The 66,127-nt window shown below is 45.3% G+C and overlaps 1 protein-coding gene across 1 annotated transcript; it reads right to left on the reverse strand.

Moving 5' to 3' along the window:
• Nucleotides 1-829: 829 nt before the first annotated feature.
• Nucleotides 830-26,534, reverse strand: DDX52 (DExD-box helicase 52). Its single transcript, XM_056865039.1, has 15 exons — nucleotides 26,430-26,534; nucleotides 24,695-24,941; nucleotides 23,214-23,350; nucleotides 20,866-21,051; nucleotides 19,529-19,672; nucleotides 17,957-18,068; nucleotides 17,794-17,866; nucleotides 16,385-16,588; nucleotides 14,821-14,911; nucleotides 13,852-13,974; nucleotides 12,832-12,982; nucleotides 9,464-9,539; nucleotides 6,398-6,469; nucleotides 4,718-4,810; nucleotides 830-992 (listed from the first exon to the last, which is right to left on the reverse strand). The coding sequence occupies exons 1-15, from the start codon at nucleotides 26,514-26,516 to the stop codon at nucleotides 914-916; spliced, it is 1,875 nt and encodes a 624-aa protein (XP_056721017.1). The 5' UTR covers nucleotides 26,517-26,534; the 3' UTR covers nucleotides 830-913.
• Nucleotides 26,535-66,127: the final 39,593 nt, after the last annotated feature.

Here is a 66,127-nt window from a genome sequence, read left to right on the forward strand (position 1 = left end):
CATGTCAGATCTAGAGGATCTGGGCTGATGTAAGAGTCTGTAATGGCCTGCAGCAGCAGTGTAAACTGGAAGGAACCAGATATGGCCGGAAAGGTGATGTAATGCTATGGGTGTAGCAGCAGGTGGCCTGGTGCATATCTGATGTATAATGTGTATATAAGTGTGTAGCCTCTAGGGCTCTGTGTTGGTGAGTTAAGGAGGGCTAAGCCGGAGGCTATGTTGGAATGTGTTACTGATTGGAAGTGTATGCTGGAGATTTGATGCACTGTAAATAAACTGAGCACTTTTCTAATAGTCAACGTCTGGTGGAATGTCTTGGGACAACTGACTAAGCACGCTGAAACTCGCGATAAGAACATGTTAATGTACATACAGACTGTATATACAGACTATAACAAAACCATCTGGGGGACAAATTTATTCTGAGAACACAAATATTATGGTCAACAGGAGCCACACTTGTGACTTCCTCCGAGTTACATAAAATCCATCCAGGAAAATGCGGTTGTTCTAGTCAAAGGATCCAGTTCTGAATGTTCTTTTATGTTCCCCTCCAAAGCTATTCCACAGCAGATTTTAAATTCTTCTCTGAATCCACAGCATCAAGCCTTCAATGTGATGATTAGTGTGTTGTTCTTGCGTTCTTGCTTCCATTTTCCGCCCTATGCTGATGCTGCCTCACCCTTGGGAAACAGGGCACGATGACCCGGAGGAGGCATGAAGCTTGGCAGAAATGTTGCGGGCTGGGGAATGTTTGGCTCCCTAGCAAGATGGGCAAGGATGAAGTTTGCCTTTGTTGTCAAAGAGAACCAACAGGAAGGTCCCCCCGCCTCACAAGTCCATCAACAACCCCTTGAGATTCCTGAAACCACCATTCCTACAAATATGGAATCCTTTTATCTTGACTGTGTCATCAATTTTCTGGAACAGTTTGTGACTGAGAATTGTTATTTTTAGCTTTAGCTTTCTTTACATCCTTCTTGGAGATTATCCTAAAGCAGGGAGGGGAGAGAACAAGTGCCAGGTTAGAAGAACGTTAATGCACCCAACTAATGTATCCAACTATAAACATCTCAAAATCAAACCAACCACTGGCTTCAGAGGAGCCTTTAATTCTTCAATCAACACAATGTAAATGGCAGCTCTGTATTAACCATGAGCCCTGCAGAACCAAGTAAGTGCATGTAGCTGCTATATATAAAGTAGAAGCTAGAATGAAAAAGCCAACTGGTTTTGAGGAGGAGGGCAACAAAGATGGCGAGGGGTCTGGAGACCAAGCCCTGTGAGGAAAGGTTGAAGGAGCTGGGTATGCTTAGCCTGAACAGAAGACTGAGAGGGGATATGATAACCATCTTCAAGTATTTGAGGGGCTGTCATATAGAGGATGGTGCTGAGTTGTTTTCTGTTGCCCAAGAAGGCCGGACCAGAACCAACGGGTTGAAATTAAATCAAAAGAGTTTCCGTCTAGACATTAGGAAGAATTTTCTAACAGAGTGGTTCCTCAGTGGAACAGGCTTCCTCAGGAGGTGGTAAGCTCTCCTTCCATGAAGGTTTTTAAAAAGAGGTTAGATGGCCATCTGTCAGCAATGCTGATTCTGTGACATTAGTCTCCAGTTAAAGGGACTAGGCAGGTAGGTGATGTGAAAGACCTCAGCCTGAGACCCTGGAGAGCCGCTGCCAGTCTGAGTAGACAATACTGACTTTGATGGACCGAGGGTCTGATTCAATATAAGGCAGCTTCATGAGTTCATGTGATCATGATGAGAGGGACGGCATCTTGGCCATCTTCTGTTCACTAGGGGTGTGTGGGGGGGAGGTAGTTGTGAATTTCCTGCATTGTGCAGGGGGTTGGACTTGATGACCCTGGTGGTCCCTTCCAACTCTGATTCTATGAAGAGGCCAGATGAAAGGGTGTTCATGCAACTTAGGCAGAATCCATACTGTTTCTATGACCTGTTGTTTAATTGCCATTTACCTGGGTTTGGAACTCTTAGTTTCTGTGAACGTTCAGGTGGTCAGAGTTGGGATGCCTTGTATAAAAAGGATCCCAAATAATTTCCTAATCCTGCCCCAGAGGAGCCAAAGAACGTGGTATTTCTGGCCAGGGATGGGTGTGGGTGTCCCATCCCTTCTCTAACTTCAGCAGAAGTGCAGTCTCCCATTTCTAACCTCATGTTCTAAGAATCCACCTATTTATCACATTTTAATCTCAGAAATTTATGATGGATCTCCTCCCTTCATTTCAATCCCTCTGAGGTAGTTTATGCTGATGGACCAAGTTCACTGAATGATCTTTATGGCTTTGCAGGGATTTGAAACCTGGTCAAAATCAGCACTCTTCCCCCCTGGAACACACCGCCTCTTCGAGTAGAAGCTCAAATATGAAGAAATTCTTCCCTCTTCCCATATGGTTTCCTCTGATTCTACACTCTACTGGCACATGCAAATAAAGCCCATGTTTGAGGCTGCCCCAAGCCACTAGTATTCAGTCTGCCAAGGTCAGCCTAAGGAAGTGAACTTTCCACAGCCACAACCGTCTTCCGACCTGAAGTACTGATGGGGGAGAGGGTGGAGGAATGGCAGAGGAGCCAACACCATTGTCGAGATTGTGGGAGCCAGAAGATACATAACTCAGGACAGACTGCTGTGATCGCAGCACCGGCTGAAGGTTTTAGTTGTGCATATACTGTGATGGACAGAAGGGTGGTAAAAGCTTGGGAAAGGCCTTCTCTCAACCCTGAACATCGCAGGGGGTCAGGCTTCCTAACAGTTCAAATTTATGGCAGAAAGCCGGGGTCTCCATCTCTAAGCCAGCTGAGATGGACTCAGATAAAGGTGCAGTGGAGAAGCACAGAAGCCCCACACCTAGGAGATTTTAGGCACTATTCATTTCTGCATAACAAAGCAGCAGTTTGTTTACATGCTTTTCAGTGGTCAGAACCAATCTGACATAAGATGTCCTTTCGGGAATTTCCTCTCAAGGTCAGCCTCATCCATTCCCATTCGGCTTCCTCCTCAGCGAGTCCTCGGGTGCCTGCCATCCATGCTGTCGTCTGGCAAGCTGACAGCATCAATCCAGTTGTGGGCAGATGTTTGGGAAACAAGCCATTCCATTCAGCCCAGAGACGACCAGTCACATATCATTTCGGACACTGTGCCCTGGATTACAAACTCCCAACATGGGGATGCTCAGAGACATGTCTTGTCACGCGAATTCATCAAGCATCGGGTAGCAGGACAAGATAATTTAAAGCCCCGCTACTTAAACAAACTGGGCCCTGCATATTTTATAGATCATCTCCTCTCTGTCCTGTTATGATCACCAAGACTGACTGACCTCCACAGTGCCACTATGACAAATGAACTGGAATATCAAATACAGAGATGTACTTGGAAGCTAGACAGCTTTAACAGGGGATTAGACAGGATCACGGAAGATAGGTCTATTAGTGACTACTAGCCATGGTGATTAAAGTGAGCACATTCAGAAGCAGTAAACCTCTGAATCCCAGTGCTAGGAGGCAACATCAGATGCTGTGCCCTGTTGCTGGATCGTCAGTACCTGGTTGGCCACTGTGGGACAGGATGCTGGACTAGATGGACCACTGGTCGGATCCAGCAGGGCTCTTCTGATGTTCTTATGAAGCTGCTTTCTGTAGTTCATCAGAGCCCTAGCCACAGCACATTTCAGAAGCAACACAACACTCTTCTCCAGGCAACAGCTGGGCCAGAGCTACTCCAGGGCTCAGCAAGGAGATGCATTTTTAAACTGCCTCTAAGGTCCAGAGCCTCCAATGTATTGTTCCAATGAATAAGATATGCTCAGAGGCTGAGCTCCTATGCAAGGACTCAAGCTGAGGCATGTGCTCAGAAGGAAAAGCACAAAATACATGTGGCTCAGACTAGCACTGGGCTGCCTGGACAAATGGGAGCAGTGTACACATACTCCATCTGTCCCACTGACAGTGCCCTATTGCCGGACTCCAGTCTCTGATAAATCACTGCCTCTTCATGTCCCTGATTTTTACCATTTGGAGATGCCTTGTTTAAGGTATGTGAGCTCAAGCTGCTAAAGCTGTTGTTCATCAACCCCCCCTGCCCACACCCAGACTCTAGCCGTTAAATCTCTGACTGTATGGTAGCTCTACTCCAGTGCATAGAAATGCATGCATTAAGGCTGTGTAGCAAAGCAGGCTATTTCACACACTGTGGAGCATTTTGGATAACAACTGCAGGACTGTTACATTTTTCTAATATATTTTTAATAAAACGAATGCACACCCCATTTGCTTGTGAATTAGCACAGAGCAAGCTAAGGGCAAAGTCAATGCTGGTGAACCAGAGCCCAGAAGCAAAGCCTAGGAGCAGTCACCCAGCTTTCCTACTTACAACAAGACCACTGCACACATCCCTACTTTCATCTACAAATCAGAGGGTTATGAGCTTCTCTTTTCTCTCTTGCTTTCCCTCTGCCTGTTTCTGCACAGAATCACATAACAGAGTTGCTGCTCTTTCCCAAATGCCTTCGCCATAAGCACATAAGCGCAGCTGTGCTGGATCAGGCCAGCGCTTGATGTGGTCCAGCCTCCTGTTTCACACAGTGGCCAACCAGATGTTCCCTTCCCACTGAAAGCTTACAAGTAGAGAGGCTAAAGCCTCCCCCAGCTGGTCCCCCCTCCACACACTAACAAAGAATATAAAAGAATGCATTACTTACCTCTTCCTCTTGGCTTTCCCCTGCAAGAACCGAGGGGACGTGACGATGTGTTCCCTTTCCAACGGCTTCTTAATCAGCTTCTTCTTTTGCTTGCTGAAAAATGGCACCCGGGGTGGGGTGGAGAGAGGCATATTTGAAAGTCACTGAAGACAAGTTTCAATGAGCATGTGTTCATTAAAAACAAAGGAAGATTGTTTAGCTAGGAGGGTATATAATGCAAACCTTATAACAGGCAGCTCAAGGGAAGAGCGGAAGAAGAGTTATGCAAGTCCAGAGAAGGAGCCCAGGAAGAGGGGAAGTGGCGGGCGGTGGGGGTGGGAGAGTGGTCACAAAAGAGCTGCCCCTGCTGCCAATGGCAAGGAAGTCGCCCGCAAGGCCACTCACAAGGAGACCTGCCCAATCCACACTTACAAAGAGTTGAGGGCTGGTTCTCCCCACCGCTGGCATCTCCTTCAAGGCGCCTGGCCTCGTGCCCCTATGGAGTGTCTGGCCCAGCACACCAGCAGTGCCACCATCCCCCCCTGTAAAGTGCAGAGTCTTGCATGCTGTCTGCTGCCAGGGAAGGTGGTCAAGCCCCCGGCCTTGGAAGGCACCTAGTCCTTCACCAAGCACACTGGTAACAAATGATGCCTCACCCCCATCCTTATTTAATTCATTCATACCGCCTTTCTCCCCAATGGGGACCTAAAGCAGCTGATGTCATTCTCCTGTCCTCCGTTTTATTCTCACAACAACCCTGTGAGGTAGGTTAGGCTGAGTGTGTGCGACTGGCCCAAGGTCACCCAGTGAGCTTCCATAGCATGAGTGGGGATCTGAAGTCCACAGACACGGCCCTCAAAATAGCCTGAACTGACCCTAGAAGCTAAAATGACTGAGGCTGTCGTACTTTGGTCACATTATGAGAAAAGTCACAGGAAAAGACAGTCATGCCAGGAAAAGTTGAGGGCAGCAGGAAAAGAGGATGACCCAACAAGAGATGGATTGACTCAATAAAGGAAGCCACAGCCCTCAATTTGCAAGATCTGAGCAAGGCTGTCAAAGATAGGACGTTTTGGAGGACGTTGATTCATAGGGTCGCCATGAGTCGGAAGCGACTTGACGGCACTTAACACACACACATTCTACCATGAAGCTCAGGATGACACAGACAGTTCTCCCTCTGCCTTATCATCGCACAACCCTGCAAGGGAGGTTAGGCTGAGAGAGACTGGCCCAAGGGGAGCTTCAATGGCTGAATGGGGGATGCAAACTCTGATTTCTCCAGTTCCACTGTCACTACTGCACAATCATTGCTCTGAACACAATCCTGTTCCCCTCCTTGCTAGGTTACTGTTTTATTTTTTTGGTAGAGAGACTCCAGCTCCGCATTCCTTGAAACAGGCAGAATTAAACCTCATCCAGAGCCTCATACAACAGAACAATTCTGTAAAATAGTTATCAGGCTGCTGCTGTGGCCACATTAGTACAGTCAGACAGCACCTGCTTGTGCTTGAGACCCAAACACCCAGGGCTGCAGCGTGATGTCTCCAGAGCTGCCGTCTGAAGTTGCAATTTGGTGCATCAGCAACTGGCTCTAGCACAGTGAGCATGGCTGTCAATGAGGGTCCATAGAGTGTTTTTCGCCCACCCCCACCCCCCATTCTAGTGTCACCATTTCACTCCATCTAAAACATACCTTACCTTTGCAGTTTGTGAAAATGTTTTATGTAGTCTGGTACAGGACAGCCGGCTCGCTGAATAACACTGGCTATGCTAGAAGACCAAAAGAAAAGGTGTGTGTGTGTTAGAACAGTCAGATGCAACAATCCTCAGTAACTTTAGAAATTTTGTTTTGGTCTAGGAAACAGAAGGATGGAGTTAGAAGTACTGAATTAATCACTGCAGCTAAAGAGCCTGAAAAACAGTCAAGTCACACATCCAAGTCCAGGCTCAACTTTTATTTATTTACCTGCTTACCTTGCCTTTCTCTCCAACAGGGTCCTAAAATGGCTTACATCCTCCTCCTCTCCCCCATTGTATCCTCACAACAACCCTGTGAAGTAGGTTAGGCTGGGCCCAAGGTCACCCAGCAAGCTGCAATGGTAGAGTGGGGATTCGAACTTGCGTCTTCCAGATGCTAGTCCAACACTCCTAACCACTACACCCTGGTGGTCCCTTCCAACTCTATGATTCTATTCTATGATTCTTTGAAGTGTCAAACTGGCTCTCTTCTCAACTTCTCATGCAAATGAGAACCAATGCTGTTTCAGCAATTTTTTATCACAAACCTGCCACACATTTGCTCACTGCTCTGACCAAAGTGAACATCCCCTTAGCAGACCCCTCCAGCACTCAGTGCAACACAAGGACAGCCAGCCCCTGGCTCTCCTCCACCCAAGTTTGGAGGTCTGAGGAAGGACACTCACCTGGGCTCACACTGGTCTTCAGAGACAATCCAATGTTTTTGAAACTCTATGGCCATTTATGCAGGGTCAATTTTGATGCTCGCTCAAAGCTCTTTTTTTAAATACGACCTTTAAAATGCCTGTTCACAGTCCAGACGCAAAAGGAGAAATTCCTCCCTCCCACTGCCTGCTCCTTCATTCCTTCCATTAACAACCGCCATTTGCATAGCTAACACATAGCTGTGATTTTGCATGCTTCCTTGGGGGGATTCTTCGAGGCGGGAGCGGAGCAAACACAAAAGGTCACGTTAAAGGGGCTCTTAAGAAATGCGAAGCAGGTATGCGCCAGCTTCGCAGTCTTCCTGAATGACGGTTCAGCATGAAAAACTAAAAAAAAAAAAAAATAAGCAGGGCACTTCAGTCTGGAACACGCTGCTAATAACCAAGCATAAATGGCCTATATGATGTTAGATATAAGCCAGGGCCAGGTCTAAGGGCAATTACAAATTTGGGCTGGCTACCAAGCCTAGCTAAAATTTGTGGACACCCCCCCCCCCGCCCATGTCCCTGTCCTCGACAAACCCCATGCTCCAGCCCTTAGCAAGCTTTTGGACAATCCCCCAAGCCCTTTTCCCCAGAAATATTCACTCTGGCAGCATCTGCTTTTGCTTGACAGCTCACGGGGGAAAGCAGAAGCCGCTAGAGCAACTGAGGTATTGTTACAGAAAGAGGTTAGAGATTCCCACCAGAGGCGCATGGGTAAACTGGCTCATGTGTAGCAGATTACTTCTGGGGAGGCAGGAAGAAGGAGGGTTGAAATTGGAGGAGATTGGGGAAGGATCTTCAGATGGAGGGAGGGTAGGTGGGATAAACTCAGTTAATGACTAATCAGTGGGAATAGACAAATAAGGAAAAGGACGAAGAAAAAAACAAAGAAGGTGCCGGAGCAAAACGACGAAGCTGCTTCCCTAACAAGGCAGGACAGAAACTGGATCTAGTGGGTTTCCCGCCCAGGGAGACAGGAAGTTGAATTTTAGTCCTGCCTCCCTGGGCACGTGATGGTAATACCCGCAGTCTGCAAGATGCCCTTCCCCCAGAACGAGAACACAATGTCCTTCAATACCTCCACCTTCCCAACCACATTATCTCTGTCTTTTTAGGGTTTAATTTCAATCTGTACACTTTTATCCAGGTAATCACAGCAGTCAGGCAGCAATTCACAGCCTCTACCGTAACACCAGAAGCTTGGGATAAAGATGTATAGAGCTGAGCATTGTCAGCATATTGATGACATCCAATTCCAAAACTATGAATAATTTGCTCTAAGGGCTTTACATAGAGATTGAAAAGCATGGGGGATAGAATGTGGGACAAGACAGGTCCCACACTGATGACAACTGGTTTCCAATAGCAAGACTGCCTAACAAGGGGATGTTAGTTGGGAGGCACTACGTCATTTTCTTCCAACCATGTTTCTGTTATGCAGGCCAGGTCAATGTCTTCTTCCTGCAACATCTCATAGAGGTATTCAGTTTTGTGCTTCACTGATCTGGTACTGCACAATATTAGTGTAGACATGGGGAAATCAGGGCCCTTGTTTCATCAGCTCTCTTGATGCTACGGAGGTTAGACAGGCAGCGAGCAACCCTGGCCAGTGACCGGCCATCTATGATACCTACCAGCTCCCAGCCGCACTGCTGCTATTTACTGTTACAATTTAATACCCCACTCTCCCCAGCCAAGACCGGGCTCAGAGCAGCTTACAGGAGAGTAATAACCCATTTAATCAATAAAACCATTAAAACAGCATTTAAAATAGCCCTAAAGTTATAAAAAACCAATTATCCTAAAACCACTTAGGTGCCTCTAGGTGTAAAAAGTTTTAACTAGGTGAGCAGATGGATTAAGATACCACAACGGTGAGGGTTGGGAAACCAGCAATCATATATAGGAAACCATAGCCGGCCTAAACCATAGGTCTGGTGGAATAGCTCTGTTTTACAGGCCCTGCGGAACTCTTTAAGGCCCTGTAGGGCCCTGGTCTCACTCAAGAGGCTATTCCACCAGGCGGGAGCCAGGGCCGAAAAAGCCCTGGCCCTGGTCGAGGCCAGCCGAATACTCCTCGGGCCAGACACTACCAAAAGAGTCCTCCAGGGAACAAACCAGGAGAGGCGGTCCCGCAGATACGAAGGCCCCAGACCCTGGTGTTGTATGGGTACTTGCACTGCTCTGTTGTTTTGTGCTGGCCAATGGCCGTAACAATAAATGTATGTAAGGCCCCACACCTTATAAGGCTTTAAAGGTAATAACCTAAGCCACAATGCAACTTAAGTCAGCAGACACACCAAAGCTAGGGAAGTACCTTCTTAGCAACGGCTTGTCATCTTCAGTGAAGAAAGTGATTGCTTTTCCTGCACGTCCAGCTCTCCCCGTGCGGCCTGCCAGACAGGAGGACACTAAATAAGCGCTCTTTCAACATATAGAAGAAAACACTAGTGCTGTAACACAAAGTATAGGAAAAAACAGCACACGGGCTCACTATATACGAAACACTATGTTGAAATAATTTTCAAAAAAACAATTTATTTAGTGTTATTTTACATATATTAATCCACACACTATGTACAAACAAAATGCATTATTTATGCGAAAGGCTCTCATATAACTCAAAGCGAAAGAGACCAGAGTCTATAAAGCTCCGGAAGGATGACGAAATTGACGCTGTGATGAAACACTAGCCGGTTGTCACTGTGTGATCTGTCAGTGTTTTTTATCACAGCAATAACCCGAAGATCAGTGGAATGTCTTCACCCCGTGTGTCAGGGTGAGGGCCGGGAGACACCCGGCATCACGGGAAAGCAGGGAGGGAAAGCTCTATCTGGAAACGTTTTCACCAAAAAGCTTCATCAGCCAATTTCTCATAGAATGTGATCTCAAAAGACCTAATTCTGTTTTTCCAGCAGGATTCACAAAGAATTCTCTTTCAACATATGGCAATTCCTCTGGTACACAGAAAAGGGAATCACATACACAGAACAGCAGGCGACAAATACTGTCCATTAGAATAGGACTTCCCTGGTTCAAGCTTCAACGTGAACAGATTATTCCCTGCTGTCAGAGTAGCCATCAGCAAGTTCTCTGCCCAACAGTGGATTCTACAACTTTGTTAGAATTGGGGGGGGGGAGTAATTTAAAAAATGAACTTTTCATTCAATTGTGTTTGTGAATCAGACGGAACAATCTAAGCCAAAGAGAACAGAAAGGTCTCAAATATAACCCATGGAAGCGTAAAGCCAAGGTCCACCTACAGCTACGTTTTGCACGTACTAGAACATGAAGTGCCTCTTCCCGTATGAGCCATCCTGTGGGCAAGACCTGCTCAGAGTGCCTTCCTTGCCAGAAACAATGACCATGCCTTTCGGCTACAAGGCCTTTATGATTGTGGCTCCTTTCACATATCCTGCAGGGTGGGTGAGTCTATCATTATCTTTCAGAAAGCAAGGCAAAGTTGTTGTTCTGCTGTCTGTGAGTGCATGCGATGTACCTCTGCTTCTATCTCCAATGGTGCCGCTTAGTATATTTTAATGGTTATATCTTATTGAAGTGACTAGTGGAGTTCCTCAGGGATCTGTGGTGGGCCCTGTGTTGTTCAACATCTTTATAAACGATTTGGATGAAGGAATAGAGGGGATGCTTATTAAATTTGCAGATGATACTAAATTGGGAGGGGTAGCAAATATGGTAGAAGACAGAGCCAAGATGCAGCATGATCTTGACAGGCTGGAGAAGTGGGCTAGAACTAATAAAATGCACTTCAACAAAGACAAATGTAAAGTTCTGCATTTAGGTAGGAAAAATCAAATGCATAATTATAGGATGGGAGAGACTTGTCTGAGCAGTAGTGTGTGTGAAAAGGATCTTGGGGTCTTAGTAGACCAAACACTGAACATGAGTCAGCAGTGTGATGCGGTAGCTAAAAAGGCAAATGCAGTCTTGGGCTGTATCAACAGAAGTATAGTGTCCAGATCACACTAAGTGATGGTATCGCTTTACTCTGCTCTGGTTAGACCTCAACTAGAGTATTGTGTTCAGTTTTGGGCACCACAATTTAAGAAGGATGTAGACAAGCTGGAACGTGTTCAGAGGAGGGCAACAAAGATGGTGAGGGGTCTGGAGACCAAGTCCTATAAGGAAAGGTTGAAGGAGCTGGGTATGTTAAGCCTGAAGAGGAGAAGACTGAGAGGGGATATGATAACCATGTTCAAGTACTTGAGGGGTTGTCATATTGAGGATGGTGCCGAGTTGTTTTCTGTTGCTCAAGAAGGTTGGACCAGAACCAACGGGTTGAAATTAAATCAAAAGAGTTTCCGTCTAGACATTAGGAAGAATTTTCTAACAGAATGGTTCCTCAGTGGAACAGGCTTCCTCGGGAAGTGGTAAGCTCTCCTTCCCTGGAGGTTTTTAAGAAGAGGTTAGATGGCCATCTGTCAGCAATGCTGATTCTGTGATGCTGATTCTGTGATGATGAGAGGAATGCTGATTCTGTGATGATGAGAGGAAGGGCATCTTGCCCATCTTCTGGTCACTAGGTGTGGGGGGGAGGTAGTTGTGAATTTCCTGCACAGGGGTTGGACTTGATGACCCTGGTGGTCCCTTCCAATTCTATGATTCTACATGAAGCTGCCTTGTACTGAATCAGACCCTTGGTCCATCAAAGTCAGCATTGTCTACTCAGACTGGCAGCGGCTCTCCAGGGTCTCAGGCTGAGGTCTTTCACATCACCTCCTTGCCTAGTTCCTTTAACTGGAGATGCCGGGGATTGAACCTGGGACCTTCTGCATGCCAAGCAGATGCGCTACCACTGAGCAGCAGCCCCTCCCCATTCTATTCTATCTTTATCAATTCTGTTAGTTTTTAAACAGACGTTTAGTGACAGTACAGTTAACCTTGAGAGTCCTTGTGCTGGAAAAGAGAAACGATAATAATGATGATGATGTGTCATTGTTAAGGGTTCCATCTTCTTTAGGATCTGCTTTCTACTGAGTTTTTAAATAGATGTTTAGTGACAGTACAGTTACCTGGAGAGTCCTTTTGGTGGAAAAGAGAAATGATAATAAGGTGTCAATTTTAAGTGTTCCATCTTTTATAGGATCTGTTTTTTTCTGAGCTAGTCTATCTAGCTCACAACTGTCCCCAGTGCATAGGTGTTGTTTATGCTTAATTTTTTAAAACAACATAAATTCTGCACCTAGGCAACTCAACTTTTTGTGGCAAGAAAAACTGAATTCTGCACTCTGTATAGGAATATGCACATTGAAGCAATAAACTATTTTGCAAATTTTATTCAGATTTTCTTGTCATAGGGAGTTACAAACCCGTTCTCAAACACTAGCGACCTTTCTGACTTCTGAGGTTTCACATTGTTTTAAAGTATATCTCCCCAATCCATGAGGGCCAGAATCGGGATTTTTTAAAAGTGAAAACTGAAGACTGCCTGTGGAATCATGGTGCACACACACAGCTTCACCACTGCCCGTGTCAGCCCAGGCTTCTCAACAGCAAGAGTTTCCCCAGAGTTCTGCTAATCAGAGACTTTTCTTGAAAGCTGGAGATGCTAAGGATTGGCTCTAGGGCCTCAAACAAGCAGCAGAGGTCCTCCACTAACATGCTTCCCCACCAGTCAGCTCAAACAAAGAAGAGTTCCAGGATGAAACCCGCATCTCTACTCACCGATCCGGTGAATATACTCCACAGCACTACTTGGGAAGTCATAATTGAGGACCATATTCACTCCTTTGAAGTCAATTCCTCTCGCTAGCAAAGCGGTGCAAATCAGGACCCAGATCTTCCCTGCCCTGAAACTCTGGACAATGTTCTCTCTCTAGGGAGACAAATATTTTAAAACAACCCCAGTAAAAACAAAGCCCAGACAGCAGCTTCTCACATGCATCAGGCACTGGGATGATGGGCAACGGCTTGTGTTTTGATGCTCTGGGTAGGCTACTCCCTTCCCTGATTCCCGTTTCCTCATGCATGCTTATCTTGAAATTGAGCGGACAAATTAAAAAGAAAAAAAACCTTTGCACCTGCCTCGGTTAAGTGTGGAACTCAGTGCCACAAAACGTGGGCCCTGGACCAATGGCTGCCTTTTAAAAGATCAGACCAGCTCTAATGGCCTCTAACCTCTGTAGCTAAATAGAACAGGCAGAGGCAATATACCGCCAAACAGGCAAAGCCGGGGACAAAACAAAACAAAGGAGAATGGTTGTTTTTTGTGAGACTGAGAGGCTTTGGGCTGACCACAGGGGGACAGGGGACGCAGGACTAGCTGCATGGGAGTCCAAGTCCAACTGCCTCCTCCTCTACTCTCTTCTTGCCTGAACTAGTAGAAGAAGAGTTGGTTTTTGTATGCTGACTTTCTCTACCACTTAAGGGAGACTCAAACCAGCTTACAATCACCTTCCCTTCCCCTCCCCACAACAGACACCCTGTGAGGTAGGTGGGGTTGAGAGAGCTCTAAGAGCTGTAACTTGCCCAAAGTCACCCATCTGGCTTCGTGTGTAGGAGTGGAGAAACAAATCCAGTTCACCAGATTAGCCTCCACTGCTCATATGGATGAGTGGGGAATCAAACTTGGTTCTCCAGATCACAGTCCACCGCTCCAAACAACCACTCTTGACCACTACACCACGCTGGCTCTCCAGCTTGAAGGCACAACCGCCTCTGGACTCGGCAGCCTCAGAGCTCTACCTGCTGCTGCGTTCGGTCTGCATGAATGACTTCCACATTGATGCCCTCGTAGATGAGCTCGTGGAAAAGCTCTTTCGCCCGCTCAATGGACTGGACGAAAACCAAGACAGGAGGCGTGAAGCCCTGCAGCAAAGAGAGGGAGGAAGAAAGCACAACTGAGCGGGTGGCTGACTGAAAACACAGGCAGGGAGTCCAGCCAAGTGCGCCAAGAATGATGTTATCGAGCTGCTGAAATCAAGAGGGCTGGGAGATGGGACCTTTGGCTTAGGCAGGCTCTTAAGCTGCTGGACGTTAAAATAACTAAAGCCCTCCACTGCCAGGACTGCCTCCTTTGGAGAAGCCTGTCTGAGGCCATGGGGAGAGTTCTCTGAAAACTCTTCTGATTTTAAAACCCTAAATTCTATGCCATGTATTTCATGATATTTTTCACCTCACCCTTGTACAGAACAGGCGGAGAAGAGAGGGAACCTCTCAAAGATTGTCCATGTACAGGAATTGCCTTGAATCATAGGCTGGAAGGACACATGTGCAACAGAATGGAGTGGACTATACTGCTTCAGACTCCATATGAGGGAGCTCCAGAATTTTTTTAAGTTTTAAAAGCTCTCCCTGCATGTCAATATCTAGTGTAAGTTAGATGACTAGCCTAGAACTTGCCTCTCCCTGTGCTAGTTCTCTGCTTGCAGGGAAATTTTGTTATGAGAGAAGAAGCTGCCTGAAGTGCTACAGCCTTCTCTACAGCCCCTTTTATTTCTCCACTTAAAAGATCTAGCAGTAGGTTATATGAAAGACCACCTGAGATCCTGGAGAGCTGCTGCCAGACTGAGTAGACAATACTTTGACAGACCAAGGGTCTGATTCAATATAAGGCAGTTCCATGAGTTCACTGGATCCAGCCTCAGTTTTATTAACAAGCATATATAAATCACCAGGTGCAAAGGAGCCATAACAAGCAAACCCCAAAACTACCTTTTTCACAAGGTCTCTCACTGCTAGCAGTTTCCCAGTCTCCGAGCCTACAAACAAGAGCTCCTGATCTACTGTCTCCGCTGCAGAGTTTCTGGAATCAAAAACAAAGAACTCAAACAGAATTATTGAAGAAGGAACTGCCTATGCAATAAAAGACATTCTACCCTCCACCACTCCCAGCTCGATAGCTGTTCATAACTACTAAAGGGCACAAACACTTTAAAAACACAGTACATGGCAGCAGAGTATGGCCTTTCTTCTCTCTCCTCGGAGATGCTAAGATATGAAAACATCAACATTATTAACAATAATACTTTAACATTAAGCTGCCCATATCCAGAAAGCAAGTGGACTGTGTCAAACTTTGATTCTGCCCAAGCACAAGACACAATGGCAACTCATAAGGTTGATAGACTTAAACCACACAGACCAGACACGTTTCAGTCTACAGGCCTTCTTCAGTGGTCAAATAAAAACCCATTTAATGCACACACAAGTAATATACAATTGTATGACCATATATAGATAAATAACTTTATACGAGCCCAGGCATGTGTATATGATGTATAATATATTTCAAATTAGAAATCCCTCTAGGTAAGTTGTTCTACACTGGGCTGTATTGGTCTCTCATACAGAGTGTTCAAGCAAGTATCAACCTGGTAAAGCAGTGCTAACTGATGATCCAGGACAGCTCTAAATATATAGTCTATATATGGTAATACAACTGTATATTACTTGTGTGTGCATTACATGGGTTTCTATTTGACCACTGAAAAAGGCCTGCAGGCCGAAATGCGTATGGTCTGTGTGGTTATGTCTATCAACCTTATGAGTTGCCACTGTGTCTTGTTTTATCATTTTAAATGTTTTTAACTTTGATATAAACACCTTAAAATAAAAATATTTTTCTATTATATAATTTTACAGTACCTTTTCCACCCAACCGTGGGTACCTAGCTTTTGGTTTTTTAAGGTTGGGTTTCTACCCCCTTTTTTTGTTCAGCAAGCACAATACAGGCCAACACACAAACACACAGAGGCACCCCGATTAAGCATGGCCTGTGGTGTGCTTTGAAGCAGTCAATGAAAAACATAATGAAAATAACTCAGCAAATATGAAGAATCTAGAAGCCCTGTCCAAGTTTCCACAACATGCTAAAGCTGTTTTGCAGCAAGATCAAAACCTAAATTGAAAAAGGGGTTGTCTCTTCTACAATGCAAGTAACCACAACAGAAACCTCCAGGAACAGAAAGATGATGAATAGACCAATGTGAGGAACCAAGTTTCAGAGAAGGAAACCATAGGACAGGAGACCTTTCATAAGCAATGGGCATACTGAGGAAGAAATCAGGAATGGTAGTTGGCAACGCAACAAATTCATACAGACCTAACCCACAATTGGCCTCAACTCGATATGCTGAAGACACAGATAACATTTGGGGCTCAGCTTCTAACCACTACACAGAAGCAAGAGAGCCAGACAACCTCGCAGATACTGCAGAGAAGGATCATGAGAACCTACCATGAGAAAAGAAGGTGCCACTCAGTCTTCACACTTACCTTGCTCCAATAGAGACCGAAATGACGTTGTCCAAGTTCAGCTTACACCACTGCTCCACATCATGTGCGAACGTTGCGCTGAACATGGCCCTCTTGACAAGAGGGGAGGTGCAAGCCAGAAAAATGGTGGCCAACTGGTCTCGGAACCCCGTCTTCCCATCTTCAAACAACTTGTCTGACTCGTCGACTACGAGCCACTCGACCCTAAGGCAGGCCAGAAGGATGCCATGAATTACCTTCCTCCATTTGAAAATGGAGGCCCTTGTGGTTTGGGAGGAATGGTCAGTATTGCTGCGTTAAGAACATTCCCAGGTAAGCAAAAGGACCCAACGTTGGAGGCATTTGTGATCCCCACCCCAGGTTGGAAAGCCCTGACTTTATTACATTTTTATCCCTTCTTTCCCTCCAACTATTGCATGGTCCTAAGCATCAGATGACAGGAAATATGACAATTCAAATGGTTCCTTGGGAAGGGACTCACAGCAGAATGCCTGCTGCCCTCACTCTCATGGGGGCCTTCAGCTGGAGCGGTGATGGGGGGCCGGTGCTGACAATATGTCATCACTAAAATGTTTCTAATTCTGCAACAACATCGACCACTGGTCCATCTGGTCCAATACTGGCCGTGGATCTCCAAGTCTTAAGCCCAGAGCTTCTAGGCCTGCTGATGGAGATGCTTTTAATTGGTTCTACCACAGATATAGTACATACGCTTTGCCTTAGAGAAACTGCCATACCCCTCCTGGGCCAAAAAAAGTAAGTCCTTAAGGCTGAAAAAAACAAACCCAGGTTCAAAGTGTATTAGGATGCTGGATAACCTTTGAAGGCAAACAGAGGCTTTCAGCAGGATTTCCAGCACTCAGGGAAAAAATTGTTGACATTCTACTTGGCCGTCCTGGAATGCTAGCAAGAGTGAAAGAAAATCTGCGCAATTACGCTTAATTTGCATAGGCTGCAGAATTTGGATAAGAAGAAGAGCTGGTTTTTATATGCCGATTTTCTCTACCTTTCAAGGAGAATCAAACCGGCTTACAATCTCCTTCCCTTCCTCTCCCCACAACAGACACCTTGTGAGGTAGGTGGGGCTGAGTTCGAGAGAACTTTGACTAGCCCAAGGTCACCCAGCTGGCTTCATGTGTAGGAATGGGGAAACCAACCCAGTTCACGAGATTAGAGACCACCACTCATGTGGAGGAGCGGGAAATCAAACCCAGATCTCCAGATTAGAGTCCACCTCTCCTAACCACAACACCAAGACATAGACTCAAGATGTGCATCTGAAATATGCTGTACGCACTGCTCAATTCTCAGCCAATGTAACCGACACACAATTGGGTCAAGGCATCCCGTCTGCAAGGATCCTGAACAAACTGGCTCAGGCAGCTTTAAAAGGGAGCTCTATAATGTACCTGGACAAGTCTATTGCCGGAGGGTCTTGTTTCAGCAAATAAATAAGCCTGTTGGGAGTGGTCACCAGTATATCTGCAGGAAAACACACACACATTTAGGAACAAAGAGAAAAGGCAAGTTGACAGGATGCAGTCCATAAACCCAGATTTATACCCAAATTACCAAATTTATGGGAGGACTTTGGTCCAAAGTTCTTTGCAGCCTGGGTAGCTTTGTGGATCATATGAATCCGGAAGCCCATCCCTTCAGACAGCGTCACCAGTTCTCTGTGGGTCTACAAAAGAAAATGATCACAGGCTTAACTGCCTGTAGTGGTTCTTGGAGGAAGCAAAAATAAGCAGGTGGAGGCTTCACACCACAGTGGAGCAGCACCTGTGCCGAGGATTCAGGGTCAACCCTCCAGCATCTCCAAAGGGCTTGGAGTAGCAAAGCTTGTCAAGGCACTCTCTTGAATACAAGACACAGAAAGTGGTTCCAGGGAATAAAATTCTAATCTGACAGTCTGAAATTTACTCTAATTATCTCATTTATACCCTGCTCTTCTTTTGAGAAGTAAAGAGTCGCTTAGATGGGGCTCCCATCCAAACCCCACTAGGGAGGGATTCTGGCTCTGCTTGGCATGCAGAAGGTCCCAGGTTCAATCCCCAGCATCTCCATTTAAAAAAAAACAAGTAGTTGGTGATGTGAAAAGACCTCTGCCTGAGAGTCGCTGCCAATCTGAGTAGACAATGCTGACCTTGAAAAAACAACGGTTCTACTGATTCAGTTGAAGGCAGCTTCCTGCGTTCACTGTCCTCCTTAACTTGAAGGCATGAAGCAATCTTGCACTTATGGAAGAAAAAAGAGGGGAATAAAACCCAACCTAATATAATTTATTCGAAGCGCTATGTAAAGGGTTAAAATATTTAAAAAACATTAAATTAGCTCAACGGCATTTCCTAGGGCAGGGGTCGGCAAACTCATTAGTCAAAAGAGCCAAATATCAACAGTACAACGATTGAGATTTCTTTTGAGAGCCAAATTTCTTAAACTTAAACTATATAGGTAGGTACACTGTTTATTAACTTAATAAACTTTAATTAAAGTTTTAAGTCTTAATTAAACTATAGGTACACATATACAAACCAGTATTACAACTAGAACCTATCTGACCAGATGTTTGAGTAATTGGTAATGATTTTACAATCTATACACATGCCTGGTTTGATTTGAACTGTTTGTGTATGTATGTATGTATTTCTGTAAATGTGTGCAGGCTTAACATGGTTTTTATTAACCACTGATGAAGGCCCAATAGGCCGAAACACGTTTGGTATGTGGTTACAGGTATCAGCCCTAGGAAATGCCATTGTGCTATTTTAATGTTTTTAAATATTTTAACCCTTTACATAGCGCTTTGAATAAATTATATTTTCAGTATTGATATACATATATTTTTTCTTTCTTTCTACCCAACCTTGGGTACCCAGCAATCTTGCACTTAGCCAGAGCAGACTGGCCCATGGAACTCAGTCCAGTCTATTGTGATTGGCAGCAGCTCTCCAGCGACTCAGGCAACGAAAAGTCCTCCCCAAGACTTGCTCCCAGGGTCCCTTTAACTGAAAGTGCTGAGGATGGAACTTGGGGCCTTTGGCATGCAAGCGTGGGCTGTACCAATAAGCCGGGGCTATCCCATAAGATCACAGACACAAACTGCCCTCTGACTGACTTGTTCACAATTCTTAATCATCATACCTGATTGGTCAGCTCCCGCGTGGGTGAAATTATGAGAGCTCTGAAACCTCTGTTCATAGGCTGCTTCAGGTGCACTAGAATAGGAACGGAAAAGGCCAGGGTCTTTCCAGAGCCGGTGGGGGCACAAGCCAGAAGTTCACGACCCTAGTGGGGAGGGAGTGGGGAGAAGGGAAAAAAACAAAGACAAAGCTAGATAATTTGCATAGCACAAACAAACATGCAGCAGTAAATCAAATCTGGCATGAAAATGAAACAAGTATAAAACAGCAGCACTAACATGGAAGGTAAAATGCCACAGGGGGGGAACTGAGTAAGTACTATTAGATTTATTTATTCATTAACATCCTTAATAGGGTCCCAAAGCAGCTTACATCATTCTCCTCTCCTCCATTTTAGCCTCACAGCAATCCTGTGAGGTAGGTTAGGATGAGAATGTGTGACTGGCCAAAGGTTACTCAGCAAGCTTCCATGGCAGAGCGAGGAGTCCAACCCGGGTCTCCTAGATCCCAGTCTGACATGCTTACCACTACACCAAAAAAGCAGCAAAACCTGGTGGCCCCAAAGACAAGGGATGGGTTTCTACATCCTCAGGGGACTGCACAGGTATACAGAAAAACATGACTTTATAAATTAACCCCTGAAAATTTCCAAAATTTTTTTTTTCCAAAAAAGGAGATAGAGAAATTAATCTTCATAAGACCTCAGGAGCTTTATAGAAACCTAGAGAGGGAAATCTGGCCATGGGGAAGAAGTTTCCAAAGAATTTGTTCCTTTCTATCCTGCAGTTCCTTACAGGTTGCCAACTTGTTGTTAATCAGGTCCAACAAGCTCCACAGTGCCTTTGGTAAAGATTACATTCACCTGTGCTTCAGTTTGTCAAGCAGATCCCACTGGGAGAAATGAGACAATAACCCCAGCCAAAGGCTGACACCTTCAGCCACCTGACTACAAGTGTTCTCTTTCACCCAAGACTCTCTGGGCCGTGTCAAGCACACAGCACATCTGGCACGTACCCTTCACACGTGGTTTTTTTAAAAAGTGCTTAACAGTGGGTATGTGCAATTATAAATCTACATGTGCAGGCACAACGTTTTCCTTCACAGAAAAATGAGGAAAACCTGCACACAAGGTACTTTAGACCATGCTGTCCTAAAGCTCCCACTCCTGTGTGCGTGTTTTCAAGCAATAGCTTCCCCATCCATTTAAAACAAAATTCATCTTTGCAAACACAACAGCCATCCCTCAACAATGCTCATGCAGACATTTGATGCTCACACCCAAAAAGGCTGTGTAGAACTTCACAGGTGACTCAGGGGAGAAAGAGAACTGGCACCCACATGAAGCATGACCGGAATGGCTTGCATCTGAATTGGCGTGGGAGACTGGAATCCAGCAGCCTCGATATTCTGAATGATCCTTGGGTGGATTTTGTATTCTTCCCTGAGTTGCTCAAATGTAGCAATTGGTTCTGGAAGATCTGTTCCTTGGATGTAAATCTTGTGCTGGTTTCTGAAATGGTTTACCTGGGGGGAAAGAGATTACAACACATGTTGCAGTAAAATGGAATTCCAGAAAAGAAGTCTTATCCTTTCTTAGGTCTCTTCTTTACAAAAGCACAAGATGTTTCTGAAATGGAAGCTTCCTGCTTCAAAATCTTTTCCTTCTAAATATAAAATTGGAAAACATTCATGCGTAATAGGACTCTAAATAGTTAACCGGCTATTTAAGCTGGCTGACTGCAACTTGTTCACACAATCTTGATTCAGAAGTTCATATTTTGGGATGGATACACTGGGTGGATGAAGAAAGAATGCTTGCTCCACGGAACTGTGAAATCTCTCTTCCAGAGACATTAGTGGAACCACTATCAAGATTCCGTGATCCGGGAGCAAGTATTGGCTCTTAATTCCAATTCAAACCCTGAATATGTGACTAAAAGTCCAACACTATATCTATTTTAAGGGACATTTGTCAACAGCCACATCTTCAGAAGAGAAGAGACAGTTCCAGTGGGGATGGAGGAATCCTTGAAGGGGAACTACTAGGCAGCAGCAGAAGCAGAAGGTGACACTGGCAGAGGATCTATAATAGACAACAACAGTGACAGATCAGCTAAACCTGTTTAGTACTGTGCAGAAGAAGGCAATGGTAAACCACTTCTGATCATCTGTTACCTTGAAAACCCAATGACATCACATTACTGGCAGAAAATAGTCAAGACTTGAAACAACTACTAATAAAGGTTAAAGCAAAAAGTGCCAAAGAAGGATTATAGAAGGCAAAACTAATGACTACTGGGGAATTACACAACTTTAAGGTTGACAATAGGGGTGTGCAAACCAAAAAAAATCCCTGTTTTTTCCCCGGCCAAAAACAAAAAGGAGCCATTTAAGCAAAGCCGAAATCCAGAAAAGGCTAACATTTTTGGCTTTTTTTCCAGCTTTTCGGCTTTTCCCACAGCCTCATGGAGCTGTTCCCTTTAACTTTTAAAGGGAATGGCTCAATGTTAGTCAATGGGAAATATTTGTGGGGCTCTGGGTGGGCTGTTTTTTGAGGTAGAGGCACCAAGTTTGCAGCATAGCTGCGGGTGACTCTCCTTACAAGAACACCCAAGTTTGTGTCAGGGTCCAATTTTAAGGGGACCCATTTTTTTGTCATTGGAAACAATGGAGAATGGATGGGGTGCTCTCTTTGGGGGGCCAAAAAATTGGACCCCTGACTCAATCTTTACCACTCGGGGGTTCTTCTAAAGAGAGTCACCTACAGCTACGCTACAAACCTGGTGGTTCTGCCTTAAACAACAGTCTATCCCCCCCAGAGCCTCACAAAGATTTCTCCATAGGGTTTAATAGATTTGAAAATTTTCAGATATTCAAAAAAAGCCTCAAAACACCCCATATCAGTATGGGGATTCAGCTTTTTCATATTTGTTAACCCAGAATCCGAAAAATACCAAAAAAAATTGTAGTCACCTCTAGCTGGCAATGAAGAAATTGAAATTGTTAAAAAAAAATATTCCTTGGCTCTATTTTCAACCAAAACGGAGACTGCAACCAAGAAATCAGAAGGAGATTGAGACTGGGAAGCCATGAAGGAGCTCGAAAAAAATCTTAAAGGTAAGGATGCGTCCTTGGCAACCAAGATAATTCATATTGTAGTATTCCCTATTATTATGTAGGAGGGTGAAAGTTGGACATGAAGACAGCTGATAGGAAGAAAGTTGATTCCTTTGACATATGGTGTTGGAGGAGAGTTTTACAAATATCCTGGACTGCCAAAAAAGCAAATAAACGGGTTCTAGATCTAATCAAGTCTGATCTTTCCCTAGAAGTTAAAATGACTAAACTGAGGCTATTGTACTTTGGTCACATTATGAGAAGTCACTGAGAAAGACAATCGTGCTAGGAAAAGTGGAAGCAGCAGAAAAAGAGGAAGACCCAACAGGGGATGGAGTGACTCAATCAAGGAAGCCGCAGCCCTCTGTTTGCAAGACCTGAGCCAGGCTGGTAATGATAGGACATCTTGGAGGTCATTAATTCACAGAGTCGCCATAAGTTGGAAGTGACTGGACAACACATACACACACACACAATTCCCAGCCACAAGAGCAAACCAACAGAAGTTTTATTCAATGTAATGAGTCAGCCAATTTCCTCACAGCAAACATTTCAAACAGCCTCCTCACCTTTTCTTGTCTGGCTCGTTCCAGTTTCTCGGCAGTGGGCTTCTCCTCCCTTTTTTTGGGCACACCAAGCTTTGCTTCCACAGCAGACATCCACAGCAGCCCATCATTTTCAGTTCCAGCAAGGAGTGGAGCCGTCTCTGAAAGTTTCAAGAACACCCACAGAGTACACTAAGACAAAGCAGCAGGAAATGAATGACAAATGCCTATGAGGGTTTCCACTTAAGAAATCCTACTGGATGGCTCCCTTTGCCTAAGAAAAAAGAGACAGGATTCCCTTTCTTGAGCATGTAGCATTTTACTGTAGCACGTAGACAGCCAGTGTGGTGTAGTGGTTAAGATGCGGGACTAGGACCTGGGAAACCCAGGTTCAAACCCCCACTCGCACCATGGCAACTTGATGGATGATCTTGAGCTAGTCACACTCTCAGCCCTGACCCTGGCTAGTATTTGGATGGGAGTGCTCCAAGGAATACCAGGGGCATGACATGGAGGTGGGCAATGGCAAACCACCTCCGAATGTTTCTTGCCTTGAAACATTCTTGCCTTATGGGGTCGCCATAAGCCAGCTGTGACTTGACAGGGGGAAAATAGCATGTACATTTTACAAGTTAAATATGGGAAATTACAGCAGTACTTTGATATACTTGAGGAACCCCTTCAATGGGGGGCTTTTATGCTCGCCAGGCTTAATGCCCTTCCTTCGGAGGTATTAAATGTAGGTAGATTCGGAGGTAGATTTAAAAATATTCCCTTTGAGAAAAGGTTATGTGTATGTGGCTTGAGTCAACATGATAAACTACAGCATATAATCTTAAATTGTCATCTGCACAACGGCCCTCGTAAGAAAACAATTCTACACTAGATTGATAAAATGAAATCTAGCCAAGAATCCTCAATATGCCGGTTTTTATTGAATGATTCTATTCCTGAAGTCACTTCAAAGGTGGCGGAATTTCTGAAGGAAGTCGCCAAAACTAGGACCAAAGTTTAAACTATATTTAAATTGGAAATGTGTGGACAGAAAATTTTGTACATTGCTTATGCTACATCTCTGATAGTCAGGAGGTAGCTGAAGACGGTTTTATTTAGGACTGCATTTGGTTACATTTAGTAAAAGTCCTGAGCAGTGATTTTAAATTTTGGTTTCATGTTTTTAATGTATTTTATTCTATATGTTCTATCTATGTTTGTAAGCCGCCTTGAGCTCTGTAAGGAAAAAAGGCAGCTAATAAATGTTCTGAATAAATAAATAAAACAGCATACATTGTGACTACTTTTCTCCCAGATAAGCCACATCAGAGCTGATTGTCTGGATACTCTTGGCTGTACAACAAAGCAAGAATAACTCTTCCTCAAAGAAAGAGTTACTCTTCCTCACAACCAGGAGGGGCTGTTGTTGTTTGGCATGTATAGCACCTTGAAGACATCCAAGTTCAACTGCAGAGAGAATGGGATCTTAAAACAAGCTGATTATCCATTACCTTGGGTCATTGTCTTTTTCTTCTTCCTCCTCCTCCTCTTCCCTTCTGTGCTTTGCTCATCTCTTTTTCTCTTGTTTGCAGCCCCACCAGATTCACTCATGTCATCTTCAGAGTGTACTTCAGATGACTGCTTGGCTTCATCTAGAGGCTCACTTGCTCCTGTGCCATTCTCAGAAGGCTTCAGAAGCTTTTTGCTTGCAAAGAAGTCAAGATCCGCCAGAAATTCTTTGTCCTTCTTTTTGATTACCTAGAATGGAACAGATTGACACAATCTCTCTTCAGTGAGAACAAAACACAGGGCTCAGTTTGAAACTGCATACTATTCCCCCAAACAAATAAAACACAAAAATCTCACATCAGTTAGCAGAAAATCTAAAGTATATTTAACTTATCGCTTTTTAGTATTTAAGTAGCAATATTGAGCAACTGGTTGTATTCCTTGGTTCTTGTAGGTTATCCGGGCTGTGTAACCGTGGTCTTGGAATTTTCTTTCCTGACGTTTCGCCAGCAACTGTGGCAGGCATCTTCAGAGTAGTAACACTGAAGGACAGTGTCTCTCAGTGTCAAGGGTGTAGGAAGAGTAATATATAGTCAGAAAGGGGTTGGGTTTGAGCTGAGTATTGTCCTGCAAAAGTATTGTCCTATAAGTATCAAGATAATGTGCTAATGAGGGTATGGTATGTTAATATGGAACCATTGTATCCTGAAGTGATCTGTTAATGTGTGTAATCCAAAACTAATCTGTATGGCTATTGTTGAATGTTGTCTTTGTCTGGAGGTTTTTCAGGACAGGAAGCCAAGCCTTATTCATTCTTAAACTCTCCTCTTTTCTGTTAAAGTTGTGCTGATGTTTATGAATTTCAATGGCTTCTCTGTGCAATCTGACAAAATAGTTGGTAGAATTGTCCAGTCTTTCAGTGTCTTGGAATAAGACCCTGTGTCCTGTTTGGGTCAGTCCATGTTCAGCCACTGCTGATTTCTCAGGTTGGCCAAGTCTGCAGTATCTTTCATGTTCTTTTATCCTTGTTTGTATGCTGCGTTTTGTGGTCCCGATGTAAACTTCTCCACAGCTGTATTCCATTGGTGCTTTGCACATAATACAACGACGAACCCAATTTTGCCAGGGAGAAGCCCACAGGCTCTTCTCCCAACTCACCCTGTTCCACCTCTTCCTTCGTCTCCTGGGCCTACCTGTGACAGCCATGACCCGCTTTTGAGTCCCAGCCCACAGCAGGATGCTGAGGTAGTTGCATGGACTGGTGCATGAATTCTTCTTCTGACTGGTGCAGAATTACATACCACATACCACATCGCTCCCCTGTCAAAAGCAGATTGAAAACCCGGCGTCCAACCAGGGCAACCTCTCTCCTGCTTTGCTGGTTTTCTACCTTGGGAGATGGCTTTTGTGCAAAGGAACAGTCAAAGCTGGAATCCGAATTCCAAAACGGCCTGCAGTCCATTCCTGCCGCCCGGGTGCTCCGTCCTATCCCACAGCACGTGTGAACCAGACTGAACACGCAACTAACCCTCTGGAACTCGCTTACTCCCAGGTTTGTTTTGAGAATTGAAAGGGCAAGAGAAAGGCCGAACCAGGGATGCCACCCTGAATATTTTTGGTGGGGACGCAGAATTTTTAAGATGTTACGCGAACGAGAAGGGACCCCCTGAACACGTGCAGAGTGCAGCCCCCCCCCCCGGGCGCTGGCAAGAAGACGCTGCGTGCGGGCTCGCCCACCTTGAACCGCTCCGCGTCCCCCCTGAAGCGCTTCACGTCGAACTTGGCGCCGGCCCCGAGTCTCCGGAAGAGCTCGTGGGAATCCATGCTTCTCGGGAGGGTTACCCGGCACACCCCGCGCGGCGCGCCACACGGAGCCGGGAAGCGCCGGCGTTGCCCGGCAACCTAGAGGCGGAGGGCCACGCTAAACTACGGCAGCGGAAATAAAGAACACGCACTTCCTTCGGTGCGAGTAAGCTCCGCCCCCTTCGGAACGTTGAGCTGAACGAAGCCCGCGATTCGTAGGGAAGAGCATAGAGTTGGAGGAGAGGGGCAGGCTCCCGTGGCCGATCACTTCCGGTACAAGCCTGGCGCATCTTTCATAGATCCGTTGGGGGTTTTTTTTCCCCCTTAGACATAAAAATATATATTTTCTAGGTCTGTGGGTGCAGAATGGGAGTTGATACCGCCGCCCAGTCTCGATCGTCTTTAAACGGGTGTTCAATAGGGAACCGGAAGTGTCTTTGTACACTGATTGAGCCTGTGACCCTTTGACTGATGGGTGGTCATGATCGGAACTTGCAAGGGTGCTGTCCCGATTGTCACCACTCGGGGGTGCTCGAGGCTTACGCCTGCCGCTGCAAAGCGTCCCTGAATTGCCCGGGGAAGTTCAGCTTGATTGGATCTGGAACTTATTCATTTGTCCTTATGGCAGAGTCTGCGGGGTCAGTAAAAGAGGGAGCAAAACACATGCAGGACAGGACACCTCTCCCTCAAAGAAGCAGGAACAGGTTCAATAATTATGGACAGGTGGAATAATTATGTGTTCGAATAGGTGCAAATATGTGTATTGGGATACTGAAAAACAACAGACGATGGGAGAAACAGAAGAAATGGAACTGAAGACTAAGTGGAACCCATACATTGATTGGGTGAAAAGAGGAGAAGCCAACAAAGAGACTTTAGGAAAACTGAAAAGGCTATGCTCAGGGCTGAAAATATGAAAATATGATATTCCTTTCCTTTCATCCCTTAGAAGCTCCTTGATCCATTGATCTTGAGCAGCATATATCTAGTGTTGGAGGGATATAAGGACTGAAACAAATCTTGCCACTGACAATGTAGCCTTGGGGTCCCTATCACTTAAAAGGAAAAAGGATATTATGGATTGGTCCGTGGGGGGGTGGGAAAGGGGAAAATTTGTATTGGAAGAAGGAAAGTGTAAATTGTAATTATAAAGGTATGGAGATGTAAAATGACCTCAAATGCAATAAAAAATATATTAAAGAAAGAAAGAAAGAAAAGAAGTAAGAACTTACAAGCGAGGAAAATGAGGGTGCGGAAAAGCCCTCCGCAGAATGCCTGCTGTCTGCCCTCCGTCTGGTGGATAAAGCAGCCTCATAGCGCCTCCTAAATTTTTTCAAGGATGGGGGCTCTGCTGCCCTCCTCAGGGAGCCCATTTCACAGAGCGGGAGCAGACTCAGAGAAAGCACAGGCTCTCGGAGATGCCAAGGCAAATTAGGGTTGCCAACCTCCAGGTGGGGCCTCGACTTCTGGAATTACAAATGATCTCATGACTACAGAGATCAGCTCCCCTGGAGAAAAGGGATGCTTTGGAGGCTGGAGGTCTCTCCCCTTCCCAAACATGACCATCCCCAGGCTCTGAGCCCAAATCTCCTGGAATTTCTCAACCTGGAGCTGGCAACCCCAGCCCTCCTTTAATGAGGAAATACCCAGAAGGTGGCGCTCTGAAGACAGTAGTTGGCACACAGGGCTTAAGGGGAGAGGTGGTCCTTTAGATATGTGGGTCCTAAATGAAGGGCTTTAAAAGTCATAACTAGCACATTGAATTGAACTCAGAAATACACTGGCAGGTAATAAAGCTGTTTTAAAATGGGCAAGATGAGCACCCCCGCAATAGCCACCCCCAACAACTATTGGGCTGCTACATTCTGAACCAGCTGCAGTTTCCAAGTTGCCTTCAAGTACAGTCCAGCGTAGAGTCCATTACAGTAATCTAACCACAAGGTGATAAAAGCATGGATCGGTGTGGCTAGTCTAGGCCCTGAGAGCTGGTGAGCCAGGTGGCAACTATGCCAGCCTTCTTTTGAAACAGCGAGGCTGGGTCCAGGAGCACCCACAAGCTCTTTGCCCTCTCTGCAAATGCCAGCTCCACTCCATCCGCCTCTCAAGCATTTCTCTGCTTTGCCAGCCGGCACCACCTCTGTCTTGTCTGGATTCAACTTCACCTTGTTTTGCCTTATCCATTTAACCATGATCTCAAAACTAGATGGCCATCTGTCGGGAGCGCTTTGATTGTGGGATCCTGCATGACAGGGGGTTGGACTGGATGGCCCTTGTGGTCTCTTCCAACCTTGTGTGATTTGTGAAACTGGATTTTGTGAAAGATTCTGCCCTTACTCCAAGGACCGTGAGATGGGATTCACAGTTTTCTTCCACCACTGTTTTATTCTCACAACAGCCCTGTGAGGTAGCTTAGATTGGTGGACAGAGAGTAACTGGCCCACGATCATCCTGTGAGCTTCATGATTGAGCCTGGATCTCCCCGTAACTCTGTAACCAGTAAACAGTAACAAAATATTCAGTCAAAATCTGCTCATAACAAGTTTTGTATTTATTTTGAGTTGCTGAAACATGAGCAATTTGTAAAAATTATGAATGGCTATCACGATATAAAAACCAGCTGACGATGCAAGAACGCTGCCGGCTCTCCTCCATTCTCTGGCTGGCTGAATGGGTTTATCAAGTGAGTGATGGATCCTCCCTGTGTATCGGAGATGATTTATGGATCTTTGTTACACAAATGCACCCCCGCTCCCCACATTCTTCCTTGGTCCTCACTACAGCCATTAGTCACAAACATCAGGCCGGGGAACTCCGGTGAATGACCCTCACAGAACTCATTTGGAGCGCCTCGTCTTTGTTTACTGTATAAAGAAAAAGGGAAAGAAAGCACGGCATGAAAAGGGTGGAAATGCAAAACTTGTTTTGGGGTGCTGTGCCTACCCATACCAGCCATCTTCTGTTCCCACATTGAAGAAGTCAAAAGGTTGGCAGAGAAAAGGGGCCATTCATCAGAAAGATGCAGACCCCGAGGGAGGGGGAAAGCCAATGCCATTTTTCATCCTGTTATTAAAAGCGGCCGACGTCACAGGGACAGATAATGCCCTTCCATCTTTCCATCAAAGAGATCAGCACCTGGTTTAATTGCATTTGCTGATAAGAGGCATAGGGTTGCCACCTCTCCCCACCCCCCAGCCCAGCTCTTGTGCCTTTAATAGCAGCACAACATGCAGAAATGTAGCAAGTGAAACCTTTCCTGGCATGAAGATAAAATGATGGGAGCAGCTGGACTTCAGTGGCTTGGGGTGTTGTTAAAACTTTCCTCCTTATTTTTGGGTTCTTGTCCTTGATCAATCAGTATCCTTCTTTCCTTTGGGAGAGCCATTCGGGGTTGCATTTTGCAATTTAAAAATGGTGCATATGGGCACACTAGCTTCTCTTCTATCCTGCCCTGTTAAAAGCCATTAAACAAATAGAAACCAATGAATCTGTAGTGCTTAAGAACCTAAGAAGAGACCTTCTGAATCAGACCCTTTAGCCTCCCATTCTGTTTCTCAGCATGGCCAGTCAGATGGCCACAGAAAGACCTATAAGTGGGGGGCACAGAGGCCTTCCCTGTGTTTTCCCCCTTAGCAACTGGCATGAGGAGGTTCCTTCTATCCCTCAATGCCAACAAATTGCCATCAGTGGACCTCTCCTCCATGAATTTGTTGAAATACCTCTTGCTGAAGCCTTCGAAAGCTGGCAACCATGGCCACGTCTTGAGGCGGTGAGTTCCTCAGGTTAATTATCATTGAATCATAGAGTTGGAAAAGACCACCAGGGTCATCTAGTCCAACCCCCTGCACAATGCAGGAAATTCACAACTACCTCCCCCCCCACACACACACCCAGTGACCCCTACTCCATGCCCAGAAGATGGCCAAGATGCCCTCCCTCTGGTATTCTGCCTAAGGTCACAGAATCAGCATTGCTGACAGATGGTCATCTAGCCTCTGCTTAAAAACCTCCAGGGAAGGAGACCTTACCTCCCGAGGAAGCCTGTTCCACTGAGGAACTGCTCTAACTGTTAGAAAATTCTTCCTAATGTCTAGATGGAAACTCTTCTGATTTAATTTTAACCTGTTGGTTCTGGTCTGACCTTCTGGAGCAACAGAAAACAACTCGGCACTATCCTCTATATGACAGCCCTTTAAGTACTTGAAGATGGTTACCATGACCCCTCTCAGTCTTCTCCTTTTCAGGCTAAGCAAACCCAGCTCCTTCATCCTTTCCTCATAGGACTTGGTCTCCAGACCCCTCACCATCCTTGTTGCCCTCCTCTGGACACGTTCCAGCTTATCTACATCTTTCTTAAATTGTGGTGCCCCAAACTGAACACAATAGTCTAGGTGAGGTCTAACCAGAGCAGAGTAAAGCGATACCATCACTTCACATGATCTGGACACTATACTTCTGTTAATGCAGCCCAAGATCACATTTGCCTTTTTAGCTACCGCATCACACTGCTGACTCATGTTCAGTGTTTGGTCTACTAAGACCCCAAGATCCTTTTCACACACACTACTGCTCAGACAAGTCTCCCCCATCCTATAATTATGCATTTGATTTTTCCTACCTAAATGCAGAACTTTACATTTGTCTTTGTTGAAGTGCATTTTATTAGTTTTAGCCCAATTCTTCAGCCTGTCTAGATCATCCTGTATCCTGGCTCTATCTTCTACCATATTTGCTACCCCTCCCAATTTAGTATCATCTGCAAATTTAATAAGCATCCCCTCTATTCCTTCATCCAAATAATTTATAAGGATATTGAACAACACAGGGCCCAGGACAAATCCCTGAGGCACTCCACTAGTCACTCCTTTCCAAGTGGATGAGAAACCATTAACAAGCACTCTTTGGGTGCGATCTGTCAACCAATTACAGATCGACCTAACAGTAACAGGATCTAAATCATATTTTCCCAATTTGTCAACTAGAATATTATGGGGAACCTTATCAAAAGCCTTACTGAAATCTAAATAAACTATGTCTACAGCACTCCCCTGATCCAGCAAGGTAGTAACTTTCTCAAAAAAGAAGATAAGATTAGTCTGACATGACTTGTTCTTGAGAAACCCGTGCTGGCTTTTAATAATCAAATCCATCCTTTCTAAATGCTCAAGGACTGACTGTTTGATGATTTGTTCAAAAATGTTTCCCAGTATAGGCGTCAAGCTGATGGGCCCGTAGTTACCCAGATCCTCCTTTCCCCCCTTCTTAAAGATGGGGACAACATTTGCCTGCCTCCAGTCTTCTGGCACATCACCTGTTCTCCAAGAATTCTCAAAAATAATGGACAGAGGCTCAGAAATTACATCTGCAAGTTCTTTGAGTACCCTTGGATGCAATTCATCTGGCCCTGAGGACTTTGTTTCATTTAAAGAAACTAGGGGCGGAAACGCATGGTTGCTTTAGCCTCCTTTATTCCCTGTTTCAGCCAGGATTCAGCCAGGATTGAAAGCATGTGTTTTCGCCGAACATGCGTTTGATCCTGGCTGAATCCTGGCTGAAACGGAATAAAGGAGGCTAAAGCGACCGTGCGTTTCCGCCCCATGTGTTTGTGCACTACCCCAATGCCAATCCTCGGCTGCAACTCCCTTCCCTCATCATGGGTTCTGTTCATGCCATGTTGAGCACTGTTTCCCTCGCAAGAAAAGACTGAGGAAAAGTAGGAATTGAGCAGTTCTGCCCTCTCTTCATCCCGTTACAATTTCACTTTCCGGTCCCCACGGTGGGCTTATCACGTCCTTGTTCTTATTTGTATTCTGTACATAGGAAAAGAACCCTTTTTTGTTGTGTTTAGCATCTCTCGCTAGCCTAAGTTCATACTGAGCATTAGCTTTCCTAACACTCTCCCTACAAGCACTAGTTATTTGTCTGTATTCCTCTTTGGTTATAAGGCCCTCCTTCCACTTCCTAAATGAGTCTTTTTTATTTTGCTCAAATCTTTAAATAGCTGTTTATGGAGCCCCCCTGGCCACTTTAGGCCCCTCCCATTTTTCCTTCTCATAAGGATGGCTTGTCATTGCACCTTCAGCATTTCATTTTTAAGACACTCCCACCCTTCTTGATCTCCCTTCTTCTTAAGTATTTCTGACCATGGGATTCTACCCAGCATAAGTTTAAGCTTGTTAAAATTTGTTTTCCTAAAATCCTGCCTATATGTCTGTGTACGTACAGTTTTTCCTTTCCCCAAGATTGTAAGATTACATGGCCACTACTACCCAGGGTGCCTACTACTTTAACCTCATCAACCAATTCTTTTGTGTTGGTGAGGAAATCTCTGCTCATTTATCAGGCAGCTGATATAAAGATACAGGAGTCTAGTTGTGAAAAAGAGTTGGCCACCCTAGACACATTTGATAGAAAATGCACGCTACTGCAGCCAGAAAAACTCTAGTCATGGGGAAGGGGAAGGGGAAAGGAATCTGGTCTGAGGCTGTTAACTTTCAGAAAAATGAGCCAGTGCTCTTGGTGGGATGAACTCACTATCGGAAACCTACAAAATGCTGATTTCAGACCATAAAGATGCTGAACAGTTTTATGGCCCAGACTTGCAATAGGAACGGCTGAGAGATTGAGGGGCTGGCACAGACAAAGGCACTTTAAGGCCAGGGAGGAACTGGAGGATCCTGGGGGCTAAACCCATCGGACTGGATTCTTGACTCAAAGTCCCTGCTACACAAGGCGTTTACCGTTACTTCAAGAGATCTGCAGTGTGTTTCTCTCTGATATCATTAGGGCTGCCAACCTCCAGGTACCAGCTGGAGATCTCCTGCTATTACAGCTGATCTCCACCCAACAGAGATCACCTGGAGAAAATGACGGCTTTGGCAATTGGACTCTTTGGCATTAAAGCCCTTCCCCTCCCCAAACTCTGCCCTCCTCAGGCTCCACCCCAAAAACCTTCTAGGAGCTCAAAGTGGTGTATACTGTTCATATTATCCTCTCAACAGCCCTGTGAGGTAGGCTGCACTGAAGGAATGCAGCTGACCCAAGTCACTACCAGAAAGCTTCATGGCATAGTGGGGGATCTGAACCCTGATCATAGTCCTGTACCACCTACACCACACGAGAACAATCTCATGTTTGTCTCTAGCTTGGGACATTCCTGGGGATTTGGGTGCAGAGCCTGGGTGGAGTGTGCAAGCGGAGGGAGACAGTGGGGATAGGACGTCACAGAGTCCACCCTCTGAAACTGCTATTTCCTTTCAGGGGAACTTAACTCTGTAGTCTGGAGGTCAGTTTTAATTCTGGGAGAACTGCAGGCCCTGCCTGGGGCTTGGCAACCCTATGGAGGTAGGTTAGGCTGGGAGATAATGACTAACCCCATTTAAGTGTGTATCATGGCACAGTAAGGATTTGAACTCGGGTCTCCCACTGGAAAAAAGAGAAGAAATCTAGATTTTCAAAGGGTGGGTTAGCATTACAGATGGTTTAGACTTTCTCATGCTTGCTGCTTGGATTTAAATTCCCTGTGGTTTCTAACAGTGGAGCATCAGGGAAACATCTTTCCAGCTAGAAGGCATATGGTTAGGGTTACCAATCTCCAGATGGTGGTTGGAGATCTCCTGCTATTACAACTGATCTCCAGATGACAGAGATCAATTCGCCTGGAGAAAATGGCCGCTTTGACAATTGGACTCTATGGCATTGAAGTCCCTCCCCTATTCAAACCCCGCCCTCCTCTGTCTCCGCCCCCCCTGAATCTCCAGGTATTTCCCAACCCGGAGCTGGCAACCCTAGATGGGAGACACCAAGGTAGACCAAGGTTGCTATGCAGAGGCAGGCAATGGCAAAGCACCTCTGAACGTCTCTTGTCTTGAAAACCCTACGGGGTCGCCAGAAGTCGGCTGCAACTTGATGGCAAAACTAAACAACAACAGCAGAAAGTGTCCAGCAACGTTCTTAAACAAGTTCTCTGGATTTAAGCCCCGGAGTGGGGTGGGGTGTGCAGGTAGCCCCTGAGCGGCAGCACTTTCCTTCGGAGGAAAAGCAAATCTGCCCAAGACCTGCTACCAGAGGCTCTTTAACTGGAGAGGGTGACTCCTGAACCCAGGACCTTCTGTGCATAAAGCAGGCACTCTTCCACCAGCTGTGGCTCCTCTGTACAGATGCCTCTGCTTCAGCCTCTCACCCCAAAATGAGCGTGCTTTCAATACGCTTAACTCTGCCTGGACAGCGCCTCTGAGAATTCACTCCCAAGTAAAAATAATTGGGAAACTAAACCCCCACGCCTTGGCCTTCCCCCCCCCCATATCCTACTCAATTGTAACCCGGCAGTCAGTTCATCTGCATCCTTGCCCTGCTGACCTCTGACCCCATGCTGTGTCCCCCAATCTATTAACAGGCCCCCAGTCCTTGGCTCCCAGTGTGTATTGATGTCCCGGCTATTCTCTCCGCGACCTGGAAACATGCTCCTTCATTCATCTGTCCACTTCCACTTGGTGTCCCTTTGTCTGGCCCTTCTGTTCCCCATGTTGCTAACCCTTTCGCACCTTCTTGACCTCTGGCTCCCATCCCTCCCGAGGGGGCTATAAGCAGCCCTCTTCCCAGCCCACCAGAAACCCACCGCTTTTCTTCTGCAGTTTGGTTTTTGTCCGTCTAACCCGTTCCTTCTTTAGATCCCACCTCTTGTCAAAGAACCTTTATCAACATCTCTCTCTCTCTCTCTCTCTATCTGTTCCTTTCTTTAAAGGCAAATGCATTTTCATAAGGAAAGATGAGATATGTTGGAGCTGGTTACTTCTAAAGCAGTGATTCCCAATCTGTGGGTCCTGACAAAAGAAGAAGAAGAGTTGGTTTTTATATGCCGATTTTTATATGCCACTTAAGGGAGACTCAAACCGGCTTACAATCACCTTCCCTTCCCCTCCCCACAACAGACACCCTGGGAGGTGGGTGGGGCTGAGAGAGTTCGGAGAGAACTGTGACTGGCCCAAGGTCACCCAGCTGGCTTCATGTGGAGGAGTGGGGAAACAAATCCAGCTCACCAGATCAGACTCCACCTCTCCAAACCACCGTTCTTAACGCTGGCTGGTTGTGATGCCTGTAAATGTAGGTACCAGTTTTTGCACTTTTGTTGGTTTGTGCCCGCTCTAGGTTTTTTGTTTTAGTTTTTTTCACAATGGGTCACTGTACCAAGTAAATTCAGGCTCATGGGATGAATCAATCAATAACTTTAATACGGTCGAAGACCAGCAGATAAAAAATATATGCATAGAAACAGGATAACGACTATATACACCAATAAATATTTGATAAAAAATAGTCACTCACTCATCGTATACAACAAATGCTACGATCAGCCAAAGACAAAAGAGACCCCCTCACCTCTGCAGGAGTATATCGTATACCTTGCAGCTGTGGAGAAGTTTACATCGGGACCACAAAACGCAGCATACAAACAAGGATAAAAGAACATGAAAGATACGGCAGACTTGGCCAACCTGAGAAATCAGCAGTGGCTGAACATGGACTGACACAAACAGGACACAGGGTCTTATTCCAAGACACTGAAAGACTGGACAATTCTACCAACTATTTTGTCAGATTGCACAGAGAAGCCATTGAAATTCATAAACATCAGCACAACTTTAACAGAAAAGAGGAGAGTTTAAGAATGAATAAGGCTTGGCTTCCTGCCCTGAAAAACCTCCAGACAAAGACAACATTCAACAATAGCCATACAGATTAGCTTTGGATTACACACATTAACAGATCACTTCAGGATACAATGGTTCCATATTAACATACCATACCCTCATTAGCACATTATCTTGATACTTACAGGACAATACTTTTGCAGGACAATACTCAGCTCAAACCCAACCCTTTCTGACTATATATTACTCTTCCTACACCCTTGACACTGAGAGACACTGTCCTTCAGTGTTACTACTCTGAAGATGCCTGCCACAGTTGCGGGCGAAACGTCAGGAAAGAAAATACCAAGACCACGGTTACACAACCCGGATAACCTACAAGAACCAATGAACTCTGACCGTGAAAGCCTTCGACAATATTTAGTGCATCAATTAATTACATTATTATCATTATTACTCCACAGGGTTGCTAGCTCCAGGTTGAGAAATTATTGGAAATTTGGGGTGGAACCTGTAGAGGGCTGGGTTTGGGGAGGGGAGGGACCTCAGAAGGGGTGTGATGCCACAGAATCCACCCTCCAAAGCAGCCATTTTCTCCAGGGAAACTGATCTCTTTCATCTGGAGATTGGCTGTAATGCCAGGAGAACTCCAGGCTGCACGTGGAGGTTGACAAGTCTAATTTCTGGAGATCTGGGATGGAGCCTGGAGAGGGTTGGATTTGGGGAGGGGAGGGACCTCATAGCTTATAATACCATGGAGTCCACCTGCCAAAGCAGCCTTGAGGGAACTCATTCTCTGTCATCTGGAGATTGGTTGTAATTCTGGGAGATCTCCAGACCCCACATGGTTGGCATCCATCTTGCCATCTCTTTCTTTTCCTTCCAATCCCAAGTCTTACAAGTCTCTGGTTTAGTCTTACAAGTCTGGTTTAGTTCCCCTTCCCTGCTCATCCTCATTGTCAAAAAATAGACTGTAAATTCCTTGGGGCAGAGAATGGTCTTTTTCTGCTCGTTTAAAGCTCTTGGACAGCACTCCGTGAAACCAGTCCTTATGGCAAGATGCTCCAATAACCCTCTTGATGCACTGCGAGCCTGACGGACCCGTTGTTTGCAAGAATCAATCCTTAGCAACCCTTCTGAGTCAGGGCCGGTCACGAGGACAATGGAACTGCTTAGTCATGGGAAAGAGTCCTTAAAGGAATCTGCTGAGTCAGCGCTGATGGTGGCAGGAAAGAAATATCAGGCTTTTCACAGAAGGTGTGAATTAAAACAAGAGAGGCCGAATGATCCTTCTTGCCTGTCTCCTGTCTCCAGCGGTGCTCGGCATAGAAGGGGTCAGTACACAAAGCTGCTGAGGACTGACGGACTCACAGTGTCCCATCTTTCCTTGACAATAACTGAACCTTCTCAAGAAATAGATTCAGTGCCACCTTCCGTCTCCCCCATAAGAGTTCCTGACCACTCAGTAAGCAAAGCGAGCAATACAAAGCAGGGCGTTATAATATCTGGATTAATTCCAATTGCATTCCCAAAGGTTTGTTCCTGCCCGCCTGCACTGGAGAGAGCGATCTTCGAGCAGTGACACTGGTGTAAATAGGGTTGCCAACCTCCAGGTATGAGCTGGAGATCTCCTGCTATTACAACTGATCTCCAGCCGATAGAAATCAGTTCACCTGGAGAAAATGGCCGCTTTGGCAACTGGACTCTTTGGCATTAAAGTCCTCCCCCTCCCCAAACCCTGCCCTCCTCGGGCCCCACCCCAAAAACCTCCTGCTGGTGGTAAAGAGGGACCAGCCAACCCTAGGTGTAAAATGGTGTGGGAGTGGCAATTGCTCTTCTTGTAGAGCACCGTAGGCATACCATCAACAACTAGGGTTGCCAACCTCCAGGTAATAGCTGGAGATCTCCTGCTATTACAACTGATCTCCAGCCGATAGAGATCAGATCACCTGGAGAAAATGGCCGCTTTGGCAATTGGACTCTCTGGTGTTGGTCCCTCCCCTCCCCAAACCCTGCCCTCCCCAGGCTCCGCCCCAAAAACCACCCACCGGTAGCGAAGAGGGACCTGGCAACACTAACAATGATGCACAGCTAGGGTTGCCAGGTCCCACTTCGCAACCGGCGGGATATTTTGGGGCGGAGCCTAAAGAGGGCGGGGTTTGGGGAGAGGAGGGACTTCAATGCTATAGAGTTCAATTGCCAAAGTCGCCATTTTCCTCCAGGTGATCTGATCTCTAGGGCTGTCAATTCGGTTCGGTCCGAACTGAAAATCAACCGAATTTCCCCTGATTCGTTGCTTTTCTGTTCGGACGGATCCGAACTCAAAACTGGCGGGCAACCGGGGGGGCCGAATTCAGCGAGTTCGGGAGTTCACGAATAAATTCGGCCAATTCGGCCGTCAGTAAGCAGCATAACCGTCAGTAAGCAGCATTCTCCTCCCCCGGCCAATCGGTGGGCAAGCTGGGTCTTCTTCTGGCCAATCAGTCAGGATTGAGTACTGGAGGAATCAACTGATGTGCGGCCCGGCCAGGGAGAGAGAGAGAGAGAGCGAAATCCTCGTGTGTGTGTGTGGGGTGCTTGTGCACATTCGCTCCTTTCTGTGGCTGCAGGGGGCGCATTTTTTGGGATGCACACACAAAGCTTTCACTGGAACTTCAGATGAAGCTTCTTAAGGTACCCCCCAAGTTTTGTAAACATTGGGTCAGGGGGTCCCGAGATATGGGCTCCCCCCCTTTTTCTTTCCATGGCTGCAGGGGGCGCATTTTTGGGGGAACAAATCCCAAACTTTGAGCAGAGTTTCAGACCAGTGTTCTTAAGATACCCCCCAAGTTTTGTAAACATTGGGTCAGGGGGTCTCGAGATATGGGCTCTCCCCCTTTTCCCTCCCCCCTTTTCCATTTATGTGGCTGCAGGGGGCGCTTTTTTGGGGATATAGCCCCCAAACTTTTAGCATAGCTTCAGTGAATTATTCTTAAGATACTACCCAAGTTTTGTAAAGATGGGTTCAGTGGGGGCAGAAATATCGCCTCCCCCCTTTTCTCTTTCCATGGCTGCAGGGGGCGCATTTTTGGGGGTGCAGACACAAAACTTTCACTGGAACTTTAGATTAAGCTTCTTAAGGAACCCCCCAAGTTTTGTGAACATTGGGTCAGGGGGTCCCGAGATATGGGCTTTCCCCTTTCCCCTTTCCCCTATTGGGATGAATGGGGCAGCCGATCCGATCCTGTGTGCATCTCTCCAGAGCAAAACGTTCCGTGCCTAATTGGAATCATCTTGGATTACAGCCCGTCCTGATGGAACAGAAGACAGCCACAGTAAGACCCCTTTGGGGGCTTTAATCTATAATTTTTCTCCTGTGTATGTGTGTGTGTGTGGGGGAAAGCAGAGTCTGTGTGTGTGTGGGGAGGGAGCAGTTTCTGTGGGTGGGGGGGAAGCCAAAGGGGGCTTTCGTCGGTTCTGCCTGGGGTGTGTGTTCCCCCTCAAGTCTCTCGCTCCCTGGTTTGAGGGGGGAGGTTTCAGTTGTGTGTTGCAAAGGTGTTGTTTAACAAGGTTGTGTTTGCAGTTGTTTTGCTAATTTCTCCGCTGTTGTCGGGCTGGGAGCTTTGTGCGTGGGCGGCAAGCTCTGCTGAGAGATGCACAACATTAAGGGTGGGGGGGGACCCCTTTCAGGGCCCATATCTCAGCCCCCCTGACCCAATCTTTACAAAACTTGGGGAGTCTTTCAATAAACGTCCTTTGAAGCTCTGCCAAAAGTTTGGGACCTCTAAGCCCAAAAATGCCCCCCCAGAGCCGCGGAAAGGCGCGGTTGTGTTTTTAATGGCTTTATTCGGCCGAATTTGTTTCCGAACTTTGAATTCCCGCCGAATTGAACGGATCCGAAGTGGGGGAGTTCGGACTTCGGCACGTACCGAACCCACAAGGGCCAAATTCGGCCGAATCCGAAGTGTACCGAATTTTTTTTTTTTTTTGACAGCCCTACTGATCTCTGTTGGCTGGAGATCAGTTGAATTAGCGGGAGATCTCCTGCTACTACCTGGCAGTTGGCAACCCTGTGCACAGCAGTGCCTTGAACTATCACATTTACATTGTGCGGCCAGCCAGCCCACCACCCATCGGATTGGCAAAATTTTAAACAATATTTGCTGCTTGTCCCTGACCAGTGGGCAGATCAACTGGAGTCTGTGGGTTGATTTCCACTACATGGGGTTGACTGGGGACAAGAGGGTGGGACCCTTCGATCTGTCACAGTCCAACATGATTGGCATGTTCTCCTCTCTTCCCAGGCATAGTTGTTCCTGCGCCGCATCAGATTGTGGCATTAATGCAGAAGAAGTTTCAGTAGGGTTGCCAATTCTAGGATGGAAAATTCCTGGAAATTTGGGGGTGGAGCCTGGGGAGGACAGAGTTTGGGGACAATAGGGACCTCTGTGGGGTATAATGCCATAGTGTCCATCCTCCAAATCACCTGTTTTCTCCAGGGGAACTGATGTCTGTTGTCTGGAGATCAGTTGTAACGCCAGAAGATCTCCAGGCCCCACCTGGAGATTGGCAACCCAAGACTTCATCCTCCCATCCCTGCACTGTTACCGCAAACAGAAGGAGGATCTGGGTAACTACCAACCCATCTGTTTGACTTCTATACCAGGAAACTTTTTTGAACAAATCATCAAACAGTCAGTCCTTGAGCATTTAGAAAGGATGGATCTGATTACTAAGAGCCAACACGTGTTTCTCAATAACAAGTTATGTCAGACTAATCTTATCTCCTTTTTTGAGAAAGTTACTACCTTGCTGGATCAGGGGAATGCTGTACACATAGTTTATCTTGATTTCAGTAAGGCTTTTGATAAGGTTCCACATAGTAGTCTAGTTGACGAATTGGGAAAATGTGGTTTAGATCCTATTTCTGTTAGGTGGATCTGTAACTGGTTGACAGATCGCACTCAAAGAGTGCTTGTTAATGGTTCCTCATCCACTTGGAGAAAAGTGACTACTGGAGTGCCTCAGGGATCTGTCCTGGGCCCTGTATTGTTCAACATCTTTCTAAATGATTTGGATGAAGGAATAGAGGGGATGCTTATTCAATTTGCAGATGATACTAAATTGGGAGGGGTAGCAAATATGGTAGAAGACAGAGCCAGGATACAGGATAATCTTGACAGGCTAGAGAATTGAGCTAAAACTAATAAAATGAACTTCAACAAAGATAAATGTAAAGTTATGCATTTAGGTAGGAAAAATCAAATGCATAATTATAGGATGGGGGAGACTTGTCTGAGCAGTAGTGTGTACGAAAAGGATCTTGGGGTCTTAGTAGACCAAACACTGAACATGAGCCAGCAGTGTGATGCAGTAGCTAAAAAGGCAAATGCGATCTTGGGCTGTATTAACAGAAGTATAGTGTCCAGATCACGTGAAGTGATGGTATCACTTTACTCTGCTCTGGTTAGACCTCACATAGAGTATTGTGTTCAGTTTTGGGCAGTGCCATTTAAGAAAGACAAGCTGGAACGGGTCCAGAGGAGAGCAACAAATATGGTGAGGGGTCTGGAGACCAAGTTCTATGAGGAAAGGTTGAAGGAGCTTTCTGAAGAGAAAGCTTATCCTGAAGAGGAAAAGACTGAGAGGGGATATGATAACCATCTTCTTTTTTATTAATATTATTATTCTTTTATTTTTTCATTATTTAGTGAATGAACAGAAGGAAAAATAGGGAAAAGAAAATAGTATTAGATATCATTTTGTTAACTTGTATACGAAAAAAAGAAAGAAAATATCTACCCCTCTATTAAGTATAATACAATATTCCATATTGTTGCCATTTAAACAGCTAAGTATTGTTATCTAGATAGTAACTTGATTTGGTGGATCATTTATCTGGTAATCGCAATGTAATCATAAAAAGATTTCCATTTCTCTTGATTTTGTTTTTGTGTATTGTCATTCATATATTCCGTTAGCTGTGCCATCGTTATATATTCTAATGATTTCTCTATCCATGTTTGAATTTTTGGAGTATTGTCTGTTTTCCAAAGTGATGCCATGACAACTCTAGCTGCTGTTATTAGATATTTTGTTATTACTTGTTGATCCTTGTCCATAGTATCTGGTGTTTTGTTCAGGAGAAAAAGTTTAGGATCATATTTTATGCTTTTTCCCAAGATGCCTTCCTGATTCGTATGAATTCTTTTCCAGAATTTTTGAACAGTTTCACATGTCCACCAGCAGTGGTAAAAGGTACCTCTAATTTTACGACATTTCCAGCATAGTCCCGAAGATTTGCTTTTCATGTTTTGAATGTTGCTTGGAGTTATATACCATCTATGCAGCATCTTGAGCCAATTTTCCTGGATGCTTTGGCAGAGAGTGAACTTGAGATTCTTCCGGAACAGCTGCTCCCACTCTTCAGTCGTTATTATTTCGTTTATATTTTCCATCCATTTAATTTGACAAACTTTAACTTGTTCTTCCTCTGTATCGACCATTATTAGAAGTTTGTAGATTTTTCCCAGAAGATGTTGTGTTGGTTTACTCATTAGTTGTTCGAATTCCGTTTCCTTTCTAAGTTTACCCTGGACTGTACAGTCTTCCTTAAATCTCGACATAAATTGATGATATGTCATCCAAGACATTTCTGAGTAGTCTTCATGAATGTCCGCTAACGTTTTGAATGTACCATTTTTTTAAATTATATCTCTATACCTCATTGATCCATACCTTTTTTTGTCCTCAGTGGTGCCATAAACGCTGAATGGGGCCATCATTAACGAGGGATTGGGACTTAATCTTGGTTTTAGTTTTTTCCACGTTGTAATCATATTACCCACAGTTGGATGATCTCTCTTATCTTCCAGCTGTTTTTTTGGGTTTTCCCCCCATAAAAGTTTATGTGGACCACCTTGCAAATCTATTAATTCTAATTTAGTATTTCTGTTATTTGGGTAGATTATCCAGTCCTTAATCCAAACCAAGGTAGCAGCTTGATGGTATAATTTTAGATCTGGAAGGGCGAGTCCTCCTCTTCTTTTAGTATCCGTCATTATTTTAAATTTAATTCGTGGACGCCTTTTCTCCCAAATGAATTTATTGGTTTTTTGTTGCCATGTAGATAATATTTTATCATTAATTTTTATTGGAATCGTTTGAAAGAGGAAATTTAGCCTTGGTAACACATTCATTTTTACAATAGCAATTTTGCCCAGCCAAGAAACTCTTAGTTTAGACCACATGAGAATATTTTTTTCTATTTTGTTCCAAACTGCTTCATAGTTATATTTAAATAGATCTTGATTATTTTTTGGTATAAATACCCCTAAATATTTTATCGATTTTTTGGATATGACGCAGCTAGTTTGTGCGGCTATATTTGCTTCTTCTTGTGTTATATTTTCTAGAAAAAAAATGTTTTTGATTTATTAAGTTTGTATCCTGCCATTTCACCATATGTTTGTATATTGTCCATTAGTTCTGTTATGCCTATTTGTGGTTGGGCAATTGTTAGTACAACATCGTCTGCATATCCCCTTATTTTAAATTCTTCTCCTTGTATCTGCAGTCTGGTAATTTCTTGATTTGATCTTATTTTGTTGGCCAATATTTCCAATGTTAAATTAAACAATAATGGGGATAAAGGGCACCCTTGTCTGGTTCCTGTCTCGATATTGATATTTTTCGACAAGTTTCCATTTATGAGCAATTTGGCTCCTTGTTCCGAATAAATACTGGCTATCCACTTGATAAAGTTTCCTTCTTCGCTTATGCTCTGTATTGCTTGTAGTATGAATTCCCAGGAGACATTGTCGAAAGCTTTCTCTGCGTCTAGAAAAATGAAAGCAGATTTTTCTTTCCTGCGTTTCACCAACTCTCTTGCGTTAATCAAGAATCTTATATTCTCATTCATGTGACATTTCGGAATAAATCCCATTTGATCTACATTAATTAGTTTATCAATATTGGCAAGAAGCCTCTGTGCAATTATTGCTGTGAAGAGTTTGTAATCTGTATTGAGAAGAGATATCGGTCTATAAGAAGATGGTAATGATGGGTTGGTGTTTTCTTTTGGAATGAGAACTATATGAGCTTCTTTCCACGTATTAGGTACCTTGCAGGTCTTATGTATCTTGTTCATTACCTTCAACAACTTTGGGGTTAACTCCTCCTTAAAGCATTTATAATACTTGGCTGTCAAACCATCTGGTCCTGGTGCCTTCCCAACCTTTAATTTATTGATTGCCTGTTATATTTCTTCCGTTGATATTTCTTGGTTTAAAATAACTTTTTCTTCGTTAGACAGATAAGTTAGATGATTTTGTGCAATGTACTTCTTTATCTCTTCTGTTCGTGCGTTTTGTATATTTTTCTTGTATAATTCTTTATAATAGTTCGAAAAACACTGGGATATCTCTTCTTCTTTATGTGTTATTTGTCCATCTATTTTTGCTGATAGTATCGCTCTTTTCTGCTTTTCCTTGTTAATCAAGGATGCTAAGTATTTGCCTGGCTTATTTGCATACGCAAAATGTTTTTGCTTCATGAACTTAAGCTTTTTTGCCATTTCCTCTGAGTAAAGAAGATCAATTTGATGTCTAGTTTCTATGATTTCTTTGAAAACTTTTTTATTATTCGTTAATTGATGAGTTCTCTCCAGTTGTCTAATCTTTGCTTGCAGGTTTATCAGTTGCTTTTCTCTCTCCTTTTTTTTTTGGAGTTAATGTCGATAAATATTCCCTGCATATATGCCTTGGAGCAATCCCAGATTGTCGCCTGACTCATTCCTGATGTTTCATTCCTCTGAAAAAAATCTTTTAAGTTCTAGACGGCAGTTCCCAAGGTCTGTCTTTTTAAGCAGAACTGTGTCATTCAGTCTCCATCTGTATGATCCAGTGTGTTTCTTATGCCATTTTACTACTATTGGATTATGATCTGAGAGGGCTTTTGGTAGTATTTCCACACGTTCCAAATTTTTTATGAGAGATGACAAGGCCCAATACATGTCAATCCTTGAGTAAGTTTGGTGTCTGTCCGAATAAAATGTGTAATCTTTAACTCCCGGATTCTTGGACCTCCATATATCCTGTAAGTTGAGAAGCTGTAGGTGTTGCTTTACATTTTTTGGCAATATACTGCTCTTTTGATTTTTTGAATGATCTAATCCACCATCAAGAACTCCATTCATGTCTCCCATAATTATTAATTCGTGTTCTTGCAAGTCTGCTAGCGCTGCAAAGAACTCAGAAAAAAATTCTTTTTTCGAAGTTAGAGGCGCATATATATTCACTTTGTCCATTTTCTTGCTTACTTGATCTATAAAAAGGTAAAGGTCCCCTGTGCAAGCACTGGGTCATTCCTGACCCATGGGGTGATGTCACATCCCGACGTTTCCAAGGCAACTTTGTTTACGGGGTGGTTTGCCAGTGCCTTCCCCAGTCATCTTCCCTTTACCCCCAGCAAGCTGGGTCCTCATTTCACCGACCTCGGAAGGATGGAAGGCTGAGTCAACCTGAAACCGACTTCCGTCGGGATTGAACTCAGGTCGTGAGCAGAGCTTTTGACTGCAGTACTGCAGCTTGATACTCTGCGCCACGGGGCTCCTTGATCTACCTTTGCCTTTAATCTTTCTTCTGTTCTTGCTATTTGGGTTGTTAGTGCTGCTAGCTGAGTTGCTAGTTTTTCCAACATCTTTTCCATGTTGGTTTTCGTTCTGCTGGTTGATTGAAGTACTTGAAGGGTTGTTATATAGACGAAGGTGCAGAGTTGTTTTCTGTTTCTCCAGAAAGTCAGACCAGAACCAACAGGTTAAAATTAAATCAAAAGAATTTCTGTCTAGACATTAGGAAGAATTTTCTAACAGTTAGAGCGGTTCTTCAGTGGAACAGGCTTCCTCGGGAGGTGGTAAGGTCTCCTTCCCTGGAGGTTTCTAAGCAGAGGCTAGATGGCCATCTGTTAGCAATGCTAATTCTATAACCTTAGGCAGATCATGTATGGGAGGGCACCTTGGCCATCTTCTTGGCATGGAGTAGGGGCCACTGGGTGTGTGTGTGTGGGGAGGTAGTGAAGGAAATGGAGTTTTTCTTAAGAATGATCCTGAGTCTGATTAAGAACTAAACAAAGTGAGTTTATTCAGAACTCACAAACTTGGTAAACGACTGAGAGACAGGCTTATTTCTAACTAGGGTCCATAACTAACAGGGAAACATGCAGCCTGTTACTCCTCTCTTTCACTGTAACTAGAAGGAAGAGTAGGGGTGCATTATTGGAACCAACAAGAACACGGGAAGAGAAGGGAGAAGGATCACAACCTTTCTATCTATCTAACTCTCACACTTGCTGCCCCCTGCTGATCTTCCTTTCTTTAATCAATCTTGGTGCACTAGACATTGTATTTCAACAGGTAGTTCAGAATTTCCTCCGTTGTGCAGGGAGTTGGACTAGATGACCCTGGTGGTCCCTTCCAACTCTATGATTCTAAACAGAAATGGAGCAAAAAGGAGCTATGTGGCTTGCTCCAAAAGACCACAAGCCACAGTGTGCCGAACAATTCATTCCGTGCACCATTTCTGTTTGGAGTAACAATGCATGGTGGGGAGGAACCACCACAGCTTTTTCTGCAAATATGATTAGAGACTATTAAGGATATTGCCACGGAAGGTCCAAAATCCTGCTGTCTGGATAGAGCGCCCCCTGCTTTAAATTGTTATGCCAAACAACAACAGCAATAGCAATAATAATAATAGTCTGCAAGTCATTTCTCTCCAGAATCAGAATCTCTGATTTTTTCCCCTCTCCCACTGAAGTATTCAATGGCTATGAGAAGCTGAAGGCAAGTGAGAAACATTCCAGATAAATAAATAATACCATTGCCTGGTCTCCTGCCCTCACTAAGCCTCCAAACAAGCTAATCCCCAGCATATTTCTTCTGCCACCTTTAACAACACCTACATTTTCCTTGTGGAACACTGTATATTACATGATCAAATGCTACTTTAATAACTGACAATATATTCTGTGATCTTGGCTGCCTGCCAGGTTATGCCCAGAGCAGGTCTCCCCCAGCCATCTGAGTCTACTTCTAGGGGACGGGAATTGGCCTTAAAACCTTTAAGCTACTTGTTTGTGTTTACTGACACATTCCAGTCAATAGCCTTTTCCCCATCTCTGGAGAAATACAGTGAGCCCTTTTATGTTCATTAACATAATGTTGTCAAGCAATTAAGCTGGCTACAAATTAACCCCCCCACACACACACTTCCCTCCCCCACCCCAAAGTTGTTCCATAAAGACCACAGAAGTCATCTTGTCTGCCTAACCTCTGCCAGAAACCTCTTGCCATTGAACCGTACCAGATAAGCGAGGGATCTGAAGGGGGGCATCCTGGGAGAAAGTCCAGGAATCTTTGTCAAGCAAACAGAGAGCCATTGGCAAGGACATGGGTAGGAAGTTTACCCTGCATTGGTAACATGAGTGGAAGATGCCAGTGTACTCAAGGAAGTGGAACCTTTGGCAAACTGTGCTCCAGTTCCAGAATTTCATGTTAGAAATTCCCCAATGTGCGCTAATGTAATATTGCAGGTTTCCTTTTATGTGGTGTTTTACTGATGTGCATCCTGAGCTCCTGTGCACCACACCACACAAAAAGAACCTCATTCAAAGTGGAATTTAAAGAGAAGTAGACTGTGGGCAGAGAAAAATTCCAGACCAGCGATGGCACCGACTAGGGAAAACAGGGTCAGCCTTAAGCAGATGAGGGTTATCATTAATGTTGTCCTCACTACACCTGTCTAAGCCAATTGCAAAAGGAAGCTGGAAAAGAGGTAGAAAAGGCAACCAAAATGATTTGGGATCATCCTCTTCTGGATTGGTTTGTTAGTTAGAAACGAATGTATGTTAGCCAGTTTTCAAGCTGAATATGCACAATTATATGTGATGATATTACAATGAATAATATGTGATTTTCAAAAATAAAAAACTGGGGGAAATATGTGGTTACATTTTGCAGGAATGGTTGTTGTTTTGCTACTGGAGGCGGCTGACCTGGTGCCTCCCAGTATTTGAGGATCATCTCGCCATTCATGGTGATCCCAGGGATGGATCCCTTGCAAATGGCAAGGGTCTGCTGGTACTTCACAAACCCAGAAGGGTTATCATCCAGCTTAACAAAGGCAAGTGTGCCTGTTTCTGTTTGACAAATCCTGGAGGAGCCAGAACCTCCGCTAGACCCGAGCCCCGTCTCTCAGTCCCGTGAAAGCCACATGTAGTCAACCACCTTTGCATATCTGATCTCAAGACATCAGCTGAGCACAGAGCTTTGGGAGCTGAGGATGTGTACAAACACTCCAGCCAGGCCTCGTAATGGCAATGGGTTTCTGCTGAATTCCTGTACGCCTGCCAAGGAAACGTGGAGGATCAAGCTAAGCAAATCTCCCTGTCGACTTCAAAGAGCCACGCGTCTTTGCTGTATTTGCTGTCTGCTGGAGAGTCACAAAGCCTTTTCCCTTTTGACCTGACTTGTCATCAAAGGAACCATGATATCACACTCAGCCACTGGTGACAGAGAGGCGGGCAAGGGACACGGGAAGTATGTCAGATACATGTCCCTATTGATCAAGGACTGTCCCCCCTTTTCTGATATCCATCCCTGGTAAATCATTGTTTCTATTTTGTCTTCAGAGGAAATTTGGGGTGTGCTCGCTTTAAAACATTTTTTGCTTCTAGGCACCCATGTGCAATTGCAAGTGTGAGTATTTATGCACACTAGGCAGTGCTGTATAGTGGTTAGCTTGTTGAACTGAGTGCGCGAGACCCAGGTTTAAATCTCTGTTCAGCCAGCAAGCTTATCTTAGGGTTCAAATTTACTTTACAGCATTTTTGTAATTGTTCATCTAAGCAGGTCGTGTATTGCATTTTATGTAAATATCATTTGACGTACATTGGCAGTACGATGAGATCAGTTAGAACCCGTATATGTGAACATCGCTTCAGATTACAGGCTCGCGTTTCGGAAGCACCATTAACATCTCATTTTCTAGAAAAAGGTCATGGAGAAAATGACATGTCCTGTCTTGTGGCAGTATCAAGGACGTCTTCATGATTATCAAAATATCCAGAAAATCCTTCTCCAAATGGAAACTAAATTTATCTTTCTCTTCTGGACTCTTATACCTGGGGGTTTAAATAATGAAATGGACCTTTCTTGTTTTTTATGAAATATACTATCTAGTAATATCTCTTTAAAACAGCTTGCAGCAAGCTAATTCTGCTTCATTGCTTTCACCTGGTTTCTTTATTTTACCCATGAGACATCTTTGACAATCAGTCCTCAGATACTTTGGGTGAAGCTGACATGGCTCGTTAAACTTGGACCTATTGTGGTTTATCTATGAATGTGTATTCTCTTGCATAGGGTAAGAAAAATAATAATTTTTTCATATTGATGGTGCTAGATATTCATATTAATGATTGTACACACTGCTGAAATTTTATATTAATATTTTATTATGCACAGATATTGGCTGATGAAGCTCAAAGCGAAACGTGTTAAATGATCTAGACGACACGTCCGGATTGTCCAGCTTTGGGACAGCTTTGATGTTTATCTCCAGATCAAGTTATTATTTCATTCTGAAAGGAAGAAAAAGGAGAATTATTATTCCAACTAATTTTGAGACCTTACTTACCTTTATACAAAATACATTGTACTCAGCATTGCTGTTCAATTAGGATTGTGGACTGGAGAAAATTGTCTGTGCTTGTTTGTTGTTTGTTGTTTGTGTGTTGCGTTTTGTAATTTTGTAATTTTGTATATTGTATATTTACATTCACTCTTTTCACTTTTTGCACTAATATATTTGTGTATTGCATATTTATATTGTGCTGTTTTTTTTTGGTTTAGCAAGCTTATCTTGGCTGGTTTGCCAAACCTACTTCAGAGGGAGGATGTGAAGATAAAATGGGAACAGAAGGATCATATACATTTTCAAGTCCTTACATGAAGGGTGGAATAAAGATTGGATATGGAAAGGTGTCATTCTTCTGGCAGTCACCACAGGCATTGTCTTTGCTGCATTTGAACACATAAACTGGCTTATACTGAGACCCTAATTACACCTTAGGTTTTCCCTGGTATGACCCCAAGTTGGGTCACAGATGGGTTCTGGGAGCTCTGTGCTTCCCTGACGCATGTGCTGCCAAGCTGGATCACAGCTGTAGCATGCATGGAGAAGGGGCTTAGACCTTCCCCTGCTCAGCACTAGGGTTGCCAGGTCCCCCCAGCCATTGGCAGGGGATAAGGGGTACAATTGCCAGATCCAGGTTGGGAGACTCTTGGAGATTTGGGGATGGAGCATGGGGATGACAGGGACCTCACATGAACACATGAAGCTGCCTTATACTGAATCAGACCATCAGTCCATCAAAGTCAGTATTGTCTACTCTGACTGGCAGCGGCTCTCCAGGATCTCAGGCAGAAGTCTTTCACATCACCTACTTGTCTAGCATAGGCGTAAACTATGGGGGGGAGGGGCTGAGGAGCTTGAGACTCCCTGAACTTGGCCCCCCCTGGAAATTAGTGCCCATATGAGGGGCTCAGTTACAGTGGCAGCTGAAGCAAAGTCCTGTCCCACCTTCCTGTTGTACAATTTCCATGATTCTTTGGGGCCTTGTTCCTGTTTGCTAGTATGTGTGTGTTTATTATACAATTTATACATTGCCTTAAAAGACCTGTTCCTATGGCCCAAACAAAGGATCTTGCCACTGAACTCTGCAGATTTGTTCCTACCCCCAACTACTTCAGGTTTGGTGAGGAGTTAAACCTTCGTATCAGTGGCACAGCTGTGGGCACCCACATGGCTCCACAGTATGCCAATATTTTCATGGCAGATCTAGAACAGAGTTTTCTGAACTCCTATCCATTGGCACCTCTACTCTACTTGAGATTAATTGATGACAATTTCTTTGTCTGGACTCATGGCAAAGAAGCCCTCAAAAGATTTCACCAGGCTTTTGACAACTCCCACTCCACAATCAATCTAACTATGAATTTCTCTGAACAAGAAATAAGTTTCCTGGACACCACAGTATGGATATACAAGCGCCACATTATTCTAGAAATCGACAGATCAGCAAACATATCTACATGCCTCCAGTTACCACCCCAACCATATCAAACAGTCCATTGTCTATAGCCAAGCCCTACACCAGGGGTCTGCAAACTGCGGCTCCCAAGCCGCATGCGGTTCTTTGGCCCATTGAGTGCGGCTCTCTGAACTTGGTTCGGAGCCCCTGCTCTTGCGCCCACTCATGCCGGCAGCCGGGCTGCGGAGCCGGCGCGCCTGAGAGAGAGAGAGCGGGCGAGTGAGCGGGCACGCTGTCTCTCCCCCCCCCCCGCCGTGGAGAATGGCCGGGTCCCCCTTTCCCTTGCCCTCAATGGTTGGGAGGCTAAAGCCTCCCCTCCCCTCTAGCTGCGTGATTGCTGGGTGGGTGGCTCGGTGGTTCCTGCCCCCCCGCCTATCAGCTGTTGGGCGGGGTGGGCTTCCTTTAGTAGACCTGGCCTCTGCCTGAGTCCCATTGGGAGGCCATGTCTACCCACTGGCTTTCTTGATGGTAGACCTGGACTCTGAGGAGGGGAAAAAGTCCCCCTTCAGAGGCCAGGTCTACCAATTGGCTTCTAAGGGCCTCCGGAGGCCAGGTCTACTGCCAAGAAAGCCAATGGGTAGACCTGGCCTCCCAATGGGACTCAGCTGGAGGCCAGGTCTACCAATAGGCTTTTATGGCGGTAGACCAGGCCTCCAGACGAGGACTCCGGACGGGGAGGGGGAAATGGCAGGGACTTACAATTTAATTTTTATCAATAAATAAGATCACTATTAAGTATGATATCAAGTTTTATTCAGGGTACCTATAGTTTAATTAAGACTTAAAACTTTAATTAAAGTTTATTAAGTTAATAAACAGTGTACCTACCTATATAGTTTAAGTTTAAGAAATTTGGCTCTCAAAAGAAATCTCAGTTGTTTACTGTTGATATTTGGTTCTTTTGACTAATGAGTTTGCCGACCCCTGCTTTACACTATAGTTGTATCTGCTCCAACCCCTCAGACGGAGATAGTCACTTGAAGGAGCTACAGTGAGCATTTTTGCAACTACAATATCCTGCTGATATGGTTAAAAAGATTATTGGAAAGGCAAGAATGATACCCAGGCACAGCTTGCCACTAGACAAACCCAAAGAAAATGACAATAGAACACCTCTGGTGGTCACATACAGCCCACAACTCAAACCAGTCCATCGTATTATTATTAACGACCTACAACCAATTCTGCATTGTGACACTTCCCTCTTCAGAGAAGAGAGCTTCTAATGTGAAGCAAAAGCCAGGCTGATAGTACCAAGGTACTTGGAAAAGAACCTATGAATATTGTCGAAGGCTTTCACGGTCAGAGTTCATTGGTTCTTGTAGGTTATCCGGGCTGTGTAACCGTGGTCTTGGAATTTTCTTTCCTGACGTTTCGCCAGCAACTGTGGCAGGCATCTTCAGAGTAGTAACACTGAAGGACAGTGTCTCTCAGTGTCAAGGGTGTAGAAAGAGTAATATATAGTCAGAAAGGGGTTGGGTTTGAGCTGAGTATTGTCCTGCAAAAGTATTGTCCTGTAAGTATCAAGATAATGTGCTAATGAGGGTATGGTATGTTAATATGGAACCATTGTATCCTGAAGTGATCTGTTAATGTGTGTAATCCAAAACTAATCTGTATGGCTATTGTTGAATGTTGTCTTTGTCTGGAGGTGTTTCAGGGCAGGAAGCCAAGCCTTATTCATTCTTAAACTCTCCTCTTTTCTGTTAAAGTTGTGCTGATGTTTGTGAATTTCAATGGCTTCTCTGTGCAATCTGACAAAATAGTTGGTAGAATTGTCCAGTCTTTCAGTGTCTTGGAATAAGACCCTGTGTCCTGTTTGTGTCAGTCCATGTTCAGCCACTGCTGATTTCTCAGGTTGGCCAAGTCTGCAGACTTGGCCAACCTGAGAAATCAGCAGTGGCTGAACATGGACTGACACAAACAGGACACAGGGTCTTATTCCAAGACACTGAAAGACTGGACAATTCTACCAACTATTTTGTCAGATTGCACAGAGAAGCCATTGAAATTCACAAACATCAGCACAACTTTAACAGAAAAGAGGAGAGTTTAAGAATGAATAAGGCTTGGCTTCCTGCCCTGAAACACCTCCAGACAAAGACAACATTCAACAATAGCCATACAGATTAGTTTTGGATTACACACATTAACAGATCACTTCAGGATACAATGGTTCCATATTAACATACCATACCCTCATTAGCACATTATCTTGATACTTACAGGACAATACTTTTGCAGGACAATACTCAGCTCAAACCCAACCCCTTTCTGACTATATATTACTCTTTCTACACCCTTGACACTGAGAGACACTGTCCTTCAGTGTTACTACTCTGAAGATGCCTGCCACAGTTGCTGGCGAAACGTCAGGAAAGAAAATTCCAAGACCACGGTTACACAGCCCGGATAACCTACAAGAACCAATGAACCTATGAATGGCTCTCTTATGATGTGGCAATAGAAAAAGCATATTGTGACATCCGTCGCTTAGTAGCAAATGACAGGAATGTTCCTCTTCCAAACACATCAAGAGACAAGGATGCACATGAAACTTTTGTTCAAATGGCTGCTCAAACTGGAAGAAGTCACTGTTTAGATTTCAGATCCTCAGAATTCTAACTTGCACCATGCAGCTGTCCAAGCTATAGCCTCTGTTAAAGCAGGGGTAAATGCACAGAGCAAGTTTCCAGAAGGCCAGCAGAAGCAAATGCAAGATTCTAGAAAGGCACTGCTGACCATTTTGGCATCAGTAAGGTACCTTGCCTGACAGGGCATTGCAGTATGCAGCCAGGACGAGGAAGTCAATCCTGAAACAGCTCTTGCTGCTATGTGCTGCAGATGTTCCACAGCTGAAATCATGGTTGAATCGTACAAACTACAAATGGATTTCACCTACCATTGTGAATGAAATGCTTGAGATCATGGCTCACAATGTTCTATGCACACTACTTAGAGAGATTAAAGCAGCTGTTTCTTACAATGTAATTATTGATGAGACTACAGATATCACCACACAAGAACAGGTTTCATTTTGCTTCTGGTTGCTACAAAGGATATGTTTGTGGAGGGATTCTTTTTTGGATTTCAAGAAACTGAATCCACCACTGCTAAAACTCTCTTTTCTGTGTTGAAAGATGTACTCTGTCGCTTTGATCTTTCTCTTGACAGATGTTGTGCCCAATGCTACGATGGAGCATTGAATGTTGCTGGACATCTTAGTGGAGTACAGGCTCTTGTAAAGGCTGAGGAGCCAAGAGCACTATATGTTCATGGTTTTGCACATGTTGTGAACTTAGTGGTACATAATGTGTCAGAAAATGTTACTAAGTGTAGATATTTCCTGAGTGAGTTATCTGACATGATCACCTTTGTCATGACCAAAACGTCTTGCTTTTCAGCAGGCAGAGAATATAAATCTGAGCCACTTTTGCTCCACTAGGTGGACTGTAAAAGCAGCTTCCTTACTGTCATTGGCTTCAAATTATAGGGAGTTGATTCAGTTCTTTGAGAATGTATCATAAGAAAAGAACATAAGGAAAGCCATGCTGGATCAGACCAAGGGCCATCAAGTCCAGCAGTCTGTTCACGTAGTGACCAACCAGGTTCCTCTAGGAAGCCCACAAACAAGATGACTGCAGCAGCACCATCCTGCCTGTGCTCCACAGCACCTAAGATAATAGGCATGCTCCTCTGATCCTGGAGAGAACAGGTATGTGCCATAACTAGTATCCATTTTAACTAGTAGCCATGAATACCCCTCTCCTCCATGAACATATCCACTCCCCTCTTAAAGCCTTCCAAGTTGGCAGCCATCACCACATCCTGGGGCAGGGAGTTCCACAATTTAACTATGCATTGCGTGAAGAAATACTTCCTTTTATCTGTTTTGAATCTCTCACACTCCAGCTTCAGCAGATGACCCCACGTTCTAGTATTATCTCTCCATAGCATGCATAATTTTATATACCTCTATCATGTCTCCCCTTAACCACCTTCTCTCCAAGCTAAACAGCTCTAAGTGTTTTAACCACTCCTCATAGGGCTGTTGCTCTAGCCCCCTGATCATTTTGGTTGCTCTTTTCTGCACCTTCTCAACCTCTGTGATATCCTTTTTTAGGTGTGGTGACCAGAACTGTACACAGTATTCCAAGTGTGGTCTCACCATAGATTTGTACAAAGGCAGTATGATAGCAGCAGTTTTATTTATTTATGAAGTCATTGATAATATCTAGAGCAGTTTACACAATCACTTTTATTCAGGTGTGTCGCAAAATTGAAAAGTTTGCCATAGGAGAGGACATTCATTCTAAACTACATACATTCTAAACTTTTACGCAACTGACTTGGATGCTGCCCGACTACAGCTTCATTGGGACATGTTTTTGGATATTGCAAGGGAGAATATTTGATTTTACTTTAATTTTAAAAATATAAAGAAACAGTTTTCATCGTTAATTAAAAGTTAAAGTTGTATTTCAGCTGTCTGAAGAACATTTGTTGAAGGCCTCCCCCCCCAAATGTCTGGGAAGCCCCCCTTAATTTTTGGGGAGCCCCTCCCTAACTCCCCCATAGCCCCTCCCTGTGATGTCACTGGCTCCTCCCCATGATGTCATTACAATGTCTGTTGCTCAGCCCCAGCCCCCCCCCCGGGAAATCGGAAAGTCTACGCCCCTGTTGCCTAGTCCCTTTAAATGGAGATACCGGGGATTGAACATGGGACCTTCTGCATGCCAAGCAGATGCTCTACCACTGAGCCACAGCCTCTCAGTGGAGTATAATGGCGTCCACCCTCCTATACATCCATTTTCTCCAAGGGAACTGATCTCTGTCGTCTGGAGATGAGCTGTAATTCCAGGGGAGCCTCAGATCCCACCTGGAGGCTGGCATCCCTACTCAGCACTCTTTTCTTGACCTGAAATGGCCTTGGGGAGCTGCTGGTGGCCCTGTTGGGAAAACTGACATGTCTCTATCTCAGCATGCATGCAGCTCCCAAAGGGACAAATAGTTTTGGGGAGGGGAGGGACCTCAGTGGGGTATAAAGCAATACAGTCCGCCCTCCGAAGGAGTCATTTTCTCCAGGGGAATTGATCTATGCAGCCTGGAGATCAGTTGTAATTCTGGGAGATCACCAGGCCCCACCTGGAGTTTGGCAACCCTACAAATAGTGTCTCCTCAGATTCATTTGAGAGCCGGTATGGTGTAGTGGTTAAGAGTGTCAGACTGATATCTGGAAGACCCCGGTTTGAATCCCTGCTTGTGTCATGGAAGCTCACTGGGTGACCTTGGGCCAGTCACACTTTCTTAGCCTACCCTACTTTGCAGGGTTGTTGTGAGGATAAAATGGAGGAGGAGGTCAGGAAGATAGTGGGTGGGGAGGCTAAGTGACACGAATTACCCCTGCACATGTACACACACACACACACACGTGCTGCAGTTGCAGTCCAAATTGGGCCCATACATGTCTGGGAAGCACAGAGCAAGAAGACGCCTGTGACCTGACTGGCAGGAGGAATAATGTACAGTTAGGCCCTTTGATTCACACCATTAGCCTATCAAGCTTAGCATTGCAAGCTCTGACTGGCAGTAGCTCTCCAGGATCTCAGGTGGAAGCCTTTCACAATCACCTACCGTCCAGTCCTTTTAACTAGAGATGCTGGGGATTGAACTGGGGACCTTCCGCATTCCAAACAGAGGCTCTGCCACCGAACCATAAGCCCTTCCCCAAACCTCTTTCCCCTTTATCTAGTTTCAGTCACCAGGTTAAAACATGTGCTTTTTTCACTCAGCTTTTGGGTTTTGTTTGTGGAGGGGTGGTTATTTTCAGTGTGTCCTTTTGCCCTGGGAGTGTTGAATTGTTGGAACAGGATGTCACCTTCATTGGCTCTCTGGCATTAAATTCGAACCCCCACTCATACCATGGAAGCTCCCTTTGGCCAGTCATGCATTCTCAGCCTAACCCACTTCACAGGGTTGTTGTTGTGAAGATAACATGAAAGAAGGGAGAACAATGTAGCAAGCCGCATTGTGGAGAAAAGCAAGTTTTGTATATCCAAGGGAAGATATCTTAGCACTTAACCGCTTTCATGATTCATTGCTGATTTTATATCTTGTTGTTAGCTGACCCTGAGAGATCTGTGCTAAGGGACTAGGCAGGCCAGATTGCTTGCTTAAGCGAACAACCTCCTGCCCATCAATGCGACCCCAGCTGCTGCTTCATAGGACAGTGAGAGAAAAATGGGGTGTGTGAAATGGCGTCCTTTGATGCCACAACGCCACTCCCAGCTGCATAACTGCAAGGGACATTGTGCAGTGCTCTTTGTGCAATGCTCTAGAGTTGCATTGTGCAATGCTCTAGAGTTCACTTGAAACTCTGTGGTAAAAGCCAGCATTTCAGGTGAATCCTAGAGTGTCCCATGACACGCTCATGTAACTTCTGCTTACGCAGCCGGGAGTGACGTTGCAGTGCTGATGGGCGCCATTTGGATAAGTCCTGCCATTGGGACATTGGAAATCTTTTAAAGAAAGAGGCAGTGAGCGAGAGGCGGGTGTGCTTTGTTCTGTGTGAATGCACATGCCCATGAATGCCCATGGGTTGGGGGCCCCAGGTGTCATGGGCCCTGCCTTGGGAGCTGAGGACTCGGAGGACTCTGAAGCTGAAGTGGAGGAACAGGTTGCCTCTGGGCCCTTAGTACCTCCATTGCAGTCAGTAGCACAGGAGCCTGAAACAACTCAGCAGGAATCACAGCTAGGCAGAGAGATGGAACAAGGGCAGACAGAAGCTACTCTTCCCCCAACCCCTGCAGTGGAAGCTGAGAATGGCAGCCCTCCAAGCTCACCTGAACCTGATAGGCGTATCAGGACTCGGCAGCGTGTGGTTCTGCAAGGTAGAAGGAGAAGTGCTCGCTTGGAGAGGCTAAGCAGACAGAGAACTGGTGCTGAGTCGTTTCAGGATGAAGCCTAGCTTGGAAGTGCACTGACTGATAAAGGCAATGCAGGTGTGCTTTCACTTTGCGGAAGCAACCGTGCAGTTTCTCTGTGTTCCCGCTACCGCTCATGATTGATCTCTCCGGCTGTTGACTCCTGCCTGCTTTGACGATGCCTCCGACTTCTGACCTTGGTAGATAGCATAATCTTTGTCGCCTGCTCCGAAAGGGGCTAGATACCTCCCGCACGTCTGAGGACTGCGGGCACCGCCCAGCCCTTGGCCTACGCCGACACACCAGGTGGGTTTAGGAACCTACCTGTTGGGTTGCTAGAGAACCAGCATATCCTTTGGCTGCTTTTGGGCAGGCCCTGTTGCTAGTGTGCCTGTGGAGACAACAATACTGCCCTGCCCCAGCCTCTCTTTGTACGCACATTGAGCGGCACAGCCAGGCTGGGCTTCTCCGCTGTGGAACAGATCCCTGCCTGGCTCTGCTCTTTGTTGTGTTTCTCACTATGCTCAGGTCCACCTCCTGGTGTCACGTGTTGTGGTCTGACATGAAGAGAGGGCAGAACTCCTCAATTCCTACTTTTCCTCAGTTTTTTCTCATGAGGGAAGTGGTGCTCAACATGGCATAAACAGAACCCATGATGAGGGAAGGGATTTGCAGCATAGAATTGGCATTGGGGTAGTGCACAAACACCTGGTTTCTTTAAGTGAAACAAAATCCTCTGGGCCAGATGAATTGCACCCAAGGGTACTCAAAGAACTTGCAGATGTAATTTCGGAACCTCTGTCCATTATTTTTGACAAGTCTTGGCAAACAGGTGAGGTGCCAGAAGATTGGAGGCGGGCAAATGTTGCCCCCATCTTCAAGAAAGGGAAAAAGGAGGATCCGGGTAACTACCGACCCATCAGCTTGACTTCTATATCAGGAAAAGTGTTCGAACAAATCATCAAACAGTCCGTCCTTGAGCATTTAGAAAGGATGGATCTGATCACTAAGAGCCGGCATGGGTTTCTCAAGAATAAGTCACGTCAGACTAATCTTATCTCCTTTTTTGAGAAAGTTACTACTTGCTGGATCAGGGGAATGCTGTAGACATAGTTTATCTAGATTTCAGTAAGGCTTTTGATAAGGTTCCACATAGTATTCTAGTTGACAAATTGGGAAAATGTGGTTTAGATCCTATTATTGTTAGATGGATCTGCAACTGGTTGACAGATCGTACCCAAAGAGTGCTAGTTAATGGTTCCTCGTCCACTTGGAGAGAAGCGACTAGTGGAGTTCCTCAGGGATCTGTCCTGGGCCCTGTGTTGTTCAACATCTTTATAAATGATTTGTATGAAGGAATAGAGGGGATGCTTATTAAATTTGCAGATGATACTAAATTGGGAGGGGTAGCAAATACGGTAGAAGACAGAGCCAGGATACAGGATGTGTTGGAAATACAATGTCTAGTGCACCAAGATTGATTAAAGAAAGGAAGATCAGCAGGGGGCAGCAAGTGTGAGAGTTAGATAGATAGAAAGGTTGTGATCCTTCTCCCTTCTCTTCCCGTGTTCTTGTTTGTTCCCATAATGCACCCCTCCCCTTCCTTCTAGTTACAGTGAAAGAGAGGAGCAACAGGCTGCATGTTTCCCTGTTAGTTATGGACCCTAGTTAGAAATAAGCCTGTCTCTCAGTCGTTTACCAAGTTTGTGAGTTCTGAATAAACTCACTTTGTTTAGTCCTTAATCAGACTCAGGATCATTCTTAAGAAAAACTCCATTTCCTTCAGGATGACCTTGACAGGCTGGAGAAGTGGGCTAGAACTAATAAAATGCACTTCAACAAAGACAAATGTAAAGTTCTGCATTTAGGTAGGAAAAATCAAATGCATAATTATAGGATGGGGGAGACTTGTCTGAGCAGTAGTGTGTGTGAAAAGGATCTTGGGGTCTTAGTAGACCAAACACTGAACATGAGTCAGCAGTGTGATGCGGTAGCTAAAAAGGCAAATGCGGTCTTGGGCTGCATCAACAGAAGTATAGTGTCCAGATCACGCAAAGTGATGGTATTGCTTTACTCCACTCTGGTTAGACCTCAACTAGAGTACTGTGTTCAGTTTTGGGCACCACAATTTAAGAAAGATGTAGACAAGCTGGAACGTGTCCAGAGGAGGGCAACAAAGTTGGTGAGGGGTCTGGAGACCAAGTCCTATGAGGAAAGGTTGAAGGAGCTGGGTATGTTTAGCCTGAAGAGGAGAAGACTGAGAGGGGATATCATAACCATGTTCAAATACTTGAGGGGCTGTCATATTGAAGATGGTGCTGAGTTGTTTTCTGTTGCCCCAGAAGGTCGGACCAGAACCAACGGGTTGAAATTAAATCAAAAGTGTTTCCGTCTAGACATTAGAAAGTATTTTCTAACAGTTAGAGCGGTTCCTCAGTGGAACAGGCTTCCTCGGGAGGTGGTAAGCTCTCCTTCCCTGGAGGTTTTTAAGAAGAGGTTAGATGGCCATCTGTCAGCAATGCTGATTCTGTGACCTTAGGCAGATGATGAGAGGGAGGGCATCTTGGCCATCTTCTGGTCACTAGGGGTGAGGGGGGGGGAGGTAGTTGTGAATTTCCTGCATTGTGCAGGGGGTTGGACTTGATGGCCCTGGTGGTCCCTTCCAACTCTATGATTCTATGACCCCAGCTTCGTTGATCACTTTCCTGGCCATCACTTTCTCCACTGAGGTTATAATTCTTCCTGTCACATGGTTTTATTGTCATGTGACTTCCTGTCCTGTGCTTGCAGTTGAGTGGGCTATGCAGGGCTGGAATGACTGAAGACCACCTCAATAAGGCACTGTGTAACTCATACATAATCCGTTATTAGGGTCAGACCGCCAGATATCTTTGATGGGAGAGCAAGCGGTTTCTCAGAGCACAAAAAAGAGTCCCCCTATTTCCCTCTGTGAAACGTTGGATGGTTTGGTACTTGAAAGAGATGCTCAAGTCTTGTCTCCCTTGAAATGTGTTCTGGGAAATAATAATAATAATAACAATAAATTTTATTTGTAATCCCTTCCCACACACACACACACACCGGCAAGCTGGGATCAGGGCATTAACATCATATAAAATACATCATAATGTTGTGCCTAAAACGTTACCCCAGGTAGATCTGATCAAGGATAACGCACTGGAGATCAGGAATTACTTTTACAGCTTATGCTATTTAATGGTACCAGTTTAACAGTACAAGCTGGGATCAAGTTTCTCCAGCCGAAACCAAAAGAATCACACTGCAGAAAGAATCACACTGTAGTTCAGCATTCATCAACCTTTATACACTTCTAACAATTGTCTTCAATAAAGATACATTTCTAATTTTCCCATGGTGTCATTCTTGGCTATTGAAATCAACAACTCAGCAACTTTGGCAGCGAGCGATTCTCTAATTGCGCATGCGTTAGGTCCGAACAGAGAGTCCCCTCGCCGGGAACATCGGAGTCCCTTTAACTAGATAACGAGCTAAATGCTTGTTGCACTTAGTCTGCATAAGCATGCACACATTCCTCTAAGTGAAAGGAAAGGAAGATAAAAAGAGAAGGGGGGGTTCTTGACACGCGTTTATCTACACGGGTGTCACGTCTAAAAGGAGGATTCCTGCACCTGTTTATGTACACGGGGCAGTTTATAGTGCCACAGGTAAAAGACCTTTATTGGGGGCACTTCAATAATTACAGAAATGTTAATACCATACAATTTAACAATCTAAAAACAGAACTAAAGAACTAAATTCAATCCCACTCCACTGGTGTCTAGCTTCTTCATATATAGGGAGGTGGCCGTGCATTCATACCCCATATCGATGTTTCACTATCTGGTGGAGGGGGGGAGAGGATGGAGACAGAAGGACCTAGAATTAAAGGAGCACCACATGGAAGGAAAAGGAACCACAAGGAAGGAAACAACAGGAAAGGAATTTGAGGGAAAGTGGGGGAAGGAAGGAAACTCCCTGTCACTCATGCAGTGCACAGACGGGATTGCAGACACATGAGCGGCGGAGGCTAATCTGGTGAACTGGGTTGGTTTCCCCACTCCTACACATGAATCCAGCTGGGTGACCTTGGGCTAGTCACAGCTCTCTTAGAGCTCTCTCAGCCCCACCTACCTCACAGGGTGTCTGTTGTGGGGAGGGGAAGGGAAGGTGATTGTAAGCTGGTTTGATTCTCCCTTAAGTGGCAGAGAAAGTCAGCATATAAAAACCAACTCTTCTTGTTGTTGCTGTTGTTGTTGTAGGGCAGGGGTGGGGAACCTTTTTCCTGCCAAGGGCCATTTGCACATTTAGAACATCATTCAGGAGCCATACCAGGTGTAGATCTCCCGGTGTGGGGGGAGAGGCTAGGGTTTCCAGGTGTCCGGACACCACCTGGAGGTTGGCAACCCCAGGGGAGGCCACGCAGAAAAGGCCTGGAGAGTGCCCCCGCTCCCCCCTCCCAGGCGGGAGGGCAGCCAGAGGTGGGCCCGAGCAAACGAGGCGCCAGGGGGGCGCAACCCGCAGTCGAACAGCAAGGGAGGAAGGAAGGAAAACAGAGAAAAGGGGAAAGGGAGAGAGGGAGAAAGAAATGGAAATAGGGGGAGAAAGAAAAGGACGGGGGGAGGCAGAAAGAGAGGGAGAGAGAAAAACCTCCCCCCCACCCACACACACGTGCCGGCCCGGCACGACCTGGCCCCAGGCTCCATGCCCTCCCACCCCCAGAGTCCACAAAAGGCCCCCCGAAGCCCGATCAGCTCCTGCGCTCATGCTGTGCCGCCGGGAGCCGCGGGCCTCTTCCCCCCTCCCTCTCACTGCTCAACAACTGACAGGCAGCAAGAGGGGCTTACAGTGTGCCCCGGCGTTCCTGCACGATGCGGCTATAGGGGGCAGCCTTGGGGGAAGCATCCCTCCCCTCTCCTCTCACCGACCAACAGCCGACAGACGGCGAGAGGAGGTCCAAAGGGTTCCACAGCGCCCCTGCAAGCCCTCGGGGAGGGCCGCCCTGCGCCACGCCTCTGCGGCAGGGCCCCGGAGCTCCCAAGGGCCACAAAAAATGCCCTCGGGGGCCGCATATGGCTCCCGGGCCTGAGGTTCCCCATCCCTGTTGTAGGGATTACAGAGATCCTATATTTAATGCCTTCTGAGTACTTGAAGTGCATTTTTTGCAATGTTCTGTTCCCTCCCCCACCCACCCATCCCCTGGAAAGTAAGCGAGCCGGACCCTTCTAACTTTATTCCAAGTATAGATCTTTCTTTATTTCCTCACCACTGCCTGAAAAACATTCTGTGTTGGAGGTGGTTGTGGGGGTAGGGGAGGAAACACAGACCTTTTGACTCACCTGTGGGGCCAGGCCCCTGATGTGGAGTGCCAGCATAACAGTTCCCCATGCAAAGCAGAGCTTGTGCTATTAAAGGCCCTACTGGGTGTCACAGAAGATGGTAACCTTGCTCTGACCCAGCGGGTCTGCCCGGCCGCTTCACCTGGTCTCTCGCAAAGCAAACACTCGACTGTTGGCAAAGGAGATTTGCCTGTCTGAACAGGTGTGGGCTGGGCCTCACTCTCTTTCGGGGGTGACGGGGAGGTCATCTCTCTTCCCACCAGCCTCATAATGTCCACAATCGTTTGCATGTCCCTGCATCACAGTCATCAACTCTATCCAGCCTGCCGCCCCCCCCTACCGCCCCCCCTACCCTTCCTGATAACCATATAATCAAGACAAATGAATACGGTTCGAAAGCTCACAGTAGTTCATTGGGCCAAGAGAAGAAGAAGAGTTGGTTCTTATATGCTGACTCTTTCTGCCACTTAAGGAATAATCAAACTGGCTTACAATCACCTTCCCTTCCCCTCCTCTGTGAGGTAGGTGGGGCTGAGAGAACTCTAAGAGAGCTGTGACTAGCTCAAGGTCACCCAGCTGGCTTCGTGTGTAGGAGTGGGTTCACCAGATCAGCCTCCGCCGCTCATGTGGAGTGGAGAATCAAACCCGGTTCTCCAGATCAGAGTCCACTGCTCCAAACCACCTCTCTTAACCACTACACCACGCTGGCTACCTCGATTTGTCCTCGATTGTATTGCTGTTTTTCAGAGGACAATAATAGACTGGAATAATGAGATAGTTGGAATAACACCGCCATAATCAAATATAAACTGGGGCTAAATTGGTCATGGCTTGAGCCCAGCACATCTCTACAAACAGGCTGCTCCCATCAAAGCAGAAGCGTCATTGTCCTGAGCAATTTCATTCACCCGCTCAGGATCTTTGGTTGTAGAGGGTCAGGTAATAACTCCCAGGGCAAAGGGATGGTTTTTAATTTGGCAAGCAATGTGAAGAGACCAGGTTGCAAACAACCATCCGAGAGTAGTCCAGATCCATCTCATGCCATTCGGTGAATGCTTCGTGTGCTGAGAATATCCTCATACAGTTTGCTGCAGTAAGATGATTATCTTGCCTTGTAAAACTCATGGTCGTTAAATGGACTTTGTCACGGAATCTGCATACTCCATACCGATCTCATGTGTAAGTATTATGTATAAAACATATTTGGCCCTTACTCATCTACTTGCCATGGGGATCAAATGGTATTTCCGCATGAGTCAGACAGCTAGAATTTGCTCCACGCATAGCCCAACACACCCTGATTACTTATAAATTGGAAAGCAAGATATTTGCATGTGACACCTATAAAACAGTGTACCTTTCAACTACTAAAGTATGTACATATCCCCCAGGCCAGAAAGCAGACAGGGTGCTGATTTCAGAGGGTCACATACACTGGCTGGAGAGCTACTGTACATCTTGCACAGGACTGAAACGATTCTTCCTCCTGCCATGTCTCAACACTTACTCCTAACAGTATGTGGGACCCCAATCCTCCACAGGTGCCACTCTGCAGTGAAGTATTTATTTGGTTAAAAGGTTTATACCCCATCTGTCCATGATGAACCCCATAGGGCCCACAACCACCACCACAAGATTAGAAAGAAAAAAACCACAGTTACAACATTGGCTAAAATCCCCCAGAGATAGCTCCAAGGAATCGCCTGGCAAACCTAGGATAAGGTTCCATCATAAAAAGGAACTGTCTTGCATGTCTTATGAAAGACCACCAGATCTGAGGGTTTGTAAAGAGCTTGTGGAAGACAATTCCCCAACTCCAGGGCTACAACTGAAAAAGCCCAGGAGTGGGGAGAGGTAGAATGTTTCACTTCCACACAGGGGGCAGAGACTGAATGAAGGAACTGCAGTTGGTGCAAAACTGATACTAGGTTGGCCATCTACAGATGACCAAAAAAGAGAATAAGAGTCCTCTCAAAAATAAAACAAAATTTGCATGTGTTGATTGACATTCATAGAGAGCCAACGTGGTGTAGTGGTTAAGAGTGGCGGACTGTTAATCTGGTGAACCAGGTTTGATTCCCCACTCTTCCACAAGAGTGGCGGACACTTAATCTGGTGAACTGGGTTGGTTTCCCCACTCCATCACATGAAGCCTGCTGGGTCACCTTGGGCCTTTCTAGGGTTGCCAGGTCCCTCTTTGCCACCGGCGGGAGTTTTTTTGGGTGGAGCCTGAGGAGGGCGGGGTTTGAGGAGGGGAGGGACTTCAATGCCATAGAGTCCAATTGCCAAAGTGGCCATTTTCTCCAGGTGAACTGATCTCTATTGGCTGGAGATCAGTTGCAATAGCAGATCTCCAGCTAGTACCTGGAGGCTGGCAACCCTACGCCTGTCACAGTTCTCTCCTAACTCTCTCAGCCCCACCTACCTCACAAGGTGTCTGTCATGGGGAGAGGAAGGGAAGGCAATTGTAAGTCGTTTTGAGACACCTTAAAGGTAGAGAACAGCAGGGCATAAACCAACTCTTTTTCTTCTCGATGCAAATTTACATGCAATTACTATCATTGTAATAAAACTAC

The sequence above is a fragment of the Euleptes europaea genome, chromosome 19 (assembly GCF_029931775.1).
Source record: "Euleptes europaea isolate rEulEur1 chromosome 19, rEulEur1.hap1, whole genome shotgun sequence".
Classification (NCBI taxonomy): Eukaryota; Metazoa; Chordata; class Lepidosauria; order Squamata; family Sphaerodactylidae; genus Euleptes; species Euleptes europaea.

Coding starts and splice junctions, on each gene's coding strand:
- DDX52 (XM_056865039.1), bottom strand. CDS start 26,516: ATGGATTCCCACGAGCTCTTCCGGAGACTCGGGGCCGGCGCCAAGTTC. Junction 18,069..19,528: donor CGCGGGAGCTGACCAATCAG/GTATGATGATTA, acceptor TTTCTTTTGTAG/ACCCACAGAGAACTGGTGAC. Junction 6,470..9,463: donor GACAAGCCGTTGCTAAGAAG/GTACTTCCCTAG, acceptor TTGGTCTTCTAG/CATAGCCAGTGTTATTCAGC.